This window comes from Alosa pseudoharengus, unplaced genomic scaffold (assembly GCF_046254945.1).
Source record: "Alosa pseudoharengus isolate Yale_2024_CS ecotype anadromous, Long Island Sound unplaced genomic scaffold, YU_APseudo_1.1 YU_APseudo_1.1_scf_4, whole genome shotgun sequence".
NCBI lineage: Eukaryota > Metazoa > Chordata > Actinopteri > Clupeiformes > Clupeidae > Alosa > Alosa pseudoharengus.
In genome coordinates this window covers 17,879,336-17,951,424 of record NW_027468774.1, presented here as the reverse complement: position 1 = coordinate 17,951,424, position 72,089 = coordinate 17,879,336, and the positions used below count along the sequence as shown (strand labels likewise).

Sequence of the window (72,089 nt, the reverse complement as noted above, 5' to 3'; positions counted from 1 at the left end):
TGTCTGTGTGTGTGTCTGTGTGTGTGCATGTATGTGTGTGCAACAGCCGGAGGCAGAATGTCATACAGAAGCATGCAGCGTCATTGTTATCACACACAATACTCCCTTCATTAAGTGCCAAATGACATTTGCAGAGGGCTTTCTTGCCTGCCTGTGTGTGTTCTTGTTAGTGTTCATCATCGGGGCAGCAGCTCTCTCTCCATATTCCAGCTCCAACCCACTTCATCTCCCTTGTCTGCCCGCGAGGATTCCCACTCAGTGACCTACGGGGACCCACTAGTGTGTGCTAAGTGACAGTGTAACATACAGCATCACTTGTCACTCTGACATTGGCAGCGACAGTGTTGAGCGGCAGAGAGGGAGACAGCCAGGGGATTGGGGACGATGGCTAATTCTGTCCACGAGAACCATAAATCCTAGAGAGTGATTCAGAGAACTGGAATGGGTGCTCACTGGGAGTAGAGACAGTCTTATACTTATACTCTTAGTCTTATACTTATATATCTTAGTCTTATACTTCCTTGCTGTGGTAGCGGCTAGCTGTGTGTGTGTGTGTGTGTGTGTGTGTGTGTGTGTGTGTGCAGAATCACCAAGATCAGCAGACTGTGCGAATGATTCATACCCAGAGCCCGTGCTGGAAGCCAGGGGAGTAGAGGACAGTGCTGGCGCAACCGCTAGCCATTAATCTCACACTCATGCATGCATAGATACTCGCAATTACAAATGCGCGCGCACACACACACACACACACACACACACACACACACACACACACACACACACACACACACACATAAACTCACATTCTAACTTCCAGACATAGACTCAGGTGCACACAGTCATAGATACACACACACACACACACACACACACACTATGCTATCAAAATGTATGGCACATCAGTCGGCAGCGTACTCATGCAAATGGGAGATTGCGACTGTATGCATCTCACTGACACACACATACATCAATCTGCTGCATGAATATTAATCATTCCCGCATTCATCAGTCCAGTTTGTTTTTGTGTCTGTGACATTTCATTCAGGCAGCAAAGAAAGGACTAATGATTAGAGGCTCGCGACCACCCTTTGTAGGAGGCTGGGGAGGAAAAAGAAGAAAGGAAAACAATCATTTTCAGAGGAATAAAAAAGGAAATAGACTTGGGTGGGCAAGAAAAGAGCAATCGCGGGTTGAGTGAACCAATCCAGCCACTAATCCCTCAGATGAATTAACCTTGCGGTCGAGATGAAGGGAGAGGTGGAGGGAAGGCAGAGATTAACAGCGATCAGCCGCTGCTCTCTGAACTTCTGCTCATTCACTCTTTCATTCCCACTCTCTCCCCCCACCTCTCACTCGCTCTCTCAGCCCCATATTCCTTCTCCTTCTCTCTGCCTTGCCCCCTCTTCACCACCCCTGCACCTCTCTCACCCCGTTGCTAGACAACTGCACCTAGAATTGGGGCTTCTCTCTCTCTCTCTCTCAGCTTGTGCACTCATGCCCTGCTAGGATTTATTTTCTCCTCCCAATCTCTTCACACACCGCAGACCAGTCCTGTGTTTCCCGCACACACTCTTTGTACAGCAGCACACACACTCTTCACGCACACACACACACACACACACACATACACACACACACACACACACACTCACACTCACACAGACATACACAAAGCATCTTCTTTCCAGGCTGAGAGCCAGAGTGGAGTGGAGGACTCTGATTGCATGTCACTGGGAGGCTGGCTGTCGCAGGGCATCTTCTGGGTATCTTTAAATTGGCATGGAGCAGGTACAGCATTCAGACCAGCAGGCCTTCCTTGTGTGTGAGTGGAGTTCAAATGAAGAGCCAAATAGAGGAAATATCACCCAGAGTTCTTTCCTAACACACACTGGTGGTCTGGCTGTTATTAGGCATTGTTATGGGTGTGGTGGGTATCTTTTTTGTTATTTAGAGGCTTCCTTTCCTTCACCTCTGGTGTAGCTCACCTGCCACTAAGACTCCACTGAGAGGCACGCAATTTCCACTCCACTGGCTCTCCACGGCACCTCTGTCTCACTTCCTCTCACTTCCTGATTTCTAGGCAAATGATGTCAACAGTGAAAGCACATTGTCCTTTTAGACACTGCAGCTGTGTTAATGCTGATAAGACCATCACGACAGGTTAGACGTGGGCACCCGGGAGATGATAGTAGCCCACAGCTGTAATTAATGTCCATCGCTTGAACATTAATTGCCACTAGCTAAATAGCACAATTGCTGCTTTGGAGGCCGATGCTTGATTGTTTCAAGCAGACTGGTGTTTACTCATCATCATTTGTATGTGTTTAGATAATATGTATGCACTCTTTATAATTGTTTGATTGCTCTCTCAGCTAAATGATTGACTCTGATGGACTCCGCTACTCTTGTCTCCTCTCACCTCCTCTGTAGCTCTTTGCCCTGTTTCGCTCTCTCATCCCCAGGAATGTGTGTGTATGTGTGTGTGTGTGGGGGGGGGGTCTCTAATGCTTCAAGGGACGTCCTGTATCTGCACTCTAAATCAGCAATCCATCAGGGCCATAGGGCACTGGGCCTGTACATGTGGCTGAATTGTTCATAAAAGTCGTGATTAAGGTGAAAATCCTCAAGAAATGAAGGGGAAAGAAAAAGCACATTCTACCCTTTTCCTGTCTGTTTCTGGTACTTTCCATTGTGGGTGCAGTGCAGTGGATTTACTGTAAAGTGGCAATCAAGGGTGGTGCCACCAGTTGCGTCCTACACCCTTGAAAGTACCTAGCATTTTACCCCTACGTACACTCACATGTTAGTGGTATGCAGCCTGGTCATAATCATCATGACTGTCTACCAAAGTCCCCTGCCCTGTGATAGCAGACTGCTTTGAGAGAGCCCGTGGGGAGTTGGGCTTGCCACTCTCACTGTTGAGCAACATGTCCTCTGGGGATGGGCAACTGTGTTAAGTCAAGTCCCTGACAGATACCAGTGTAGAGTTGCTGATTGGATGCCGGATACTCCCAGAGTGTCCTACGGCGCCGCCTCTCCCCCTGTCTGTCATCCTCAACTTGTTCAGCCTCTTCATGAGTGTAACGTCCTGGCTCGAGGACGAGACAAAAACAAGGGCACACGCCACACCGCAGAGAAGGTTTAACAATAATTTATTGAGAGCGTTTAAAGGACAATTCCGGCGCAAAATGAACCTAGGGGTTAATAACACATTTGTACGAGTTCGACCGTTCGCTGGAATTTATTTTCATGCTAGTCGAATGTGACCAGTTTTATTGCAAACCGCTAATTAGTGTTTAACGCTAGCCTTCGGGGCACACGTACAGTAGAAAGAAATCGCTATTTCTATACCACTAACAAGGCTCAAAATAGCACCACACTTACACAGTAGCATAATGAGGGTCTCTACATGTAAACCGAAGCATTGAGAACTTTGTAAGTGTACAGGCAGTTTATTAAAAAGAAACACATTACCGTTCACGTCTGGTTCACATACAGGCAGGCGCCTTGGGAAAACGAAACTCTGGAATGTGAAGTGAATCTCATGTGAAACGTTGTTGCTGAAAGAAAGGACTGTGCAAAAGAGAAGCACTGAACGCAACAGGAGACATAAGAGATGGCAGGCTATTTGAACGAATTTGAAGACATCGAGGATGAACCCTTATTGGACGTCGGAATATAGCCTACCAACGAAGAGCTGCGGAGCTCCGTGAAAGGGCTATGAGAGAGAGAGCTACCTGTAGTCAATGCTGCACACAGCCTCGCACTTCTAGAAACTGTAGGCTACCTGCGGACATTGTGAAGCTATAGCCACCGAAGAGGAGTGCCTGTGTTGCATGGAGTGGGACCTGTTGCGTCGTGACCCCCAAGAGACGCAGTGTTTTGTAGAGTCTGAAGATTCCCCCTCATTGATAAACAGGGCTGTAGTTGAAACTTTTTTCCATGTCCCGAAAAGAAATTGGAGGCGGCGATCGATACCAGAGAGACCAGATGGACATCCACTAAGTAAGTACACTATACAAGTTATGTTACATCGGAGCTTATTTCTGATAGGCCTATATTGAGCAAATTACATGATTTTAGTTCACATCGCCTGCCTGTATATGTGAACAACCAGACGTGAACGGTAATGTGTTTCTTTTTAATAAACTGCCTGTACACTTACAAAGTTCTCAATGCTTCGGTTTACATGTAGAGACCCTCATTATGCTACTGTTTAAGTGTGGTGCTATTTTGAGCCTTGTTAGTGGTATAGAAATAGCGATTTCTTTCTACTGTACGTGTGCCCCGAAGGCTAGCGTTAAACACTAATTAGCGGTTTGCAATAAAACTGGTCACATTCGACTAGCATGAAAATAAATCCCAGCGAACGGTCGAACTCGTACAAATGTGTTATTAACCCCCAGGTTCATTTTGCGCCGGAATTGTCCTTTAACATGACCAACCCAAAAATAATTAGAAACCCTGAATATGTCAGTAGAGTCAGTGGTGTAGGCCAGCGGTTCCCAAACTTTTTTCCCCGCGGACCACCTTCTACATCCTGACTCGGCTCGCGTACCCCCACCATCATGGGCGTAGATTTAGGGTGGGACGCTAAGGACTAGTCCTAATCAAAATTTTAAGATGACAAAATTGTCCCCACCCATATTTTAGCGAACTTATTTGTGCTGCTGATCATTCCGACAGCCAGCACGACAGTACAAGAAACGTCATTTGATTGGCTGAAAAACCGAGGGGGAGGGGGAAGGGTTATCTGACACGCACGCTACACGCATGGAGAGTGTCAATGCACAGGCTACTTTGCACTGGCAGTCAAGCGAGCAGGTGTCAACGACAACGGTAAGCTACCAGGGCTGTCTGCCAATACATACCCCATAAAAGGCCAAAGTAAAACATTTTGATATTCCCTTTGCCCTTCAGCATGTACATGTTTGCCCCTTTTTGTGGTTTGTAGATCAGCTATGCCACACAAGAAGAAGAAAGGGGACATACAAAGCTTTTTCATTATGCAGAGTCTAAGTAGGCAAACTAGCCATAATAACTGGCAAAATTCGGTTTTTACTGTGTAAAATAACATTAGCTGTTAGGATTACCCAGGATATTGTCACAGCTAAACCTAGCTTCTGTAATCTTTCCACCAAAGTTAGGAGTCATGTTGAATATGGGTGTGCCGCACGGACAGTCGCATAGGCTAAAGCACAGAATAGAAGTCACTGGGCTGCCAATCTTGCAGTGTATTTGTGAATGTAGTCTGCACAATGCAAAGAAATAAAAGATAAACTAGGTGCATTTCCATAGAAATGAACATTGCGAGACACCAGATATTTCTACCATGATCTCATCCCAGAAAGCTTTTCTTTGACTTGTTAGTTTTTTGAACATTTATTTTATCTAATGACATAGCAAACATGATGAATTGAATCCACATATCCTTGCACTTGCGAAAACTATTTTTCACTAGCCTAAAACAATGAGGTCGCAAAAACAATTACTTCAGTCTTGACTTGCGACTCCACTCAAAAGACTGACTTGACTCGGACTCGAGCTTCGAGACTCCTGAACAAGCTGTATTTCATGCAATTATTGCTTTTTTAATCTAAATGTATTTATGTATTTCTATTTTATTTTATTGCAGTATACTTTGGAAAACGTTTAACGAGCGGCATGGCCCCTTTGCCATAATGTGAACTCACAGATATAAAAAAATGCATTGACCATGGCGACAAGAAGTCCTCCCGGAGTTGTGCCTTTTATCATTACTTTCGGTTACAATAACTTCGTGCACAGAGGAAATAAGCGAACAGCTACATGCAAGGTGTGTGGCACCAGGATAAATTATGCATATTCAACAACGTCTGATTTCATCAGGCATCTCCAAACGCACCCAGATAGGTCAGTCACTTAGGCCTAGCATATATCGTCACAGGTGACAAGCTAACCATCGCAAAGTGTTGTGTGCTAATGCTGGGAACAGGCAGGGATGGACAAAAATACATCAGAATGTATTTCAAAATAAAATACCTAATAGGCCTACCCTCATTTTTAATGTATCAAAATAAAATACTGTATTTTTGTATTTAGAAAATACTCAAAATACTTTTTTAAGGAAGTATGGAAGCATTGCAAAAAAAGCCTTTTTTTATCCCAAACATTTAGCCTATTAAAACTATATAGTAAAAACCAATACAATTTGGCCCCTGTCATACCAAATAGTATACCGTATGCAAGTTCATGTAGTGTGATTAGAATTAAGAATTTACATTTAGTCATCTAGCTGATGCTTATCCAAAACGACTGACAGAGCTTTCAATTGGGCAGCCGTGTCCTACTGGTTAGCACTTCAGACTTGTAACCGGAGGGTTGCCGGTTCAAACCCCGACCAGTAGGCACGGCTAAAGTGCCCTTGAGCAAGGCACCTAACCCCTCACTGCTCCCCGAGCGCCGCTGTTGTTACAGGCAGCTCACTGCGCCGGGATTAGTGTGTGCTTCACTTCACTGTGTGCTGAGTGTGTTTCACTAATTCACGGATTGGGATAAATGCAGAGATCAAATTTCCCTCACAGGACAAAAGAGTATACTTATACTTACTTATACTTCAGACCAGAGCTGATGCTTCAGCAATAACCGTCACTGAAAAGCTGTGAGTGTTGTGGAACTATAGCCTGGCGGGCCATCCTATATCATTGAAATGTATAGTCTGGAATCGAATCATTCACCTGCTTAATCCAAGGGGCGGGCAGAGAATTGTCTTTCAAACTGCCTAGGCATGCAATAGGCCAGCGCTATACCATATCCGTATCCGGTCGGCAAAACGGCAAATACATCCTTCTTCGAAAGGAATGACTTAAGTGCATTGTGTTGCTCTACTTTCAAAGAAAAGCACAAGTCCAACTCCTCCAAAGTTGACGCCAACGCCGATTCAAACAACCGCTCTTCGTTCGCCATAGCCACCTTCCTTGTTGTTCACCGTCGCAGGATGTCGTTATCCTGTTAAGCCCGCCTTAAGACTCTCTAACGAAATAGAGCGCTGTGATTGGAGAACATCCACGGTGTTAAGCCAATAGAAATTCCTATGGTTTGATACTAGACGTACAGGCTGAGCAAATTAATTTGCCGCCGCTAGGGTGCGTCTAGATTTCTAGGCTAGTGGAACACAGCTGTTCTCACATTAGCTGATTGCGATAAACATAAACCATTGTTGCCTAATTACCAATTATTCATTACACCTGTGTGTAGTATCTACTTTTTTTTGTGTTTTTCACATATTGTATTTTGCTGTATTTTTAAAATACAAAAATACACACCAACAAAGTATTTTGATACAAAATACAGAGCCATTTCCTTCAACCCAATAAAATACAAACGACAAAATACTATTTTGTATTTGAAATACATATTACATGTTTCAGAAATACTACCCATCCCTGGGAACAGGCAGATTACATCTTTATAGTTGGCCATATGATGACATACTTAGGTTAATACTGTATTTCACCAGTTAGGGCACCAAAATGGCCATGTCAAATTGACATGGCCAAATTGACATGTCTTTAAGTTTTGGGTTACAATATACAGGTAGTGGGCTCTCTGTTGATTTTAATGAGTAGGCCTAAGCCTAAAGTTACAGCATTTCTATCACAATTGACCAGACTTCGACCTTTGGTCTGCTTTTAACAAAATTCTGGCTATGATTGTTCCTTGTATTGCATCATGAGCCATCACTGCGCCTATTGCATTCTACTGTTGTTAGCCTTAAGCCTAGCTCAGTCATTATGTTATACCACATTGCCCTCCATTAGAAGTGCAATAAGCTGCATTGAGCATAACAAACTGCATTTAGAATTCCAAATCCATATTTCTAGATATTTTGTTAAAAATAACTTAAAAGTAATACAATAGTAGTGTAATGCCTTACAATTCAAATACAGTAATATTATAATGTAACAAATTACTTTGAAATGACAGTAATGAGTAATACATAATACATTACGATTTTGAAGTAACTTGCCCAACACTGATGACAACCATCACTTTCTATGTGTGTGTGTGTGTGTGTGTGTGTGTGTGGAGGGTCAATCAAATTTTATGATTGCCACTGATGTGAATGATCTCACAAATCACACAAAACAAATAAAATTTTAAAAAATCGCAAAAGTATCGAAATCGAGATTCTTCACTTAGTATTGGTATTGAAACAATAATGTTGGTATTGTGACAACAGGAGTTGGGGATGTGTCCCCACCAAAGCTGAGACCAAACCTACGCCCTTGTCCACCATAAAAAAGTAACACATTCTATTGACGCATTCCAGGCATCGTGTTTAATTAGCCGCCCTACATAATAACAAAATCAAAATGTGCAACTGGTCTATGAGCTCTCACGCTAAAATGAAAAACCACACTAGAATGGTTAGATAGCATCTCACTGCAGACCAGGCACTGTGGCTTTGGGAAGTCTCCCAATCCACGTGAAGCCTAGGGCTATATGCCTCATCATACTTTTGTTTTCTTCACGCAGTCTTTTCTGTCTCGTTCTCTTTTATCCTCCTGCGCTTCACCTCCACCTTCATTAGTCTGCTCCCCATCCCATCGTTACCTGTGTCCTGCTCTGTTTCTCTCGCTTCTTCTCTTCGATCGCTTTATTTAGGCCTTTTGGACAGTGTCCCTGTTTTTAGCCAGTTTTAGCTACCTAGCCTATACTTCAACAAAACTAACGCGCCAGATATTCTGGCTGCCCGCAGGAAATCACGTGTATTGTGTGTAGCTTATATTTTAATGAATACATAGCCTATTATAGAGTTTACAAATGATTTCCTTTAATTTCACATTTCCATATTATTATAACCCGATTCATAAGTATGTATTATTTATGAATTAATTAGATTATTAATTCATTAATCATTTTTAACTCCTTTCCACCATTGCCCTTTTCATCTCGCGTACCCCGTAGTGGCAGCTCGCGTACCACAGTTTGGGAATCCCTGGTCTAGGCAATGTATGGATGCACTGAGTAAATGTAGTGGTGCTAAATAAATGAAAGAAAAGAAATACCAAAACCTAACAAAACCCAGACTCAGGTCTGCTGCTGCCACCAACAACCCTATGCCCGCTCTCTAACCCACAATGCATCAGGGTGCCTTTAAAGACACCCTGGACACCAGGTGTTCTAACAATTAATCAATTAAAGGTGCAGATGAGCAGGCCAAGCTGATGAGGACGCCATGTACTCGTCACAATGAGATAGTAAAATATGGTTGAAAACAGCTATTGAATGTCCTTTGTCTCTGAGGTATAGTCATAATGAATTCATTTTAGCCACTGTGATGGTATTTTAGTCAATATTTCTTGGCCTGGATTGCCTTTCCTGGGGCGCTTACTTGGCACAGGGAGGCTAGTCTGGGGGTATGAAAGTATGGCTTCCCCCACTGGTTGTTGGCACAGGACATACCAAGGCTGGTTGGCCCTGGTGCCAAGTCTCAGCACTGGGCATGGTTGTCTGTCGTTGTTCTCCACTGATAACTGGCTCTGTTAACTCAGCCTAATTGCTGTGTAGGAGCAGTCTTGGGGATTGTGGCTGTCTTGGATGGGTTGTCTGCCTGCCATTCTCCAGGTTAGGTTATCATAAATTCTTCAGAAGTGTGCCTCTCCATTGTTTGACTGTGTGTGCGTGTGAGTATGTGTGTCTGTGCATGTGAGTGTGTGTGCGTGCGAGTGTTTGTGTGTGTGTGTGTGCACGCGTGCGCGCCTGTGTGTGTGTCTATGTAAGTGTATGTGTAAATGTAAGTGTGTGAGACTTGTTTGTAATGTGTAGGAGTATACGCGATGAGATGTGTTGTGCATTGGTGCTCTTAACCCTATCAAAAGAACAGCTATGCCATCCTTCACCACAGATGCCACTCCTTCCTTTCCTGTCTTCCCTGATTTACAATGCATACAAACAGAAACCCAGGCTGCAGCATCTAGGATGGACCATGACAGTGGAAAGAGTGGTAAGGTCATGTTTTATCGGTCACAGTAGCACAGAGTTGGTGGTGCAAAAACGACAGACACCAATTTTAATGTAGATATTCATCATCACAAAATAAAAGTTTGGGTTACATTCATGTCATTCTTTAACTCTTATTTTTCCCCCCACACTTTTCTACTTCAAAATCTCTGTTGTATTATATTCCCTGCTCTCCAATATGTCATACTGTCTTTTCCCTCTCTTTCTTGCTTTCTCTCTCTCTCTCTTTCCTTCTCTCTCGCTCACTCTCTCTCTCCCTCCCTTTGTCACTGGCGATTGTCTCGTGGGAGAGTGCCTGGGGGATTATGGAGCTACATGAATGATTCATGGCTCTGTGGCAGAGTGTGGGCTGCACTGCAGAGCTCAGAGGAGCGGAGAGCAGTGGCAGCAAGGCTGACGGGCAGGGGAGGAGGCTGGAGCAGACGCAGGCGGCCGCCGCGTACACCTAAGTGGGCGAGAGCTCCACTGCAAATGACCTGCTGCTTGCCGGGAGACTTGGCTCGGCTCAGGATTGAGAGTGCAACTCCAGTGTCTCTGCTGTCGGCTCAGAGGAACTCTAGGCTCCTCTTCTGCTCGTCTCTGTCTCTGTCAGCTCTCTCTGTCCGACTTGTCTGTTGGACACAGACAAGCATACACACAAACACACGCACACACACACAAACACAGGTGCGCGCACACACAAACACACAAACACGCACAAACAAATACATTTGCCTTTCCATCTCCCCATTGGTCATACTCTATTATACCTGTACAGGTGCTTTTACACAATGTCACCTTTCACACCAACACACTATCCGCCCTTCCCCCACCCCATCTCCCCTCACCAGTCACCTGCTCACCCACTGATGGGACGTTGTCTATGTCGCGCTGGCTACAGGAGGAACCAGCACCAGCCTCCTGGCCATGCAGGCTTCACACTGCGCCAGTGGCACAGCACATTACTTATCTAACCCTAATATGACACACAAAGGCCCTGTGAAAGGTAATTAATACTCACTGAATAATTAAGCCATCTGTAATATTAGCATATGAATTATAAATGCGTTTGTGTTCTCATATAATCAGTGCAGCTCACCCATAAGAATGTGCCCTGCAGGTTCATTCTCCTTGGTGGTTAATGATGTTATGGCTTTATATCTGATGGCGTTTTTCTACTGTAACAGACCTTTGAAAAAATAATAAAAACAGACCATCATTGTTTGATGCTAGCTTAATCACTTCAGTTGTGATGCCTAAATAGAAAAAGGGCCGTTCACATCAGGAATGACAATTATAACAATAACTATAACCATAACGATAAAAGCGTCCAAACTGACCAATGATAAAGGGCTGTTCACACCAAGAACGATAACTATAACGATAACTATAACCATAACGATTAAAGCGGCCACACATGACCAACGATAAGCAAAGTCTCTCCTTGTGTTAATGAATGTGATGGGTTCTGATTGGCTGTTAGCTTTTTATCATTCTCAAAATCGCTCGGAAAGTGATCCTCAACAATATCATTCTTCATGTCGTTATCGTTATAGTTTATGTGGGAATTTAGTCATTCATTAGCTTGGCTAACGCCAAACCTCCTCTCATTGAGATGGGGTCTGGGAACTACACATTCATTTTCTCGAATTTGAAACGTGATTTACGAATGCCCAGAGCCATTTATTGGGCGCTACTAATGTCTATCATATGCGTCTGTATGTAGCTCATAACCGCTTTGGTGTGTCGTCATCGTCTTGCTGTCCCCCCTCCGTTCTGTGATTGGTTCCTTTGTTGAGGTGAAAACCAAAGATTCTAGAGTGTAGCGCTCTAGAATCTTTGGTGAAAAAGAAGTCCATGGAATCCGGGCTGCCTAGCAGCGTGAATAAAATTGCGCGTGTAAAGGCCCATTCACACCAAGAACGATATCGTTGGGGATCACTTTCAGAGCGATTTTCAGAACGATAAAAAGCTAATAGCCAATCAGAACCCATCGGATTTTAACTGTGACATTCATTAACACAAGGACAGACTTTGTTAATCGTTGTTCAGTGTGAACGTTTTTATCGTTATGGTTATAGTTATCATTATTGTTCTTGGTGTGAATAGGCCTTAAGGCAGCATGGGAAAACCCAGGCTAGTCATTCATATTAACGAGAACGATATTTTTTAATAGTTATCGTTATAGTTATTGTTCTTGGTGTGAATGGACGGACCTTAAGGAATGTCTCTCCTTGTGTTAATGAATGTGATGGCTAAAATGTGATTGGTTCTGATTGTCTGTTCTCAAAATCGCTCTAAAAATGAATTATATCGTTCTTCATGTCATGTTATCATTATAGTTACCATTCTTGGTGTGAACGACCGAAGAGGGTTCTCTATTGGCACGTCTTTTTGAAAAAGGAAAGAGACCAGAGGTTCTCCTCAGCCTCCTTTTGTTAAGAGTGTGACATCCAGAATCATCTGGATTCAGAATCATGGCAGGAGGCATGTTGGCTTGTGTTCCACTCCTTGGATGCCTCTCTCTCTTTGGGGGCAGCCGTGGCCCACTGGTTAGCACTCTGGACTTGTAACCGGAGGGTTGCAGGTTCGAGCCCGACCAGTGGGCCGCGGCTGAAGTGAAGGCACCTAACCCCTCACTGCTCCCCGAGTGCCGCCGTTGTAGCAGGCAGCTCACTGCGCTGGGATTAGTGTGTGCTTCACCTCACTGTGTGTTCACTGTGTGCTGTTTGCGTTTCACTAATTCACCGATTGGGTTAAATGCAGAGACCAAATTTCCCTCACGGGATCAAAAAAGTATATATACTTATACTCTCTGTCTCTGTGTGTGTGTCTGTCTGTCTGTGTCTGTCCGTCTATCTTTCTCTCACTGCAAAACCAGTCATGCTGCTGTGCCTGCTATGTCAGGTCATTAATACTCGTTCTCTGCCAGTCGTCTGCTCCCTGTCTTCCCCTTCCCTCCCTCTATCCCCTCTCTCTCCCTCCCTCCCACTCTTCTATAAGCCAAGGTCGGCTGACTTTAGCTTTGGTTTCTGAAATGTGAAAACGGATTCATATCACCATCCCAGGCTATCTCTCCATCACACACACACCTCCACCCCCACCCTCACTCACTCCACCCAGCCACTGGCGAGAGCTTGTTTGTCTATCTCTCCTCCACCCTCCACCCCCACTGCCTCCCCCTCTCTCCACCCTCTATGCCCAGTGGAGAAGTTTAATAAATGTGGTGTCAGTCGGCAGGGTGGCACGCCGCCGAGGAAAGGAGAGAAGAGAGAGAGGAGAGGAGGGGGGTATGTGGACGTGATGCAGGGCAGGCGTCTGTCATGAACACAAGCACTGCCTGAGACAAATGAGCCTGCCGAGCAGACGATCCGTGGGTGAGACATTAGAAACCACACAGAGGTGCGCCGTATGTTGAGCTGCGGAAAGAGTGCTGATGTGTCTTGGAACATTTTGTAAAGGCACCGTAGGTTTGACTCATGCGAGATGGAATGAACGCAGAGATTGAATGAGCATAGTGACAGTTGGGTATGGTGGTGAAGATATTTAACTGATGTTATTAGTGCCCTTGGACCTACAGGGAAATCAGTCAGGAGAGTTGGTGATTTGTATTCAAATGTGGCTTGCTCTGCCAATCCCGTGCTGACGTGAGCAAAAAAAAGGTTCCTGCCTCAAGGCGTAGATATTTGAGACTCTGGTGCCATGGTCAAAGCCCTTTCTATACAAAGACAGTATGAGATGATTAATATGAAAAACACTATTTAAGATTAGAAAATGATAGCTAATCATTGCTGACATCCACTGTGTTTGTTTGCTATTAATTTGTGAATTCACAATGGCATACTAGGGTTTATGCAAAGGTATTTTGATATATTTAAGTATACATGACTGAACATGCAGAAGTATACACCATGGAAATGTGTTGGTGAATGTGTGCAGTGTTGCAGTGAGCATGTGCTGCACTCGCTGTGTGTGAGGGTGGTGGTGCGTGACATTCTTCCTAGCATTCTGCATTTGTGCTTTCACTCATTTTCTGTTCTCTCTCTCTCTCACCTTCCTAGCATCTAGCTGAGAGCACATCACATCTGATCCTGTTTGATTACATTTCAGATTACTTGCCAAGCCAAATGCCTGCTTCAGGGAGTGAATTATGTGGCTTTCACCTACCCCTGTTCAGGAGGTGGAAGAGAGAGAGAGAGAGAGAGAGAGAGAGAGAGAGAAAAGAGGCAGCAGCAGCTTCACCCCTCCACCTCCCCTCTCCCTCCGACCCTCCTCCTCTCCCCCTTGGTGCTGCGACCTTGGGGGTCACAGAGAGGGAGGAGAGGAGGCATTCATTACCGTGATGTGCAGGAAGGATGAGCGTATGGAGGAGTGCGCTGGCAGCACACTCGACACACTCCTCTTTCAGCCCGACTCACTCCCTCTCTTTCTCTTTACATCTACTCCAGTTTCTGTTCTGTTTTCCCGTTGGTGTGTCTAATCGGTCGCAGTCCCCAGGCACATGCAGACGAATACTGTAGGTGTGTGCATCAAAGAGCATTTGAAGTCCCTTGAAAATATCTTTGCATACGGCTCTTTGGGAGAACTTATGTTGTCAGAACTTATCTGAGTCAGAACTTATCCGAGTCATCCTATGTTTTCTTTTTTAGTGCGTTTTCGACACTTAACAATTTCCATCCAAGGTTATATTAATAGTACCATTGATGATATCCATTTGCAGATATTTGTTTTGTGATGATTGAGTCCAACTCTCACCTCAGGGAGAATCTGTGCAGTCCATTCGTGTCTGATTAATCTAATTTCAACCCTCCTCTTGGCCAGCCTCTTAATCACATCGTATCAATATCCTCTAATGAACAAGGGAATTCTAGGGAGACCGTGTCTGAGAAGGAACCTTACCCCACAGACGAGACTATTGATCAGGGAGCGTCAAGGTCGTAATCCCCCTGTCTGGTCGGCTTAAGAGCTATAAAGGGAATTTCCAAGCCTTAATTTGTTTTTCAGAAGTAGGTCACTGTGCCTGTTGACTTCAAACACTCAAATGTTTCTGATTATGTTTCCTTGAGTCAGACTTAAATGGTGTTGTTAAAAAATTGAGCTAACTGTGACCTTGCTGAAGGTGCAGTACATTGCTTTTAAAATTTTATTCCTAAAGCCATTTGATGTTGTGCACACACACACACACACACACACACACACAGTCACACAAACAAACACACACACATTGGTGTGCACATACAAACCATCTGGACAGATACAGATTTGAAAAATGAAAACCAGTCATAAATTTAATAGGCCTAGGCCTACAGTACATGGTGTACTAAATCTAAACATCCACAGACACTCGCGCAGTAAAACGAAGAAGGGTTTCAGCATTCATTTTTACAGTTTTTTCTGAATGCTTAAACACAACCGTGATTCTTATAGCACAATTTCTAAAACTATTAATACTTATAGCAAAACCACTCACTGAGTTCGCAAAACTAAAAGCACAAACACTGCTTTGCACTCAGTTTGCAATTTTGTAACACACACTTTGCACAACTCTAGGCACAATTCACTGCACAGCACTCTTTTTGCGGAACTGTAAACACAACTCATGCTTTACACTCAATTTCCAAATGATCAACAGTCAATAGCAAATCTATATGGCTATTATTTACACTATTTTGCTCTCTCTGGCACACTTACTCATGTGAAAACTGAAAACAGATAATTAGTTCACTTTGCAATCAGCCTACATGTAAGCACTATAAATAAGCCACAGGTAATGTACAATGGGTACAATGGAGGGAGAAGGAAGAGTGAGAAGAGTAAGAATTAGAGGAGGCCGAAGGATGTGGAGGTGAAGAAGTAGGAGGAAGAGGAGGAGGAAGAGGATGCGGAGGTGAAGAAGTAGGAGGAAGAGGAGGAGGAAGAGGATGCGGAGGTGAAGAAGTGAGTGGGAGAGGATGACAAGGACAAGGAGGAGAAGTTAGAGGAAGAGGACAAGGAGGAGCAAGAGGAGGGGGAAGAGGAAGGGTAAGAAAAGTAAGAAATAGCCCTTTTACAGGCAAAAAATCAGTCTGTGGGGATATTGTCACGTCAGGCCTGGATACGGCATTCCAGAATATATTTTCCCTGGTGCCTTGGACTAGGACATCGCATGTGATGTAGACGGAATTTTGAGAGAGACAACCCGATGTAGACTGATTTGTTTTGTCTCAGTGAAATTGCTATTTTGTGTTTGTTTTGATGTGTGTAAATAAACACCAATACTGATAGTTTGGATCATTGTATGTATTTTTACAGAACTATGACAAAAGTATGACCTCAAACTGACATAGTCTACCTCGTGCACAAAGAAAGCAAAAGCCAGATGTGTTTTTTTTATTCATACCATCAGTGTGTAGTTGGCACATTGTGTGCTTACTATTGTGATGGCTTGTGTTTTGATACGAAAACACCATTTTTACAAAGGTGTGAAGAGTTAAGCAAGGTGTGTTAGCTTTTGCAAGAGAACTACAATGTTGTGCTGATTGGGTGAAAGGTTTTCCTATTTGTGTGTAGTTTTGCAAAAAAAGCCATAGTTACAAAAAATGTGCTTAAGCAATCAGAAAAAACTGTAAAACAGAGACAAATCTGCCAGTGGAGACAGAGTTAACTTCAGTGAACAAGGGCAAAGTCCATCAATCCCAACTGTAGGTATGCTTTACCGATGGACAGCTCAACTCTTCAGTGAGATCAGATTAGATTTTGTCAGTAAACTTTGGAGAGTCGATGCTTTGCTCCGTCATCTCATATGTGCTGCTTTTGAAATGGGCCATTAATTGGTTGCCTTAGATCCATAAAAATGTTTGAGTTCTGATCTGATCTGATTAACAAAAATATTCCTGGTTGGTTCCTGATTTGAAAATTCAAACATGGACATAGCCAATAACTCCAAGATATTTTGCTGTCCATTGATTTATATTAATCTTTCATATTGTCCTTTCTTTTTTAGCCTTGGTAAAGACATACACACCATGGCAACCAGCTTGTGTCTTTCCGAGATACGGAGGTGTGACAGAGACAGACAGACCTCAAGTGTTGTTTGCCCAGTGCGGTGCTGTTGTTTGTTATAGCCTATGCTTCCCACTCCCCCCACCCCAGGGAAATTAAAGCAGCCCAGAGATGCCGCTCTGTCAACCCCCCCTCCACACACACACACACACACACACACACACACACACACACACACACACCCTTCTGTTATTCAGGGGTAGGATCATCACCCTCCCCATCAACCCGTCACTGTCCTCAATGTTCTATCGCTACCAGAAACTCTCTCTCTTTCTATCTCACACTATCACTCCTTCCTTCTATCTCCTTTTTTCTCCCTTCACTCTCTCTCACACCACACACACAAAAACAAGCTGCCTTGTCTTTAGGCTATATTGTGTGTGCTTGCGTGAGAGAGAGCATGACAAAAATGTTTGTATGTGTATGTCTATGTGTGTGTGTAGTACATATATGTGTGTGTGTTTGTCTGTGTACAACCACGCTGTGTTTGAACGCCCATACCGCTCAGTCCTTCACCGGCCGGACTTGAACCTGCAACTTGCAGCGCCTCAGATTGGGAGGTTAGTGTATAAGCAAGGGAGAAAAAAACTCATTGGTGCTAACATCTCTTATAGCCCATCTCTTATGGCGTCCTGAGGGAGGTTTGCTTAACGTACATACTGCACAGCTATCATACCAACTGGCTACCGTTACCGTGTATGTGTGTGTTTGTGTACTCCTACTTTATTTCCTCCCTGGTATACCTTAATGTGAATCCATGCAGTGGGCTCCAGTTGATATGCCTTGACGTTAACAACAAACAGTGACACACTAATTCACTCTCCGCATCACCAGACTGACCCCTGACCCCTGTGTGTTTGGGGACAGATGTCACACTGGCCCTGACCAGACTTCACTTGTATCTCTCTGAGCCAGTGTGGTGGTGTTGCATATAGACTCCCATTGACCTTGATCAATGTTGACATCCTCGCATGAAATCGCTCAGGGGCGGGTCACAACCCCTGTCTGCCACACAGTCTGCTCTCGATGACATTTAACCCGTCTGCATCGTGCATGTCCCTCAGTGCCTGCAAAGGAGCAAAATGGCAAATGAATAATGCTGGTCCATTCACTGCTAGATAAATTACAACTGGTCAAGATTACTGGTCTTCTATCAACCTGTTCCATTTGCCCCTAAATGCGCTCCATCATTGTGTGTGCTGAAGAATTGCATTTTGACTCAACCATATCCTTTCCGCATATCTCTAACCCAATCGTACGCGGATGACTTCGGTGTAGATCATTCTCTAATTTGTCCTCTTTTGAAGGACTGTCCCCAGGCCTAATCTCTGAGGCAGCACTTTTTAAATGTCTCCTTAAATAGGGCCGCCATCTATTCATCTCACCCACCAAATCAGGCTGAGTGTCACTCGCGGCATGGTTCTAATGAAAGAGAGAGAGAGAGAGAGAGAGAGACGTCTTTAGTAGGATCAAGATTGGGCTCATTGGGTTGAGAAATATTTGGCTGCTGCTCTGATCATGTTTGCTTTAGTCTTTTAAAGAGGAGATAAACACATAAGCTTTGGATGCGGAGAAACGGATTTATCTTCCTTGATGTTCGCTAAAATATTGACTGGCAGAAATGGTTGTGTGATTGTGTGTCTCTCAGACATAGAATGGAGGGGAATTTTTCTTAAACTGATCTGTTGTTCAAGAGCTTTATGTTTTATGTCATAGCCATAGGCTATCTTTTATCATTTTTCACATACCCTTATGGTAACATACATTCTCTCTCTCTCTCTCTGTCTATGTGTGTGTGTGTGTGTGTGTGTGTATTTGCGTGCAAGCAAGCAGTATGTGCTGAGCAAGCTTTCAATTAAGTTAATTCTTTTGGCTTTAAACCTCATAAAGCTATGACAGATGGTGACTAATAAAATCAGAATCAGAATCAGATTTATTTGGCCAAGTGAGTTAAACACAGTAGCTTTATCGTTGATGTAAAGACAATATACAGTACAACATATAGAGTATAGACAATATAATATAATAAATGGTATATAATATATGTTAAATATATGGTATACAATATACAGCACACAGACAATAATCGATAGGCCTACATTAGGCCAGTATATAAGCAATATACAATATGCTGTAAATAAGACAAGTTGCTTTGGATGAAAGCTTCACCTGAATGAATTTGTAAAGTCTTTTGTAACATGTGAGAGACAAAAGAAAATTAGCTGTTCCTCTGTCTGGTGGTTTTGGTATTTAAGACCCTGTAGTGCCTAATATTATTATGCAGTTTCTTTACAGTTTATCCTTCACTTTCAAAAACATTATGACTGACTGACTACACAGAACCTCTTAACCATAGAGGCATCATGTATATGCGTAGGTCTACATGAAAGTGTCATTGTTGAAATTGTGCCACCTATTGGTGATAGGGTACAATTGTTTTTCCCTCATTAACGGTAGGCTAAACATTAGCACCTCATTACGTTTTAAAAAACAGGCTATTTTGCCCTTTTCTTTTATTTGGAATGCTATTTGTATTAGGCTAACTGCGTTTTGTCCTTTTGTTCTCAGCGTAGGACCGCAATGGGTGCTCAGGAAGAGCTGATTTTCATTAGGATGTATGTGTGTGTGTGTACGTGTGGGTGCACGCGCGCGCGCGCGATGGGGGCGGGGGTGGCTGTTGTTATGGAAACGAAAAGGCGGAGCAGCGAGTCTTTTTTTAGAGGGGCAGTTTGTTTGTAAGTGGAGGCCATGTGACGTTAGGGAATGGGGTACTTCCTGTTTTACTTCAGTCAGACGTGCACTGCACTGCTTGTTGTCAGTTTCAACAAAATGGCTGCTGGAGCACTGCGTAAGAGAATCCGCTAAATGCTTCATGACAACAATTCAGTGAACAACATTTTTCATGGATATCTGGGAATTTCCTTAATCTTCATGCATTGGACATTGCAAGTATTTGCTTTACTGGATGCATTTACAAAGTGATCTGTTCGCGTACTGATTTAAAAATCATTTTGCACTTTAAAACTGTGCATCGACTTTCTCGATGTGAATACGTCAAAAAAAGCTCAAACTGCCTGTTACTGTGCACCAAATTGGATAGCTGCAGACGCGATGCCGAAATGCTTTAGCTGGATAAGTTAATATAAGTGGCTTGCTGAAATTAACAGCATTTAGTCGATCGTCGAAGCATTCACACTGTTTGCACTGGTGTTTTGTTGTTTTTTATGTCCTGAGCAAGGGACAAAAATAAACCTACATATTTGGAAGAGGATTCCTTCACTGGAGAGCAAAGCAACAGTCAACATTATCTTTTCAAAGCGATGCGAATCTTGCAGTGAGTTTGAGCAATTCATTGCATTACATTCAAGCGACCGAATTTATCTGTCATTACGGGTATCAAGAGCAGAGCTCCGTTTTTTTCCAGTGCGATTAATGCACCACATTGAACCTTTAGCTGCCAAAGCTCAGCGCTCGATATAAGGTAAGAAATATGGCTATAATCGCTTTGGGAAAATATTTTTAGGGGCGGGGTTTGTTAAGTGTTGCTAATTCGTCATATATGCCTTTTCCTGTGGCAGGTAGCCTAGTAGTTTGAAGTGATTTTATGCCGTGTTTACTTTGAAATGGACGGGCCACCTAAAGCACCCGCGCGACTTTGTTATTAGTATTTTTTGATAATATAGCCTAGTGGCTCGCCACGGTATGCCAAAATGCCGTTGCTTTCACATACTAATGTTTCGGAAATAAGTTATGAAAAAATGTATTTTTAAAACAAAGTTATGGAAAAATTATGGCTATTTTGTACCGCCAGTAGATTTGCAAGATCGCGGGTACGCTAGTGCTGACATCCTGTTCGGTTAACTTAATTTTCGAATGAATGGGGCTTGTTTTAGATAAACACATATTGAAAGAAAGTAAGTAGGCTAACAATGCGAACATGTAGCCACCCACATGATTTTGAATGGTTGCAAAGGCGTGCAGTAGTCTACATTTGAATAACGTAGACTACATCATTCAATCCATCCAGACATCACTGCTCGCTCGACCTCGGGCGACATTTGAGAATCAGAATCTGTATTTTTGGAGGCGTCTAGGTAGGAGTGGTATTCCAATTGCAGTGCATATGTTGTACACTTGGAACACTCAGACCATCTGTAAGCAACTCTTTTGGTTGACTGCCCTTAGTCATCCAACTGAAAGCGATAAATAAATGAACAATATGGGTTGTCAGGAGACGTGAGCAACCGGTCCCTAGTTTACTTACAGAAACATTAATCGGTGGGCGATTTGATGTTCAAATGGAAGTTTCAATGATGTAGTTGCATAAACGCCCTGCTTGAGTGAGGACTAAAGTTCATCAGTTCGGGGCAATTTTGAAGAGCGATTTAATTGTAGCCTACCAATCTGGGCTGGGGCTTCCACTGCCCCACACACTGCTGATAGAAGTCCATATTTCCCTAGCTGCTCTCCCCTACATTGCAAGTGACATCCCTTGTCCTCATCACCCATCCCTCTCTTCCTGTCTCCTTTGCGCTCCACTGGTTTGTGTGTGCCTCTGTATCATTATCGTCATCGGCAGACAGCCAAGGGGCAGTGAAAGACATGGGGAGGATGGGCTGGTGAAGGCTTGCGTGCTGCTTACTCAGGGAGGGTCATATTAACATCAGCCCTATGGTTGGCTAATGTGCCATGGTTGCAAATTCAGCCAGGGAAAAGAGCTCTCTCTCTCTCTCTCTCTCTCTCTCTCTGTGTCTCACCCACATAAGGGTCAAGAGACCTCCTGTCATCACTCTTGCTTGTTAAAGAGGCCGCGCTTTCTGTGCTTGTGAAAGATTGAAGGGGGTGTGGAGGGCAGGCGAGAAGAGTGACCGCTTAATGCTCTGATTACCATACAGCTCAGGTAATAATGGGTTCCTCCATTCTGTTCACGACTACCCTGCGCACCACAGTGCAGGCTCCCTGGAAACTTACCCTTTTCTTAGCAGCTGACCACTAAAGTCACAAGCTCTCCAAAGTATTTAAAGCTTTTGCCTGTCACTCAGTCTCACATCCCCTGTGCTTATTGGCATCCAGTGAGAGATACATGCACTCAGAATGTTTTTGTTTTTTTAATCCTCCCCCAAGCTTTTTCCGTGGTCGTTTCTTCTGCGCATTCCCCAGCAGCAAGGCATCAGGCATCTGTCACAAGCATGTCTGAAGAGCTTTGTTCTTGCTCTTAAAAGCGAATCACGATCTGATATCATGCCTGCTTCAGTCTCATCCAGCAGGCTGTGAAAGAATTGACAGCCATCACAGCATGTGGCTCAGGCTTTCCGCTGCCTCTGATTGGTTGGTTGATGTGATGGAAGTATCAGCAGCAGGTTAATGAGATCCTCTTTGAGGGACTGTTCTCTGGCAGATTCGGCGAAGGCAGGTATAAGGAACTGGTGCTCCATTAGCACTAGTTCTGATGAAGAAGAAGGTGTTTTGCTCAATCTTTTAAGTCACTGTGATCATTTAAGTCACTATCAAGCACCCATGCTGTGCCTCTAATTTGTGTTGGCTGTGTTATTTTTCAGTTTAGGAAACATAGTAGCAAGAACACGTTATGTTCTTCACTGTATCTAAAATGTGAGATACCTAAATCTGATGTTTATGTACACATAAAGGCAAGGGCCCATTCTCAGTTTAGTAGAGTGATTTTGGGGGATATCCACAGTGCCAGGATGCTGTGTGCAGTTGTAGTTAGTACTGGGAAAACTAACTAGAGTCTTGCATCATGTTTGACGTTAATCAGCTTGCCTGTCTGATGAGATCAGTGGGTTGTGCGGTCTTACAGCCATGCTCAATGCCCTCTCATGGCCCATCCACTGTTTATAACTGTTTGGGGACATTTATCAAAACATGAAGCCTTTAGCAGGACTCCTGGATTTGTCTCCGTTCAGCAGCGCACAGTGTTTCCCTTCTGTTCCCATGCATGTGATGTGCACCAAAGGGAAGGGGGAAGGGCACGACCTGGAACCTCTACAGCTGGCATGTGCCATTCCAATGCCAGGCTCTCGCTTTCAGCTTGGTGCCCTTGGATGAGCTCTGCAAGGCAAAGCCAATCTAAGCTGTATGAAAGAGAAACACTATCTATCACTCCTGTCTTTCCCTCTCAGCAGTCGCGGTCCCTGGTGAACTCTCGGAAAATAATGCTTGTTCAGTTCTTGTCAAGGATTTTAAGCAAAGTGGATGTACTTGGAGAAAAAAAAATTAAAATAATGGTATTTTGAATGTGAAAAGCTTTTTAGTGACATATTGAAGGATTTTGCATTTACCATTAATTCAATATTTTGTGATAAAAACACACTGACCGTGGCCTCATAAAGCCTCTTCTTCATCTGCTCAATAGGTTCAATTTGACTTTTTTTAAATAAAGGTATTTCCTTGAAGGCAAGGCATTGAGATTGCTTTAACACCTGCCCTCAATCCATCAGCGCTAATCCCTGCACTCCGCCTAATTTAGTCCGTCTGTGACATGAGTCTCTTCTTAAGTTAAACCCATTACTCTGCTGAATCGTTTCATGTTTTGCATTTCATTGAGACGAATGCACTGATGGTGAAAGGCCTATATGGGAGCGCAGTGACTGAGAGCTTTTGTGGGGGGACTTTTGTGTGATCTATTAGAGCAATAAATTGTCGGCTAAGCTTATGAAAGTGCTGTCATTAGTGACTTTGCAAGGCGATGAAAGTCACAGTGGCTGAATTGGCCATGAGTCAATTCATAGGATAGACGTTATTTTTAGACAAATCTTTTGTATGACCGAAGCTAAAGGGTAACATGGGGGGCTTCTTTTCATGTATAGTATGTCTTTTTGGAAAACTCATCAATGAAACAGCCTTTTTCTCTTGTAGTTTAAGATTATTAATTAATGTGCTTTTCAGTTTGCTACTTTGCCTCTTATGGTTGTCTAGACTTGTATAATAGAGAATTGCATGATGCTGTAATTGTCTAAACGTCGTATTATGATAATGGGCATTTATTTTATACAGTATATAATAGATATGCTTCACTATGGCTTGCGCCTAATGATGCCAACAAAATTACTTTTTGTCAGACACAGAGCAGCCATATTGTGGTTTTGAGTAGCAAAGGAGATTGTTGATCTAGAACACTCTGTTGGTTTGATCATCGCATCTGATGTTGCCGTCCAAGTGCAAAGCAGGGGATTTGTTAAGAGTGATGCCATTAGTGATGAGCGCTACATGTCTTGCCTGCGTAAGTGTTAGTCTTACAGCGCTGGCCCTGTGCCAAGAGAGAGTGTCTAGACCCCAACCACTCCTTCCCCTGCTCTCTTCCTCCTTCATCCCTCTGTCTACTCTGAAGGAATGGGTTGATGAATCTGAATCCTTCTCGTCTCATCTAATTTACCTGTTTATGACAGGATAGCGTCCCTCCTTTTTTTGTTTTCTTTCCCTTTTTTCTTTTGATTGTCTATTCTTTTGATTCCTCTCATCTTTCTTGCAAGTCCTATTTATGTTGTTTCAAAGACAGTTGACATATTTTGCATTTTTTTTATCTCTTACAAACCAATAATATTTCAGTTTATTACAGAATTACTGGTATTACATGAGTGCATGCATAGCCGTGTACAAGTACAATGTATACAACAGCTGAGTGCTCGGCTCTAATACTGTAACGTTACTGTACTGTGGTTTGGATGCAGGACATTTCCTGTCATTATTTCTTGCTGAATTTTGTGATCTGAAGTGTTAGAGTTGAGGCTTTCTCTAATGCAGGGTAATGACTCTGTGATTAAAAGGATATAATTAACAAATCTTAAAAGCCTCGAGTGCCTCACTTTTCTCACTTTTCTCTGAGATTATGGTTCTGTTATTACAGCCAGTCAGGTTGAATGGAGCCTCTGATCTGTTTATCTCCAATGAGATTAGCTAGGTGGTCACCTGTGGTTTTCCTTTGAGTGTCTTCCTGCGTCCCTGGTGCTGTCTCCCTCCCTTAGCCACCTCTTCCTGTCTCTCTTACCCCTCTGTCTTACCTCAGTTTATCTTATCTTTAGTCCGCTCCCTCTCTCTCTCTCTGGTTGGTATGAATGGTCTTTTGTTGACATTACAAATGTACGGCCAGCTGCTAAATAATTTGTGGTAGGATGATGAACAACTGTGTAGCTTGTAGGTGAAAGTTTACTTTTGCGTTTGCTTTTGGACCTTTGTTAAGCTTAGGTGGCTTTAAATGCTCTCTGGCAGAACAAACAAGAGCTAGAGCACTTTGAAACAATGTAGCCTACATGAGTGAATCCCTTTTTTCTTTTCAGTAATATTTTCGCAAAAAGTCTTAAAAGTAGCTAAGCTGATAATGTGCCTGCCTGCTTAAGTGCCAGTGCAGTTCTCAGTTTAGCTGTAAGCAGTGTTGTCTTCATTTAAAGCTACTTTCTGAGCAGATCATTAACCCCAGGGACCCACTAAGGCTGCAAGATTTGAGAACTTTATCCGCTTATTTATAAAAGCACTCATTTCCCATACTTTTTCTCCAGAATTAATTAATTTATGTGAAGAGTTCGGGGTGGGAATGTGAAAACTAGTAGCCCAGCTAAAGTGGTAGAAAGTTAACTTCAGACATCTTTGCCATTTGCATGTCTTCAAAGTTAGAAGAGGAAGTTATACTGGGCTTCAAACTTGACCTAAAGTGGTGTTTTATGAAGTTTTGCATTTTTGAATTGAATTGAAACAAAGAATTGAATTTATATATACCCTTCAGGTGTCTAATAATAGATGACTATGCTGCTAGATAATAATATAATAGCCTAGTAATAGGACAGTAGATGCATGAACATTTCATAAAGGTGGGTAACATTTTGCTAAGAGCAGACTAGGCTTCCTTAGATCCTTGGTCATTCGCAGTATGTGAAAGATCTGGCTGAGTCTTTCAATACAAACATGCCTTACGTTTAGCCAGATCTGCGCAGCGCTGTTCCAATTGAACGCGTCCGCTGATTTGACGATACCGGACCAGGAAGCCATGGAATTTTCTTCCTACAGATACAGGTCTTGTTATAACCTCTCTGTACACTTTCAAAGTTTACAATACTTCCGTTTGTCTGTAGAAATCCTTACCACAGTAACACAGAAGTGTAATTATATTTTGAGTGTTGTTAGTGGTATAAAATAGTGACCTTGTAGTGGCACCTTGCCCTGTTAGCATCACTGTCAGCCTGATACTGATAATGCAAATAAACGCTCAAAACGCCACCAAATAACATAATTTTGCTCTCAATGAAAAGTTTGAAGTTGTTAACTACCGCAGATAGACCCTAGGTTATTTTTACTCCGGAGTTACACTTTAATATGTGTAATTTAACAAAATGTCACACTCCAGTTTAGCTCTAAATATAGCCAAACCCCTACTATGACTGTTCTTTATGTAAGTCAGGAACAGCAAGTTGTCAGGAAGCCCGTTAACTGTTTTAGCACATCTTTGGATGTGTGTGTGTGTGTGTGTGTGTGTGTGTGTGTGTGTGTGTGTGTGTGTGTGTGTGTAAAGAGCTGAGGTCTGTGCCCACTGGCACTGTCCAGAGGCCACCTGAGGTGATACCGAGACTTTATGTCACCTGGTGAATGCCCAAGCATCCCAGTGTTCTGGCTGTCGGAGGTTAGGCCTCATTGGTAGACCTGAAAAAAAGCAACAATGCTAAACAGTCTAACACAGAGTGTTAACTGTTGCACGTCTATGGACGCAAACCGTTGAACTTTTATTCTTTCATTTGCTGTAATGTGTACATGACTATAAGAGCTGGGGAAGACAGTCAGTCTCCACTGGTGCTGCTGGTCTCCATGTGGTGCACATGATGGATGTAGCCTGAAACAGACTGGGTCACCCATCTGTGGCTGAGGATCCTTCCCAGCCAGCAGCCCCAGGTTGGGGTGGGGGTGGGGTGGGGGTGGGGGGGTGACTACAGCAGGTGCAGCCGCTCGCCCAATGAGCCCTCTTGCTGAGGACTCTTCATAAACTCAACTGAGCAGAGCCATTTTTCATCCCGGCCGCTCTGATCGATGTCCAAACCTCTCCCCACTTCCACACCTGACGGCCTCAAAGAAAGACGAGGAAGACCAGTCTCACTCCCGCAGCACTTTGGGTCGGCTTTCATCCGCCGGAGTGTGTTTGAGTGCGATAATGACTGCTGCTGTCGCTGTCACTGGGTAATGATGGCGTGATGGCAGTGCCTAGAGATCTGTGTCTGTGTCTCTCCTGTGAAACGCTGTGCTGTTTGGCTCAATAGCTCTGGGAAGTAGCCGCTACTGCCATTCCCCTCTGTCTTCGAACGGCATTAATTGGGTGGAAAGCCACAGTTGGAGTATCACCCAACGAGTTGCTTTTTTATTTTTTTAATCAAGCAGACCTTGAACTAACTGTCTGTCTCTCTCTCTCTCTCTCTCTTTCTCTCTCTCTCTCTCTCTCTCTCCCCCCCCTATCTATGCTTTCCACAGCCAAGAGCAGAAGCAGGGAACACAAATAGAGAACCATTTGATGGAAGAAAAGAAAAAGAAAAAGCAAGAAGAAAAGAAAAAGAAGGACGCTGCTCAGAAAAAGGTGAGGCCTGCCAGGGCTTCCCCACTCATCCACTGTCTATGCACACCTCTGTAAACTGCAGTAGTAATGCACTATATTAATGTCAAAGCAGATTCCCATCCATTATACTTGGTTCAAACCCACACTCTTGCTGGAATAGCACACATGCCCTCAGCTTGCCAGGCTTGTGCACAATTCAGAATTTAATTGAGGATGACTCCTAAATTCCAATTCAATTCTTGAATTTGAATTGAATTTGAATTAAGGTCAAAAACAGGATGTAGAATTCAAATTCGAATTTGAATTAAAGGAAGTAGAATTGAAATTCAATGAAATACGAAGAAATTCATATACATAATTTAAGGGTAGTGTTTAACAATGAAGTCTCACAGTATATGTCAGATAAGACAGCATTAAACACACAACTTGTAACTTAAAACAGCAATTCCCATTCCAGATTTGTCTGTAATGTCAAGTTGTGCAAACAAAAATGCTCACTTAGTATTGTGCACTTTCAGTACAGTACACTGAAATGCTATTTCAACTAACTTGGTCATTACAATTACAAGTAAAGTATACTGTATGTTTATTAAACACAAAAGGTGTATTGAAGTTGTGCTAACTAATGTCACAGTTCAGCTAACTGATATGACAAAAATGCAGAATACCACAGACCCGGCCTACATATTGTTAAAGGCATCACATATTAATCTTTCCTGTAATTCAATCTTAAGTTACAATAACAAAGTGACAGTGACACTAAAGGCTATATATAGTGTTGTTGTGTAATTGATATGTGATTTATATTGATACATCACCCCATCAATGACTATCCAAAACAGACCAAACCTGTGAGTAGAACTAGTGCTGACAGTTATAGACAGACACAGATCTGTAGCTGGAAACCATACATACAGGTACCCTGTCTCTGCTAAGTTACTGAGGCTAAATGTGAGCTTGATTAGGATTTTTATGGGTGCTCTCCTTGCAAACTTATGTTGTATTAGACATGGTGGTGTTAGTGGCTGTCCATTAAATGGCACTCTCCTCTCTGGTCAGGATATTAATATCAACCCCAATGCCTTCACAACATCATGGATACACTGAAATGCCAAAATCAGGCCTTTGAATGCAGTGGTAAAACAAAGTCCTGACTCACTGTGGACATTGAAGATTAGGGGGTTCCCTGAACCGCTGGACAAACCCAGGTGTGTGCCACATATTGGTGGTACATAGTGAGGTCTCCCCTTCACTGTGCAGTACTTTCAGAGTGTAGTAAAACAAAATACCAATGTAACATGTTGCTGAAGTTCTACCTACAGCATTAGAGTGTTTTGGATAGTCATCCACATAAATTACACACCAACAGTATATAACCGTTAGTGTCACTGTCACTTTATTGTAATTTAAGATTGAATTTCAGTAAGGATTAATATGTGATATCTTTACAAATATGTGGACCAGGGCAGTGGCTTTCTGGAAGTGCATTGCGGGAAATGTAACATCAGTTAGCACACCTTGTGTTTAATACACATTATACTTTACTTATAATGACCAAGTTAGGTTAAATAGGAATTATCCTTAGTGCAAGTGTACTACACAAAGTAAGTTTGCACAACTTGGAATTCCTATCCCAGATTTGTCTGCAATTTCAAGGCAATCAGTTTGCATGTTTTTTTTAAAACTACAATTAACTAACAGGTTAAGTAAGGTTAACTAACTAACTAACTTCACAGTGTAGCAAAACATAAGCAATTCAAGTATAGTTTACTTGATTTAAATGATCATGTTCACTTAAATTACTCCTTTTAGCCAAGTTATCTCAAAAAGCAAAATCAACATAATCAACAAAAGAAAAAAAACTGAGTTATACTAACTAAACATTTTAAGTAAGAATAGCTATTACATTTTACAGTGCAAAGTAACCTTCCCAAAACTGAATGCATGTGAGATTCAACACATTCTTACTGTTGTGTGACTGTGGAATTGCTTTGAATTGCCATGAATTTAATTCCACTTCCTGTCATTCCAATTCTAATTCTAATTCAAATTCAACTTCCTGTGGGGCGGAGCCAATTCAATTCAAATTCCAATTTGTGAATTGAATGGGGATCCATTCTAAAATTCGGAATTTTGCACAAGCCTGTTGCGAACATCACCTCCAAAAACAGCCTAGAGATTCAGTGACTTTGAGTTGAGCTACAGGAATGTTACCGCTCCTTCTCCGAGTGCTTCATTGGTCTGCGGTCCTCTTGTATCACTGCCAGAGATGTTCATTCCTTCGGGCAGATTTGAAAATTAGGCTATTCCAGTTGTGTAACCGACACTGTCAACTTGAATTCTTCTGTGGCGTGCGTTTCTTGTGGCATATGTTTTTCTCGCTGACCTGCTCTGTTGTCAGTGCTATTGACAAACAGCTCTTCTGACCTCTTTTCCTCTCTCTTCTTTTTCAGGCTGCTGAACAGAAAACCAAAGGTGAGTTTTGAACCCCTTGTCTCCCTGCCCCATACCCCTCTCCATACACCCCTGTTGTAATAAGCATTTAAAACATGGCGCCACACATTTCCCCTTGGGCTCCACCGCTTGATGCGGCATCCAATTTATTTTCAGTTCGTTTCAGTGGGCTCGTTTGCCTGCAGAGACAGAGAGAGGGAGAGAGAGAGGCCTCGCTCATCTCAGCCAGAGCTAACCAAGCGTGAGGGCGCAGTGACGGCGTGCAATGAAGTCCATTAGGAGAGATGCTGATGGTGGAGGTTTCTAAAATGCAGAGTAGGTGTTGCATATGAACGCTTCCTCCTGCTGGATTTTCGAAGTCTGTCTTTTGTATTGTCGTGCCATGTCAAAGATTGTGGAGGCGGGAAGACAGTTTGGCTAGAGTGGGAGACATAAAAGCTTTGGCCTGCTGACCATAAAATGATCCAGACATAACCACTTCATCCCCTCACAAAACGCTAGCAGCACACAGAAGCAAAAGGAAGGAAAAGAAATGAAAGCAGAGAGTGAAAGTGAGAGTATAGTATATATATACTTTTTTTTTTTGATCCCATGAGGGAAATTTGGTCTCTGCATTTAACCCAATCGGTGAATTAGTGAACCACAAACAGCACACAGTGAACACACAGTGAGGTGAAGCACACACTAATCCCGGCGCAGTGAGCTGCCTGCTACAACGGCGGCGCTCGGGGAGCAGTGAGGGGTTAGGTGCCTTGCTCAAGGGCACTTCAGCCGCGGCCCACTGGTCGGGGCTCGAACCGGCAACCCTCCGGTTACAAGTCCAGAGTGCTAACCAGTGGGCCACGGCTGCCCCGAGTGAAGAGTCTGAGCCCCAACATTTGCCTTTAACTTGGCAGGCCTTGAACTCCTCACCCTCCTCATCTGTATAATCCTGTTGAGCACCCCCAGGGGCCGCAGCAGAGAGCCCCTTCCACAGGGGACCATTAGAGACACTGAACTGCGCTGTCCCCTGAACAGACAGGACAGGAGTTCCAGGGACTTGGTGTTTGGCAGCCGTGATGCTCGTTAGCGCATGTGTTGATTGAGCTCCAGTGCTAGCTGGAGGTAGCCTGGGTGTTCCCATGCTGCCTTGCGCGCGATTTGATTCACGCTGCTAAGGCAGCCTGGAGACCATGGAGCAAATTTTCGCCTGAGATAGGGGACCAATCACAGAACAAGGGGGAAAGCAAGACGATGATGAGCTATGCACAGACGCATTTGATAGACATCCGTGGCACCCAATAAACGGATCTGGGCATTTTTTTCAAATACGAGAAAATTAACGTTTGGTTCCCAGACCACGTCTCATTGAGAAGTGGTGGCGCTAGCCAGGCTAAGCTGGAGGAGCTCCTGAAAGCCAGGAAGGCTGTTGGCCAAACCAAAACTCCGGTGCAAAGATGAGCAATAGGTCGTGTCGGGAGAGGGATCTGAACATGACAGATACAGTACGCAGATGATGCAGTCAGTCACACAAACAATCTTATTTGTTCATTGCTTGAATTGCGCCAATGAATGAATGAATCAATCAATCACGCAAAGAAGAATAAACATTGACTATGTGTTTCGAACATCATCTGGGAGTCATATGTCTTGATCTGCGTGGATTTTGAGCCCTTCCAGATAATTTCCAGTAAGTTTTGCGAGGCTGCATTCGCGGAATGGCCAGTTGGCCTCTGTCCAGTAAGGTCTCTTAATCTGCTCATGCGTTTGTTTGGTCGTCCTTATCTCTGCCGAAGGTCTGCCACGTCTCCGAGGCTGACCAGCTGACTCGTGAGCACGCTCTTGCATTGCATTGTTCTCACTGTTCTCAACCGTATTACATTCCCACGTACTCACCTAGAACATGCATTTATCAGCGATACGTAGCACTGTGCAGATGTAGATGTATGTGTGTTCACTAATTCACGGATGGGATAAATGCAGAGACCAAATTCCTTATAGGCAAGTATACTTGGCCTGTAAACCTGGGGCCGTATTACAGAAACTTCCTATCTTAAGTCCTAAGTAGGGGGGGGGGGGGTTGTAGCCACGTGTAAGACTACACTGTCCTTGTACAGCAGTGTGCAGCCAGGAGGCCCCTGTCAGGGAGGAAAGGGGAAACGAAAAGAAGAGAGAGAGAGAGAGAGGCAAAACATGCTGGATGTCACATTAGGGATAGGAGATTTCATGGCCGATGTTTGTGCTGAGCCAGAAGCAGAAATTCTAAAGGCATTACAGATGGGGTGGGATGGGGGTGTGTGTTTACTTGAAACAGGCTGTACAGGAGCGCATCACATGAAGGGCTGACTGGGCTAGCTGCTGCTATGAGTGAGTGAGAGAAAGGAGAAACAGAACGAGAGGAAAGACAAACATCAAAATCGAGAGAAGCGAAGCAGAGGGAGAAAGTGAGCGGCAGAATCGTGAAGGAGAGAGTGAGAACACACTCGGGTTTCCTGTGGGTTCAGTCTGGGGGGGTTTGGCAGCAGGGCGACCCAGGGGGCCTCAGAAGGTTTTTTTTCCCCTCTCTCTCGCTTTCCACCGACTGAAAAAACATGGTCCCTCTGCATACACACACACACCACTGCCACCCCCACTGCTCCAGCATGTGGGAACACACACACTACACACACACACACACACACACAAACAGCGGGGTCTATTACAGGAAAGCACTTCATCCCTCAGTAATGCAAAAGCAGGCTGTGCGACCCCCTTCTTTTCCTTTTGATGTTAGTAAACGCGTCCGTGGACTGGCCTAGATTCACTCGTCTGCTTGTGTGCGTGGGGGGCTGGGATGGGGAGCAGAGTGGAGGTCTCAAAAGATTCATTATACGCACTTATCCTTGTTTTTCCATCGTGTGTGTGTGTGTGTGTGTGTGTGTGTGTGTGTGTGTGTGTGTGTGTGTGTGTGTGTGTGTGTGTGTGTGTGTGTGTGTGTGTGTGTGTGTGTGTGTGTGTGTGTGTGTGTGTGTGTGTGTGTGTGTGTGTGTGTGTGTGTGTGTGTGTGTGTGTGTGTGTGTGTGTGTGTGTGTGTGTGTGTGTGTGTGTCTCTGACAGAGACACACTGCTGTCATACCCAGCTCCCTGAGCTGCAGCCTCTCTGTCATGAGGACTACAGGTTGTCATGACACACATGACACACACACACTCACCAAAAACACATTTCTCTTTCCTACTCAAACACACAGGCCCACAATCACTCACACAGCCACACACAGCCGCTTTCCACCCACAGCTGTCCACTGTGTATGTATGTTATGGGATGAAGGCGACGGGAGATGGAGAGGGGAGAGAGAAGCATGCTATCAGCTGGTGCGAGGTGTCGCCTCAATCTCCCAGGACCCTCTCAGGACAAGGGGTCTCCATCTACACAGGTGCTTTGGAACAGGGCGCGCCCGCTTGAACCAGTTATTAAGCCCCTTTGCCATTTGCGCCTCAGCCACAGAGACGTTTTTCTTTTCCCTCTGCGTGAAGTGCACCTGTTTGTGTCTCGTGCTGACAGGGCTCCGGGCTGTCGGGCTGCTGAGTACTTGTGATTTTGGCATTGCTGTTTTTCTGTATACTATTTATTTCAGTCACAATCCATCTGAGTAATCTGGCAGTTATTTCATTACAGCTGTAGTCAATATCTCCCCATCCCTCCAAGTGCACTTTTGATGTTGAAATCTTCTTTCCCTTTGCTGGCCTGTCAGATCCAGGCCTTGTATGATATCCTCCATTGATTTCTTTCTCTGGTTTTCATTCTGTCTCACTCCTAAGCTGAGTTTAGGGACCAGACATCATAGACATTTGTGTTTATGTCTGACCTTTTTGTCAAGCTCTTTCAATCTTATTCAGCCATCAGTTTGTTCTTATTCCATCAGGAGTGAGGGTGGGGTTATAGACTGATATGGAGGGGGGTGTTCGTTTTGCTGGAGAGAGTATTCTTGTGTGTCACTCTGGAATGGGAGCGATAGAAAGTGCTGTGTCGGGGGAGGGGGGGGGGGGTTGGTAGTGACAGATGACAGCAGGCCTGATGTGGGGACAGACAGCCTCCAACTGGGGCCATATTTATAGCCCTCCCCCAGACTGCTGCCTCTTGCTCTCTCTCCTTTTCCCTCCCCCCCTCTTTCTGTTCCTCCCTCTCTCTCTCCCTTCCTCTCTTTCTGTCTCTCCATCTCTCTCTCTCTCTCTCTCTCTTAGTGGGGGTAAGTTCTTCAGTTGGCAAGGGCATCAGGAAAGGCAAGAAGAGAGAGAGGGAGAGTGAGTTGATCAGGTTGGCCATATTTGAGCTGGCTTGCTATTGTAGCTCATTCCCACAGCCCCTACTATATATCTCTTCCTCCTCTGCCTCTGCGTTCTCTTCCTGGCATTTCCGTATTTTAAAAACACCCAGCTACGTGTGGACATAGTCTGAAGCCAAGGAGCGCTGCTGGTCTACGGAGCGGCTGGCCAGGAGTGGTGCGGTTAGAGGGGGACCCACGTAGACACTGGTGCGGTCTCCCTCCATGGCCCCTGTCCTCCAGGGTTCAAATGCACACTGCCCAGAGCACTTCCCTGCTGTCAAAGACGAGGGAATGGAAATGAATCCCTTCCATTTACTCCAGTAGTGTGACTTTTAGAACCCCAGAACTAAAGAGGACATCCTGGGCAATCAGTGCAAAACAGCAAAACAGGCGGTATTCCCCACTGGAATACAGTTCCGTGCCCACACTGATATTGGCCCAATGTGTTTAGTGTGGCTGCATGTCTTATTTTTTATTGTAGCACATTATTACCAGTAGAGTATAATGTATCATATAGTCTATGTGTTTATTAAATTGTAACAGGCCACAATGTATTGAGTCAAATAAGATTCACCAGTAAAGAATGGCGCCAGTCTGTTTTGTATTCTGTTACTGACTACATGATTGTCTGTCTTAGTGATGGGAGTATGGGCTGCGCTTTGAGCATCAGGAGGGGACTGATAGGGGAAGGTTGTGGATGTCTCCATAGCAACAGCCCCTTCTCTCTATCTTTCTCTCTCATTCTCTCTCCCTCTCTCTTTCCCTCTCTGAATTTCAGCTCACATCTCCTGTCTCTTTTCAAAAACAAACCCAGCCCATAACACACACTAACAAACACACTGACCCAAACCACTCAAACCATCCAATTGCATTTCTCTTAAACCTCAAGGTGAGAATGTCAGTTAAGTTCACTAGTAAGCCCTAACACTAATCATATTTTTGACAAAACAACATGACTGAATGCTAGGAAAAGTCACTAGGAATATTACAAGGTACAGTTGTGTAGCACCTTATGCTGATCAAGCGTGAGTCAATGTGTAACAGCATTCCACATTCATTAGCATTAGTATTCATTATTCAACTAATCTGACCGATGAAAGGCCCAGTGGCAGGTCACACAGTCAGTCTGAATCGACTGAAGCCCATAATGTTGCTTAACACAGCCGCCACAGTTGCCGTCGGTGTGGCCTTGAGTGAGGCGCTTCGGCCGTCTCCACAGATGAGGAAAACACGTTAATTGCACGCCGCTGGGAGGAGGCGGCGCGCCCACAGGAATGTCCAGTCAGCACATTCCGCATGAGGAGCCCAAGGTGCTCGCTGTCTCCAAACATCAGCAGTCAGAGACCCTCGCAAATGACCCGCGCCTCCCAGACCTCCATCAGTGTTCCAAATCAAATCTGCACATTTGCCAGAAAGATTAAAAATGTTGTGTTATTTTGTTTTTGTTTCTGTTTTTTTTTTTTGTCAGTGGCACCCTATGTATTTGCTAAGAAGACGTGTGTGTGTGTGTGTGTGTGTGTGTGTATACTGGTACAAACGATGTGGCAAGGAAGAAGCCTGCAATAGTTTTACGATGTGAAGCTTTGGTAACCCACAGGACTCTCATTGTGGTCTGAGAACACGCAATCCATTCTAGATGAGCCTGGTGACAGATATGACAAAACACATGAAGATGTAAGATAAACCAGGAGTATGAGGTCACCTAATTTTACATTCTTTCATTCACACGATAATTCATTCATGTAGAAGTTGTGTTTAGCTCTGTGCTATTTAAACTCTCGGTCTCTGTGTTTGTGTGTGTGTGTGTGTGTTTTTCTTTATTGTTTGGTCTTTTGTGTTTTAAGCATGCAGAGTGTTTTGGCTCTGCAGCGACTGCAGCGCCTGAGGCTTTCGTTTGTTTGTGTTTGTTTGTTTACTCGTTTGATGTTGTCGTGTTAGGAGAGGAGGGAGGGGGTTGCTCAGTCTCCCATTCCAGACCCAAATTACAGCTTGCCTCTCTCTTAAGCCAGCATGTTGAAATGTCCTTTTATTGATATAGGTTAACACACAACATAAATACAGTAGTCTTTATTTAATTGCCAGTGAAGAGACCAATTTTGAAAAAAGAATTGGTGTATGTGTGTATGCATGCGCATATCCAGGGACTGTGCCGCACAAACAAGGATTTAACACCCCTCGTCCACCCCCAAGCCTGTCTTAATCGCCAGACCTCTTCTTCCTGATACTGCACTGCTATTGGTGGAGAACAGGCCGTTTCATTTCTCCCCCCGAATCTGCCCCTCACAGCTTTCTGTGCTGCTTATTTTGGCGACCGAAACGAGCCCAGGCTCAACTCTCGACTCTTATCTGTGTGATTTAACCCGTCTGCAGCAGGACCCGGTGTGTGTGTGTGTGTGTGTGTGTGTGTGTGCGCCTCCCCCCCCCTCAGGACACATTTGCATCCACTGACAAATAGTGGGTCAGAAAGGGGTGATTGACAGCTGGAAGGGGAGGGAGAAGAGGAGACCAGGGGGGATACAGAGCGAAAAAAGAGAAGTGTGAAGCGAGGTGGGAGGATGAGGAGGGAGATGCCTGGAGATATACAGTACAGAGAGAGAAGAGAAGCACAAGGAGGGAGGAAGAGAGAAAGACCGCACGGGTACGATACAGAGAAAGGAGAGAGAGAGAGAGAGAGAGAGAGAGAGCTCCTCCCCTCATTGGCCAGCCGAGCTCGTGGCTGGCAGGCAGGCAGAGCTGGAATTAATCAGGGGATTTGGCGTCACTGAGTGCAGCGTTCAGTGAGGCTGCGCGGCAGGACTCCCCTCCTGATTGGGAGAAAGGAAGAGAGGGAGGGAGGGAGAGAGGGAGGGAGGGAAAGAAGACGAGACAGAGAGTCAAAGAGAAGTGGCAAGAGAGAGATGGAGTTGGCGAGGGAAATAAAAAAGAGGTGGAGGCAAAGTGTTGAGGGATTTGTGTGCGCGTGCGTGCGTGCGTGCGTGTGCGTGCGTGCGCGCGTGCGCGCCTGTACAAAAATGTGTATTTATATGTGTACCCATCAGGTTCTGTGCTTTCTCAAGAGGGCCTCACTCTTACGTAAGCTTGCGCGCTCACTGTGGCCCGTCACCTCTCGTGTCGAGCTCGAGTCTCACATGGGTCAGAAGAGTAGGAGGAGGAGACCAGGAGGCCTCTGAGCGGCTTACTGCACACAACGCAAGTAGCCCAGTAGCTGCTGCCCATGACTCCACTCAGTATTTGTCTCTGTGTGATCATCTTTGTAAAGACAGAAGGGAGGTTGGTGGAGTGCTTCTTCTCTCTTTAGTCCTCATAAAAATGGCGAAACACTTCAGGACATGCGTCTGCACAGACTTTTCCAAGATGTGTAGGTCATTACACACACTGTATGTAAAGTAAAGGTGTGCGCTGTGTGTGACACTGGTGGTATTTCACATCTCCGCAGGCAAAGACTACTACCTACATGATACTCGTGCACGTGCATAGTTGGAAAGAGAACACACACACACACACACACACACACACACACAGTTATCAAATGTAAAAGTATGTTTCTCAGTTTTCATGTGCGGTCATAACAGAACAAATGAATGCAAACCTCTAGCCTACAGGCACCACTGCTGTCACATTCCATGCGTCACGACATTCGGCTGCAAGTGGCGTCACTCGATGCAGTGATGATGACCGTATCAGTTTGAGCACCGTGCTGCAAACAGGAAGTGTGACATCTGCGCTCGGCAGGTGTGACAGGAGCTGTTATGTTAAGCATGGCAGTAGCGGCGGAGGCGGCGGCGTACCTCGGGTGTCGTCTTCCTGGCTTGGTGACTGTTTACGTCTCTCATCTGTGTGGAACGCCGCCTTCGCTTCCTCACCACCACCTACACACCAACACACACACCCAGAGCTCCTACTGGCTGCCCTGCCACCTGTGGAGTTTAGGTGTGTGTGTGTGTGTGTGTGAGAGAAGGGCGTTGTGTAATCCATAGGTGTGTGCCTGGGGAGCTGGGTTACTCCACTGGAGTGTGAAAGTGCGAGCTTCTCTGATGGTGGATGGGAAGAGTGTTTGGGAAAAGCAGGCGTTTCACATGTTTCCTCCTAATGCAGTCAAGCATGTCTTCATAGAAGCCTTTTCGCTGTAGGGACATTACAGGGCAATAGAAGGCCGTTGTCTTTTGTGATTTAAAGTCTGTTGTTTTTAAAGGCTTTTAAAAACAACAGTGTTCTCCCACTGTACTTCTGAGAGCTCTTGGTGGTTGCGATCATTATAGGATGATATCAGCGCTGACTACAGTAAGGACTGAAATGGTCATTCATAGACAGAACTGCCCTGGCACCCCCTCTGGTTCCTGGTGCTTTGTTTTCATGGTGTTCCCCGTCGGATCTCCAGCCTAATAACCAAGTAGCTTCCTGGGTTGTAGCATGTAGGCTAACCCTTGTGTGTGTGTGTGTGTGTGTGTGTGTGTGTGCGTGCCTGCCTGCCTGCCTCTTGTGTCTCCCCAGTGCCAGAGTCTGCCAAGCCCGGCCCTGCCCCTCTCCCCCCCACCAGCCCTCCCGGGCCCCCCAGCAGCGGCAGCAGTGGCAATGGCAAGCGCGCTCCTTCCTCATCCTCCTCTTCCTCCTCCTCCTCCTCCTCCTGCACCTCTAGCGCTCCCCAGCAGCAGCAGCAGACGGCCGGTCCGCGTTACCCGCCCCGAGAGGTGCCCCCTCGTTTCCGCCAGCACGAACACAAGCAGCTTCTGAAGCGGGGCCAGCCTCTCCCGCCCGGGACCCTGACCCTGACCTCTGCACCGGCGCCTCTGACCCCGGCCCAGCAGTCCTCTTCGGCCTCTGGCCCAACGTGCGCTGGCACTTCGCAGACACCAGCAGCCTCCAGTAAAGCTCCGGCATCAGGTTAGCATCATCGCCGCTCCGCCAACACGCTCCCTGTCCACACCTCACACACACACACACACACCCTCACCATCACCCTCCTGCGTCTCCTGCCTAGTGCCTTGACCTTTGACCCTTTCAGTCCAACTCCTCAGCTCTTCCTCTTATTTCTCATTGCCCTGCTGGAAGAAATTACCTCCCTGTGGAATCAGGTGTTGCATGGCCAGAGCTGGTCTCTTGGGCCCATTTGGCTGGTCTGAGCACAGTGGGATTCTTTTCCCCCTCTCCCCACACCTGCCCCTGGTTGGTCTCATTTCATGATTTGTTTGTGGACCATGGCCTAATATGTCATCAACATGCAACATGCAGCTATATTTTACTAGCTTATCTCGCTAGGCAGCAATGCAAAGTAACAGAGTAAAAAAAATAGAAGTTGTAAGAAGGTTAGACGCATACCTTCAAGCATGCACTGCCACATAGCTCATTATTTGGACACTTTGAGATAGATAGAGAGAGAGAATTTTGGTCAAGTGGAGGAGATATGGGAGGAGGGGGCAGTAAAACATGAAGTTTGTGGTCTCTAGGGATCAGATAGATCCGCGTGGGAGGTAGATAGCAAACATGTAAACACAGCTGTCTTCTCTACTGGATGTCTCTACCCCCACCCCCTTACGCTCCGGCTCTTCTATATCTTTCCTCGTCTTTTTTTAAGAGCTGCGGCTTATTGTTGTTTTGTTCAGCTGTGGGGAGAGTGAATTAAGTGAAAGGGAGAATGGGGAGTCTGTTGCCTGCAGACTTGCAGACTGTTGCTTGTGAATCCAGTTTTTGTAGAGTAGGAATACGTTTCCTATACTGAAAGGTCATTTCTTAGTCTCTTTCTTTGTGCATTTATGTACTGTATGTCTGTCTGTCTGTCTGAGTTAGAACGATAGGAGGAGAGAAGTAGTTATAAAGAAAGTGTGTATAAATATATATATAAAGTGATTGCCAATCTCAGCCCACTGGCGAGTGATGGGTGGATCTGTTTGGCGAGTGAGGAGGTGCAACCTTGGGGAGCAAGAGGACTAAGATGGCGCAGGCCCAGAAGTGGAGTGACTCACCGTTGCCGGTAACACCAGCCTGATCTCCCCCAGCTGCAGCCCCTCACTAACACACCCTGTGTGTGTGTGTGTGTGTGTGTGTGTGTGTGTGTGTGTGTGTGTGTGTGTGTGTGTGTGTGTGTGCGCTATGTCATACTGTGTGTGTGTGTGTCTACTGTATGTCATACGGTATCTGTGTGTGTGGGTGGCTGTCTGACAATGAGGCTCTGTGTGTTGCTCCAGAACTCCAGTGGCTGGCCTTGTTTCACACTCAGAGTGTGGACTCCTGCAGTAAGCAGGGCAAAGTTGTGAACACTGCACAGAGGACAACACACTCATGTTCTACCTTTTTTCATTTCCTCTCACTTATTTCACTGAGATCTCTTTTTTTACCCCCCCCCCCCCTCTGCTGGCGACGTGGTTTGTGCCCGTGCAGCGCTGGTTGTTTTGGACGTTAGAGGCTGCCACGTGTTCAGAGCGATGGCTACGCAGGATGTTACTTAACGCAGGTCGAGGAGCGAGAGCGCGTAACATGAGCTCTCCTCCTCTGCGTGCCTCTCCTGTGGGTTTTTCTCTACCTCCCTCCCTCCCTTTCTCTCCTTCTTTTCTCTTTCCCCTCTCTTTTCAGCGAGACGCTGCTGGACAGCGTCCCACTCGGATGGCGGCCATGATGCTCTGGCTCTGTTTTACGGCCCTTTTGCTTCACAACGGCCACATTCATTCCCTCCTTCGAACTTCTCATTCTTCCCTTTTCCCTCTCCTCCTCTTCTCTTTCAGTAGTTACATATCCTTCTCTCCTCTTTTCTTTTTTTTCCCCCTCTCACTACTTTCCTTGCCTTCTGTCTGTGTGCACTTTAAACCTTCCAGTCTTTACTGTTTGTTCCCTCTTCCATTCCTCATGTCTTCTCCTCTCTACATCTTGTCGTTTCTCTTCCCCTATCCCGGGTTATTCACTCCTCCTCTCATTCCCTCTGTTCCTGCCCTCTGTCTTGCCTTTTCAAGTTTTCACAGAACTTTTTCGGCCCCGGTCAAGATGGCTGGCCCAGCCCCCAGGCAGTCAGCACCTTCTAGTGTCTTGGGCACTTGGGCAGCGGCTCAGTTTCACATTGAGAATGTCTTTCCAGCACTCCAAACAGCACCCCTCCCTCCCAACCCCAGAGGGATCCCTTCTAATCGGACTCCTAATCTCCTGTTTCCCCTCCCCTGGTTCCCTCTGTTGTCAGATTGTCCCCCCTTTCTTTTCTTTCTTTCCTCGGGCTTTATGCAGATCAGCTGATTGGAGTGCGGTGGCAAAGCTCGGTCAGTCGTCACCCCCGCCATAATGGGCCTGGCATCCTCGGGATCGGGCGTTCATGACCGTGGGCGTCTGGGCAGCGCCGAGCTTGAGCCCCCTTGTGTGCTATTTTAGGAGACCCTGGGGGGACCCGCCGGGTCCTCTCGAAATGGGGGAAGCCGTCTGTTCGTGGGAGGCTGTGTGTGTGTGTAGCAAATGGGATATGGGGAAATGAGTGGGATACAGTTTCAAACCATTTGCGTTAGACACATTCCATATTTACTGAGCTCTTGGCAGCTGGAGTTGAGAGAGTTTTGAGGGGGTGGTGGGGTGGGTGTGATCTGAGTGCCAGACCAGGGCATGTGGGAGGGTCAAGATGGAGCTCCAAGACCCCGAGGCGGTGAGAGAGAGAGAGAGAGAGAGAGAGAGAGAGAGAGAGAGAGAGAGAGAGACAGAGAGAGAGACACAGACAGAGAGAGACACACAGACACAGACAGAGAGAGAAAGCTTGCTTGAGTGTTTATGTCTGAAGGAATGTTGGGTTTGAAAGGGAGTACAGTGGTATTTGTGAGTTTTATTATGCATGTGTTTTGGTGTAGATGATTACTCTGTGAGGTAAGTGTGTGTGTGCACAAGAACGACAGAAATAGAGCAAGAAAAAAGAGAAATACAGAAAAAATGTGAATGGGATTGCATTATGCTTGTTGCAGTGTGATTTTATCGTAGGTGTGTGTGTGTGTGTGTGTGTGTGTGTGTGTGTGTGTGTGTGTGTGTGTGTGTGTGTGTGTGTGTAAACCATCCTGAATGTGAGCACAGCGGTGTCGGTCCTGTGCTCAGTCTCTGGCTGCTTGCTGCTACCTCGCCTGATTATGTCGGGCTGCATTTGCGTCATGACCTCACGTCCTCTGCCGGGCATGCTGGGAAGTGGGCCGTGTGCAGAAGGCAGTCTGACGAGGGTTGCGTAAGACTCATCCACCCCCACAACACCCCCCCCCCCCCCAACATCCCTCCCCTCCTCCGCTTCTTCAACCCACTTGTGTACAGGCAGAGTGGTGATGTCAGCAGCAAAGCCCCAAAGCTAGTCCACGCACCTCTTTCTCTCCCTCCCTCCTCTCTCTCTCTCTCTCTCTCTCTCTCTCTCTTTCTCTGACACACATGCACGGACACACATACATGCACACATAAATGTAAGGTTGTTACTATATCTTAGGACTACCCTGTGACATGGTTTAAGGGGGGACTTAACAGTGCATGTGGAAAAGTGATTGTGCAAAGCCAACCCCAGCCCCTTGTTATTCCCCTAGTTACCATGCCAGACAGTTTTGCTTGGCCTGCTCCCACTGGCTGTTCACAGAAGTTCATGGACTCTGCTCTAGCTTGAGCTGGCTTCCACAAAGTAGTTGATCCTGTCTTTGCAATTCTGATTTCATCTTGTAAGTCTACCCCCCTGTGTGTGTGTCTGTCATGGAAAAGTCATGGAATTCTAAAATCCCATTTTCCAGGCCTGGAGAAATGATGGATTTCAGTCAATTCATTGAAAGTTTTGAAAAAGTCATGAAATTTAATTTAGTCATACCAGGGACGTAGGGAGGAGGATGCCTGCAATGGAATTCAGTTACTTTCTTCATAGAAATGTAATCGATACTATTGTGATACACTCAGGCTTGGAATTTCACCAATTTAGGGGCAAGGCCACTTGGCATTCAGTTGGCCATATTTGGTGGGGGGGCACAAAGACCACATGTCGGGGCACCAAGGCCAAAGTTAAAGGAACCGTATGTAAACAAATGTATTTCAATTAATCATAAAATGGCCCTGATAGGTAGGCTTGGGTATCGAATATCGAGTATTGGTTGGAACCGGGACTATCTTTGCGATTTTCCCGGAATCGTTCAAAAGTTTAAATTTCGATTCCTACTTTCGATTCCCAGTCTGCCGACAGGAAGAAGAAACGTCTGAACACCAACGAAGAAGCGCATAGTTAATAGAATTAAAATTCATGGAGAAGGTCAGACTATTTCATTCAGAAAGCAGGGTTCCCGAGGATCGATCCTTAAAAAGTCTTAAATAGGCTACAACTGAATTTTCGAAAGAGAGGTATTAAATGTGCGTATGGGACCGCCAGCGAGTGCAAGAGAGCGAGTGATGTCTCCATCCAGTTTCGTGTATTTAAAACGCAATTGTATACGTGATAGGCTATTAGGCTACGGGAGGAAGTGTAGTGGTTGCAGAGTGAAGATGTTTTTCACGGGTTTGGTTAAAGGTGTGAAAACGGTAATAATACAGTAGGCCTATGTACAAAATAATATGCCTGGCGTTTTCGTGGTGTAGCTGAGGCCTGAGAGATAGACAGGGTAGCCTACGTGGAATGAGGGAGCCTACGGTAGAATGAGCGGGAGAAAGAGTTGGTAAGCCAGTTAGCGATAGGTTGGCCATATGTTCGAATTTAGGCCGGACATATGGATTTTAAAAGCCGGACGTTTATTTGTTCTCCTTTTTGGAGTTGCGCTTGGCATCTAAAGTCTTTGCTCGGACGCAGCATCGTTTCACAAACTATGGACGCGAAGACTGCTGGTGAAATTATGTGCAGTGCTTCGCAATCAGGAGGAAATACTGTATACCGGTATGTTAAGTTGATCTGTTTGCATCTTTCCAGCGTGTGTTGCTGGCCTAGCCTAGGGAAGAAAATGTCTGTCTTAAGTTATAATAGCCTACCTGTAATATCTGCCAGCAGCTTGCTTGCCAGCGTTTCCCAGTAGGCTAGGCCTACTTAGCAAAAGTTGTGAAATATAACCGCATATGCTTTGAATGTCGGCGACTGCTACATAAAAATACGTGCGTTCATAACGTGCGTGCTTGAGATGAAACCAGCAGTTTTCAGCAGGATCATGCGAAGAGGACCTGTCTCTTAATTAATTTAAAACAAGTCAATGGTTTTACAATGTTTCAGTCAAGCTTTGGTTGGTTTAGATACAACTGGTATGCAAAATGTAAAGTAGTGGATTAACTTTAATTTGCTGTGCTGCATATGGACAATAGATGCACATAGTAAATTATATAAAGTAGGCTTATTAAAATATGTAAATAGCTTAGTTAACTTTGAAAAAAATATTTAAGGGAATCCAGTCCAGTGCACATGTCTTTGGCAAGTAGCCCTAGGCTACTACAGACACAGGTGAAGAACAGCCTCAGCAGTAAGCAAAACCAAATATGTACAGTACAGCCAGCTTCAAAAGCAAGCAGTCCAGACCCTAAAATTGGGCATTTATAGCTGTGAAGGTAATTCACACACAATTATTTTCTTTCGCCAAAATATTTTTGGTAACTTCTGTAGACATCCAAAATGGGGTGGGGGTTAAAATTAGTAGGAAAAAAAAACTATTGCATTAAACAGTCTTATATATCTTTTTGCCGTGGTATAGTCTTAATTTTCATTTAGATGTCTTGAAAAGGTCTTTAAAAGTCTTTAAATTTGCACTTGGAAAATGTGCAGATACCCTGAGAAAGACCGTTGGTTAGCTAGCTCATTTAAAATATCCTAAACTTTTTTTGACCCTGCCTTTAAAAAAAATCGGAATCGAGAATCGTTAGGAACCGGAATCGAAATAAGAAATCGGAATTGGAATCGGAATCGTTCAAATTGAAACGATACCCAACCCTACTGATAGGTCACTAAACATTAAGAAGTCATGTTCATTTCAAATACTTATATCACTGACAACAGTCTGTGAAGGTTAGATCTTCAGACCCGAGACTGATTGATAAACACCGGAAGAAGCAGAGCAGGTGGTGGAGCCCGGCACCGCCACTTCTACAAAGGGCTTATTTAGGAACAAAGTAGTAATTAAAGTGGCTTTGATTGCATCATTGCATGTTTGGCTGGAGAAAGGCGGCCATTGAATTGAGAAAATAATAAGTTGCTGTTCTGCTCAGGCTTTGACGCATTGTGCATCGGGGGAAGCGTCGGGGATCATTTGTAAACAATGCCACTCTTCACGAGGGGAGCATGGTGCTCTGGTGCCACTTTCTCTGGCAGCATCACTTTCACACAGAGCATCTCACTTTCCAGCATCTCCCCCTCTCTTTCTCTCTCTCTCTCTCTCAATCTCTCTCAATCTCTCTCAGTGTCTTTGTGTCTTTTTTAGCTGTCTGTAGTATGTCTATGTCTCTCTGGCCTTCATTTAGTGCCTTTTTGCTGTTATATTCCATCTCTCTCTCTCTCTCTCTCTCTCTCTCTCTCTCTCTCTCTATCTAACCATCCCTGTCGCTTTCTCTCTCTCCATCTGTCTTCAGTAGTTCTCCTCCCCCATTCCTCTCTGCTCTCTCATTATGGAGTACAGACACACTCTTAAGACTTTTAATGTTTGGCAGGGTGCCCAGTCATTCACGCCATTTCCCAAGATTTCCAGACATCCAAACCCAAAATACAGAAAAATGTCAACATTGGGCTTTCTGTTGCTATCTCTCTGCTAACAGCAAGAATTCACAGATGACAACACTGCTGCGCTAACTGATCAAGGTGTGAAGCTAGGTTTAACCTGACTGTGCTTACCGATTGGCATCGGCATGTTCTCATAACAACCACTCAGTTATCCTAAATAATATCACATGCACTTTGAAGCAAGCAAAATGATGCTTTTCTGCTTTGACAACATCTGTTTCACTGGAAGGGGCAAGGGGGTAACAACAGGACAGTACTACCGAGACTGACAGGTCTGGTGGTAGGGCTAATATTACGAGAGTATTAAAATACAGGATATTTACAGGAAAATCTAAAAACGGGAAGACAGGAAAAAAATACCTGAGAAACCCTGAGAACCCGGGAAGATTGACAGGTAGGGTGTGTGTGTGTGTGTGTGTGTGTGTGTGTTTCTCTTGTTCTGCCACTGGAGTGCTGAGTAGAGCAGAGCAATAACAGCTCTGGTATGTCAAGTGTTCAGCAGCAGACTGAGAAGAGGCATGTCTGTAATCAGCAACAGAGACTGTGGACTGTGTGTGTGTGTGTCTTTGTGCTGTGTATGTATTTGTGGATGTGTGTATGTTGTGTGTGTATGTATGGTGTGTGTGTATGTATGGTGTGTGTGTATGTATGGTGTGTGTGTGTGTGTGTATGGTGTGTATGTGTGTGTTTGGCAGATATGCACAGGAGCAGAAAGAGAGAGTGAGGTCTTGTTCCCGAGTGTCCGGAAGCCCAGGACAGACCGCGGTCTTTGTCTCTGGGTGCTCGGCGCAGCCGTTCTCAGGCAGCGCCATTGTGAGCCGCGCTGCTAATTGCTGCGGCAGTGTCGACTCCGACAAATATTTAGTGACAGATTTGGAAGGCATGAAAGTGGAGGAGAGAGAAAGGAATCCCCTCTTGCCCTGTTTCCTTTTTTCCTGCTGCTTTGTCCCCCAACCCCCTCCTGCCCCCCTCTGCCAACCCAGCCCCCTCGTGATCGCACAACACTCTCTGCACTAACCCTCTCTGCCAGCACCCCCTCCCCCTTGTATGAGAGAGCGAGGGAGAGAGGGGAAGAAAGAGAGGAGAGACTGTTTCAGGAACAGAGGGAGGGAGTTCTAAATAAAAACAGAGCTGAGAGGCAGCAGTGTGGAGGTCTGATCTGGCTCTATGCGCGCTGATGAGCACCGATAGCTACGCTGAATTGTTGACATGTTAAGCTAACGTTAGCTTAGCCTAGCCGAGCGCAGCCTTTTTTCACCCTGAGCCTGCATAGCTCGCCCAAACTGACGTGCCACAGTGTAGCTGTGATGACCACCTCGACGTGACACAACACCTGCACTCCTTCCCTCAGGTATTTGCAGCCTCCCAACCCCCCCCCCCTTACTTTACTCTTCTCTAACACCAGGATAGCCACGCCACGTCCCTTGTTCTCCTTTCTTTAAAAAAAAGACATAAAATGTCCTCGAGGAGTGTGTTTGTGTCATTGACAGACTTTGGGCTCTGGCTGGAGGCTGCTGTAGGAGAGGGTGCACTGGGGGGTGGGGGTGGGGAGGGTAGAAACCAGAGAGATTTTGACAGCTGCTGTGTGCAGTTTTGGCTCCAGTTCAAGTTTGATAAAATGGCGTCCTATGCAGCATAGCCTAGCCATACACACTCACAGCAAGGACAACGCAGCTCAGAGAACATACAGGGATCTCTCTCTCTTTCTCTCTCTCTCCCTCTATCTATTGGACGCTGTCTTCTCTCTCTTTCCTCCTCTCTGTCTTTCTCTCCCTCGTAGTTTCCATTCGTCTTGTTCACAATCTCCTCCCCCTCTTGTTTCCTGTTCAATGTCTTTGCAGTGGAGCAAAGCGAGGGGGCAGCTCAAGGGCTTGTATTCTGCAGCTTTTAAAATTACAGTCCAAGACACACATACATACACACACACACACATACACAAGCATGTACATTTGGCACAGGCGCACTTCAGACAACGACAAACAGAACGGAACTTGTGCCAGGCTAGCAGGAGGGCGCCTGCCAAGCCATTAATCCAGCACTTTCCTGCTTAAGTCTCCATATGTGGCAAACTTTGTGGTCTCTTCCAACATTCTTTCTTTCTTTCTCCCATTCTTTTTTTGGCATCCCCATGTAGTAGGCTGATGTTGTTGTGCTGCGTGTTTGTTTTGAAGTCTGACGGGTAGGTTCGAGGAAAATTGTGGTTCGAGATTGCAGTCTTGTTTGACAGCAACACTGAATTATGAGATACTGCTTTTGTGAAGCGTCATCTTTGGGGTTTGAAGTGAGAGGCCGACTGAACAGCTTTGATGCCCAAGTCCCAGTGTGCTCGTCACTAAACCTGAGGCAGGGAATGCCCTTGCCAAGACGGGGAAAGTGAATGAAAAGTATTAGACAAGTTACACCTCTTATGTTTCTTTTGGAGGATTTGGAGGATACTTTTTTGCCATTCCATCATTACCTTGAACTTGTGGGTGAATGTTTACAAATCTGAACAATGACAGATTCACCTTCCTCTTGGGAGGGTATTCGTGATCACAATGTTTTATTGTTTATACACATCCCAAAAGCTGAAGATGAACAAGGAAATTTGAATTGAAACTACATGCCATTCATAATAAAACATGTGGACCTGAGATCCGCAGGTCTTACCAAACCTGTTGTGCACTGACCATATGTGCATCATTTGCTCTGACACATACTGCTCTTGCATTTGTAGTGAGAATGTGCAACATGTGCACACTTTCCTATGACCGCTCTAAACTCAATCTTTGTTCTGTTTTCTCCTCTTCAGATCTCCCTCCGCAGACTGCTCAGGGAGCCCAGTATGAAAATCCCCATTGGGGACACCTACACACCAATCGCAGTGCCACTACGACCAACACCAATACCCTCAATCCCAACAGCAGTGGTGGAGGAGGAGGAGGAGGAAGCAACTGGGATCAACTGATCATCGACGAGAGCGACACCGAGGGGTGGCCCTCCATATCCCGCCGTGAGAGCCACACCCCTGCAGGATGCCCCGCCACTTCTGACTGCATCTCTGAGAGCAGCGGCGGCGGCATCAGCAGCGGCAGCACAAGCATGGCCTCCGGGCCCAGCCACACGGGCCACTTCTCAGCCAATCACCCCAACGGCAAAGCCGGCGCTGGCCACTCCGGCGGAGCTCAGCTCCCTGGCCAGGGTGGTGGTGCCAATAGGGGCTGGGGCTCCAACCCCACCCAGGGCCCCTTCCCCGACGGGAAGGGCGACGGTGCCGGCGGCTTGCCGATAGGAGGAAGGTCCCAGCCCTGCTGGGGCTCCTCTAGCTTTAACTTGAACCTGAACCCCAGTGCCAACCCCTCGGCCTGGCCCGTCTTGGGCCACGAGGGGCCTGGTCCCGGGGGCGGCAGCTCTGGAGGAGGAGGAGGGGGAGGGACTAACCAGTCTCCCGGCGGCAATAACCTCTGCAGTCCCTCTGCATGCGTGACCCCCAATCAGGGTGCCAACGGGAACCCTGCCTCCGGATCAGGCAGCGCCTGGGGCGGCATGATGCCCGCCGAGGCCCAGGAGTCACACCGCCACCACTCCCCGTCCACGAATGTGTCTTTCAGCTCCTCAGAACCTCAGAACCTTAACACTGACGGACCAAATCACACTAGGCAGCAGCAGCAGGAGACGCCCAACCCCGTCCAAGGCCTGCCGGCGTGGGGTACCGCTGGCGGCCAAGCCATGTCTGGTGGAGCCTCCCAGGTGAATGGAGAGGACGTCTCTGCTTGGAACAATGGCGACTCCAAGTCCGCCCCCTCCAAGGACTCTGGGTGGGAGTCAGCGACTGGCTGGGGTCATGGCGGAAGTTCGGCGGCCAGTGGTGGTGGTGGCACCGGCGGCTGGGGGCAGTCCTCCGGCGGAGACTGGGGAAAGCCCTCTGGCGGCGACGTCAAAGGCTGGGACGCGGTCAGTTCTCCCTCGCAGGAGCAGCTTGCTGGTTGGGGCCAAGGGGGGACTACACCGGCCAGTGAGGGCAGTGTTGACAGCCAGGACACGCAGCAGTCTAACAGGGATGGTTCATCTAGGAAAGAGCCTGTCCCAGTGGTGCCTGCGCAAGACCTGGACCCAAGGGTGCTCTGCAACACAGGCTGGGGTCAGACCCCGGTCCGGCAGCACACAGCCTGGGAGATTGAAGAGGCAGCTCGTGCCGGGAACAAGAATGACTCTGGCACCGAAGTCTGGGGCTCATCCTCATCCAGCATTCCTTCTACTGGTCCTCAACCAAACACCAATCCTGGACCTCAGTCAATACCGGAACCAGCTGGAAAGAGCCATGACTCCTGCTCCAGCATTGCAGCTAACTCTGGCTGGGGAACTGTGATGCCAACCCCCAACCAGTCTGGGGGTTCTGGATGGGGAGAGCCTCCCAGCAACAAGAAACCCACCAATGGGCCGAATGGAGGCTGGAGCAACCCACCTCCACAAGCAGGGGGCCCTGGGTCCGGCATGTCCAAGAATGGGCAGTCCTGGGGTTCGGATGACAAGTCTCCCAACTGGGACAATCCCAACAACAACAAAGCCAAACCCCAGGGTTGGGGCGATGGGCCCAAAGTGTCCCACAGCTGGGGTAAAGGAGGGGATGGAGGATCTGCCGGAGATTGGGGAGATCCAGGGGATGGCAAGAAGAGAAGCCCAACCAGCTCGACCTGGGAGGGGGATGGAGGAGGCTGGAAGGATAGTGGCCACAACTGGGGAAAGCCTGCCCCAGCTGCAGGTGGAGGACCAGGCATGATTGGAGGAGGAGGAGGTGGAGGAGGAGGAGGTGGAGGAGGAGGAGGTGGAGGAGGATGGGGTGAACCACAGAGACCTAGCGGCCCTTCCCAAGGCTGGGGCAGTAAGCCTCAGGAAGGCAGCAATGGCAACACCAGCGGAGGAGGAGGAGGAGGACGCATGGGCTCATGGAGTGGCCCCAACTCTGTGAAGCAGCCTAGCTCTGGTTGGGGTGGAGGAGGTGGAGGAGGAGGAAGTGGAGGAAGTGGTGGAGGAGGAGGAGGTGGTGGAGGAGGTGGTGGAGGAAGTGGCGGTGGTGGTGGCGGCAGCAGTGGCGGCAGCAGTAGCGGGGGAAGCCTGAAGCAGGGACGCCCTGGGGAGCCCACAGGCTGGGAGGAACCCTCCCCACCCTCCATCCGCCGCAAGATGGAGATCGACGACGGTACTTCGGCTTGGGGAGACCCAACCTCCTACAACAAGACGGTCAACCTCTGGGACAAGAACAACCCCGGGGGGAAGGGCAAGAGCGGGCCCACAGGGGGCCACAGTGGCGGCAGCAACAACAACAACCCACCCTCTGGCAACAACCCACCCTCCCACCACCTGCACCACCCCCACCACGGTCCACCTCCCATGCCCAGCCTGAGCCATAACCATAATCACAGCCATGGCCCTGGCAACAACAACAATGGCAGCTCACCTGATGGTGGTGGTGGCCCTCATCAACCTGGACCGCCACATACCAGAGCACCTCTCATGAATCCAGGTAAAAGAGCCCTACTAACTCACTATGGTTTATTTAAACAGTTTTTCTTAACTGGAATTTTTTTTCATAGCGTTCTCAGGTCATAGTCTCACTGTGTCACATGATTTTGTAAGGTATAGTGGCACAACCACATAATATGAATATTTAGTGAAATATTGACAGTCACAATTATATTTTAGGATTTTTGCTGTGTGTCTGTGCCTAAATTACTGCAATCAGACAGGTCAAGACAGGTGGGCATCCAGCATGGCTGTTGCCTTCATTAAGTCAAGTTTTATTTAAATCTTTATTCCAATGCTTGAGGGGCTCTTTTAACTGTTGGCCTTATCATAGATGGAGGCTTAATGTATGTCTGGTGTAACCATTAGTATTTATCCTTTGTTGTTGGTCTGTTCAATGTGTGATCAGATTTTATTTTCCTTCCGGTACTAGTTGGTTTGCATGATAACTTCAGTGGATAGCTGGACAACATGAAGCATAAGCATTTTTGAGCATAAGCATCAGAACGGCTGTTTCCTCACATTCTGTTATTATTTTTAGGTCAGTTTTGAATGTTTTAAGCTAAAAAGAAATGCCACATATAGCACCTTTTAAGTAGCCTACACATAGACCACATTGTAACATACAGACATTGTAACAACATTAGAGAACTGTTTCACTGAGTGCTAAGGAAATATTGGTGAATTTGAAGCCTCTGAGCATCAGTCGTAAGTGTTTGGTTGGTGGTTGTGTGGCATGGAGGGGGGTTGAGGTGGGAGGTGTGTAATTAGGAGGCACTCAGCCATCTGTGCACAGCTCCAGACTGGGATGCAGCGGGAGCCTCAGATGCCCTCTGCCCCGTCTTCACCTCCCTCCGCCTCGACTCACCTCGACCCTGGCCACGGCCCACCCTCGTCACCCCTCTTACACCAGCAAGCCAGCTGGCCGGGCATGCAAAATCAGCCATGACTTAAACAGGCACACTCAGTCTTCCTCAGCTATGATGAGATAGAACAGAGGAGTGGTTGGAAAATGACTAAGTGAATTTTTGAATTATGAACTGAACGACGAGGTTGTGGTGTGAGGTCTGTAAGAAGCAAGCATCCTGTCTATAACATATAGACAGAAACACTCATTGCCAATCTAAAGAGGCAAGTGTACTTCATTGCTTGTGTATTTGTGTCATTCAGTAATCAGCTGCTGATGTGGACGCTGTCTCTAACTACAGGTTGGGGGGAAATGTCCAACGTCCACTCGAAGCCAGAGCCTTCCTGGGGGGAGCCAGCGCCCCCTGCAGTCTCTGTGGACAATGGCACCGCAGCCTGGGGCAAGCCCACTGGGAGCTGTGGAGGCTGGGGGGACGGTGGCCCCGATGTCTACAGCCGGGGCAACCCACCCCCTGGACAAGCACCCTGCAAACCAGGTAAGAGCCATGCTTCATACAAGGATGAAGAATTAGCTGGAAGGAAAGGGGCCATTTGATTCCTTGTATAACACAGATCAGATGTAACACAGCATAGATGGATGATGTTGCTGACATAATACAATACGTCTTAATACATCTGTTCTGTATGGCCGCTACATGATTGCTCCAATTCTACTGGACCTGTTTTCTACCTGTATTTTTTTTTAGCTAAAAAGCTTCTTTTGTCTTAACTAAGTGCTTACCTGTGTTTAAACATGTTTTGATCACTCCATGTGTTCTGTGACCTTGATGTCCCAATGCAATGCAATTTTAAAAACTGTGTCAAAACAATAAATAATGTGGCACTAGACTGCCATCTGGTGTTGGGAATGCCCACATTACACATTACTGTGCCAGTGACATGACACTGGCTTTCCATCTCTAATGTCTCTCTGTCATGTCTCCCGTCTTGCCCCACTTCAGCCCCCAAATCTATGCAAGATGGCTGGGGAGGTGGAGGGGAGGAGATGGGCATGTCTGGGAGCCAGTGGGAGTCTGAGGACGGGGACATGTGGAACAGCACCACCCCCCAGGAGAGCGGCAACTCCTGCAACTCCTGGGGTAATCCAGCCAAGAAGGGACCACCGAAGGTGAGTGGAGATCAGGGCGTGAGAAGACCGTTTGAATAATTTAGAGGTCGATCAGAGAACTAATGACCTGAACTCAGCTGAATACAGTGTGGATTCTGTGGTGGTAGTTATTTCAATGGTTGTATAATCTATGGAGGTATTATGTAGACCTAGAGACAGTAAGGAAGTTGCGTCCACATTCTTTTCAATGGCCGATGCTAGGCTAGCTACTTAAACCAAAGATATATTTGATTGCTGCCACTATTTTTAAAAAATTAGGCCCAACATGTGCTCACTTTCGACCACATTTTCACAAACAGAAAAAAAGAAGTTGCCACATTATAGATGGCCACAAATTACTTTGTCCATGTTAATTGGCTGATCGTCCCAGCTTGGAAACTGCCAACCCACATAATATGCTTGTGTTCACCACTATGTGACCTCATTGGTATTTTTGTGAAAAAGTGGCTGAAAGCATATGTTGGACAAAAGTTTTAAAAATGGTGGCGGCCAACGTAGATGATCACTGTCTGAAGCTAATCTTCCACATCTTGACTCGCTGGTATAGATTAAAAAAGGAATGAGGGATTCAGTTTGCTCTGCATAGCGCTCCCTACTGTGCAGTCATTATATTGTTTTATATTGCTCTCAAAGGGGAAGCTTCCCAGTAAGCCAGACGAGACCTGGATCATGAACCGCCTCATCAAACAGCTGACTGATATGGGCTTCCCGGTAAGTCCAGATTCAGCCAGACACCACCACAAAGAATTGGACATGACCTCACATGTTTTAAATTACTAATGTCATTCCTCACTGACTGGTTTGTTGTTCCTTCTTTCTGTGTGTGTGTGTGTGTGTGTGTGTGTGTGTGTGTGTGTGTGTGTGTGTGTGTGTGTGTGTGTGTGTGTGTGTGTGTGTGTGTGTGTGTGTGTGTGTGTGTGTGTGTGTGTCCATGGGCACACAGAGAGACCCTGCGGAGGAGGCTCTGAAAAGCAACAACATGAACCTGGATCAGGCCATGAGTGAGTATCCCCTTAAATCCGAACCACACTCCCAATCTCACTTGGAGTGATGAGATGAGAGTGTGTGTGGGTGTGAGAGAGAGATAGAACAGGACGAAGAAAGAATGTGAAGACGCTCAGACTGTGCGTGTGAGCTGCGAGGAGCCTGTGACTAATGTAGACGTGTTTTGGGTCACCCCCCTGCCCCTCCCACTCCCAGGCGCCCTGCTGGAGAAGAAGACTGAACTGGACAAGCGAGGCATGGGGATCTCCGACTACAACAACGGCTTGGTCACCAAGCAGATGGGCTGCAGGCCTCCGCTCATCTCCAAAGACTCCTCCTCAGACCGCAACCCCCTCTGTGACAAGGTAGCCCCGCTCACTCCTCACTACACGCCCATACATGGACATACTCATGAAAATGTTGTCCTTACTGCAAATATTACAGGTAGATAGTTGAATCTACACTTCAATGATTATTTGGAGATCCTAACTGAGTGTGTGTGTGTGTGTGTGTGTGTGTGTGTGTGTGTGTGTGTGTGTGTGTGTGTGTGTGGTCCGGCAGGATGGCGGCCTGGTGGAAGACAACCACACCTCACCGTTTCTGCCTTCTCCCGGCCTGAAGCTCCCGCTGGCCAGTCCCTCCATCCCCGGTCAGGGCCTGGGGGTCGCCATGCAAAACTTGAACAACAGACAGGTGAGCCGAGTGAGTCAGCAGCAGGCACTGTGCCAGTGGAGGAGACTACAACACAACTACTAATACTGTTTCAGTCCACAAAATATTCAACACATGGAATATATTACACGCTGCGGTGTGTGTGTGTGTGTGTGTGTGTGTGTGTGTGTGTATAGAAATAAACGTAAGCATTTCAGCAAGTTTTAGAAAGAGTGTCTTAACATTGCTTAAAACTGCACCTGTTTTCCTGGTCAGAAGTAGAATGTATTTAAAAACTGTGTCTGGACACATTTGTGTGCATGCATATTGAAGAACTACCGATTAAAGTGTGTGTGTGCGTGTGTGTGTGCGTGTGTGTGTGCGTGTGTGTGTGTGTGTCAGATGCAGAGTGGAATGTTTGTGAGTAGTGGAGCGGCTCAAGCAGCGCGGGCCCTGCAGCAGCAGCAGCCTCCTCCTCCTCAGCCGTCAGTGCCGCCTCTCAGTTCCTCCCAGCCTAGTCTACGCGCTCAAGTGCCTCAGTTTCTCTCCCCTCAGGTCAGTGCTACACACACACACACACACACACACACACACACACACCGGCACCTACATATGCATACATATGCAGTGCGACTGGTGTTGCCAGGTGTATCCTTGCATTGCTACATGTGCCCGCAAAGGCAGACTAATCAGCAGAGTCAAAAGTCACACAGCCCACCCATCCTCTCATAAACACAAACCCATTTCCTACATTACTGGACGTTCCCAGCAAATGGTTGTAGAGTAGTAAACCAAGTCCAGTATGATAATATGAAATCTATTAATTGGATTGTGTAATTGCCGTGTATCTTTTAAATGAGCACACAAGCTTGTAGAAACAGCCCTCATGTGAACAGCTCTCCTCTTCTGTTCTCTCCCAGGTTCAAGCACAGCTCTTACAGTTCGCAGCAAAAAACATTGGACTCAACCCTGCACTTTTAACGTCACCAATAAACCCTCAACATATGACCCTGTTGAACCAACTGTACCAGCTACAGCTGGTGAGTCCTCTGGCTGTTGCACAGTCACCTTACTGTGACATTAGAGAGTTGAGATTATGCCATCTGTGTGGGATTGTATTGGTGCTGTTTGAGTTGTATTGGGACTATAAGAACTTTAACCAGCATCATTAGTTGATTGGAATTTGTGTGTGAGGGTGTAATTATTTTGAAAAGCAACCATTACACTGTCCGTGTGTGTGTGTGTGTGTCCGTGTCCACAGGCATACCAACGTTTACAGATACAGCAGCAGATGTTGCAGGCACAGCGCAATGTTTCTGGCCCCATCAGACAGCAAGAGCAACAAGTGAGCTCTCTTTCCTCTCTCCGTGCTTTCACTCTCTTCTCTTCTTCTCTTGTGTTTTGATCTGTTGTTCTTCATGTTGCTACTCTCCTCCAGTTTCCATCTCATTTCCAAACCACATTGTTTCTGTTTCATTCAGTACCCACGCTGGTCTCCCACTGACAATATTTTTTTTTATTGTGTGTGTGTGTGTACGTGTGTGTGTGTGCGTGTGTGCTTGCGTTATGCTCTCTCTACAGGTTGCACGTACAATCAACAACATGCAGCAGCAGATTCAGCAGCACCAGAGGCAGCTGGCCCAGGCTCTGCTCATGAAGCAGCAGCAGCAGCAGCCTCCTCCGCCCCAGCCCCCCACACACCCTGGCCTGCACCCCAGCGCCGGCAAATCAGCCCTGGATAACTTCCCAGGCCAGCCCCAGGCTCCAGGCCTCTCCGACCTGCAGACCAAAGAGACCCAGTCTTCTGCCAACTCCTACAGCCCTTACACACTCCGTAAGGGCACTATTGTCAATCCTATCTAATATACTTGTGTACGTTAGTGATGCGCAGCACCATAGTCAATCCTATCTAATATACTTGTGTACGTTAGTGATGCGCAGCACCATAGTCAATCCTATCTGATATACTTATGTACGTTAGTGATGCGCAGCACCATAGTCAATCCTATCTGATATACTTGTGTACGTTAGTGATGTGCAGCACCATAGTCAATCCTATCTAATATACTTGTGTACGTTAGTGATGCGCAGCACCATAGTCAATCCTATCTAATATACTTGTGTACGTTAGTGATGCGCAGCACCATAGTCAATCCTATCTGATATACGTGTGTACGTTAGTGATGCGCAGCACCATAGTCAATCCTATCTGATATACTTGTGTACGTTAGTGATGCGCAGCACTATAGTCAATCCTATCTAATATAGTTGTGTACGTTAGTGATGCGCAGCACCATAGTCAATCCTATCTAATATACTTGTGTACGTTAGTGATGCGCAGCACCATAGTCAATCCTATCTAATATACTTGTGTACGTTAGTGATGCGCAGCATCATAGTCAATCCTATCTAATATACTTGTGTACGTTAGTGATGCGCAGCACCATAGTCAATCCTATCTAATATACTTGTGTACGTTAGTGATGCGCAGCACCATAGTCAATCCTATCTAATATACTTGTGTACGTTAGTGATGCGCAGCACCATTGTCAATCCTATCTAATATACTTGTGTACGTTAGTGATGCGCAGCACCATAGTCAATCCTATCTAATATACTTGTGTACGTTAGTGATGCGCAGCACCATAGTCAATCCTATCTAATATACTTGTGTACGTTAGTGATGCGCAGCACCATAGTCAATCCTATCTAATATACTTGTGTATGTTAGTGATGTCCAGCGTCCAGACTGTCAGATAGGCAGAATATCGGATTGGCAGATTGTCAGCTAATCCCTGCAGTCCTGTTTGATGGTTCTGTGTCGAGTGTGTGTGGTGTAAAGTAACGCTGGTGCTTTGGGCGTTCTCCAGCAGCTGGACTGAACCCCAACATGAATGTAGACTGCATGGACATGGGAGGGCTCTCCCTGAAGGAGCCGCCGCAGCCCCAGTCACGGCTGTCCCAGTGGACGCACCCCAACTCCATGGAGACCCTCTCTGGAGGCTCCTCGCCCACGGAGCCCAGCCTCAGCAAGCACGGTACGCACAGTCTCTCCCATCTGACCCCCTCTCCTCCACAGTCCCTCCCATCTGACCCCTCTACTCCACAGTCCCTCCCATCTGACCCCTCTCCTCCACATTCCCTCCCATCTGACCCCTCTACTCCACAGTCCCTCCCATCTGACCCCTCTACTCCACAGTCCCTCCCATCTGACCCCCTCTACTGCCACGGTACGCATAGTCCCTCCCAGCTGACCCCCTCTCCTACACAGTCCCTCCCATCTGACCCCCTCTACTGCCACGACCTCCAGTAAGGGCTCTTACAGACTACGTAGCCGTACTGTATACTTGTAAACCTTTATAAAATGATGAATACAGTGTACTTTTTAGAGGAGGTTGCAATTTAGGATGAGGGTTACGAATTAATTGGTACAATCTAATTCTGTATGCTTACACTGTATGCCTTAGAGCAGATGATTTCTCTTTCGGTGATGCTGCCTATGTAATCTATAATTACCTATTTCTTCAAATATTTGTTTAATTGGGGTGTCTCCTCCCATCTAGGTGCCATAACTGCTGCCCCCAGTCTGGGTCCTCCGGGGAAGCCTCCACTGGACGACTCGTACAGCCCCTATAATCTGATGTCCAGCACAGACTCGCCCACCAGCCCTCTGGTGCCACACGAGAGCTGGGCACCGGGCAAGAGTGCCAGCGACAAGATCTCCAACGGGACCAGTGTCAGCTGGCCTCCTGGTGAGACACACACACACACACACACACACACACAGGCACACACACACACACACACACACACACACACACACAGGCACACTGACATATAATGTTATGCATTCAGACATGAGTGTTTATGTACATATGTACAAAAAGGTTTAAATGCCTTTGTGTATCACATCCATGCAAACACTTTTCAGCTCTAGCAGTCACTTTCCAGCTTGATGGTAATTTTGATACCATAGAAGCTCTAGCATAATTCAGACACGCACTCACAGAAAAGAATGTACAGCAGCTGCATAAGTATACACACACACACACACACACACCATAATATCCTGTGTCACTGTGGAGATGATCATGTTTGCTGGTGTGGCCGGTAATCAGTTGACAGATGTTAAATAGCTTTAGCTTGGAGGCAACAGTGAATAACACACCACAGTACAATGGAGCCCATTAATTTAGTTATCCAGCAGATGTTTCCTGCCGTAAACCTCACATTCTACACTCTCTTAGAATTCTGCCCTGGAGTGCCATGGAAAGGACTACAAAACATTGACCCCGAGAATGACCCTAATATGACCCCAGGAAGTGTTCCCAGCGGACCAACCATCAACACCAACATCCAGGATGTCAACCGCTACCTGCTCCGAGACCGGAGTGGAGGTACGAGAAGAGTCCAAGAGAGTGAGTGGGCGAGTGAGTGGGGAGGCGAGAGAGCACCATGCTCATATGACAAAACACTGCTAGCACTGTCTTAACTTCCACAGCTTTGGGGATGAGTTCACACACACAGTGTTTCTGTTCAGGAAGGATGCATTGTATGCAGCATAGCAAGTCTTTTTTTTATTAGGCTGCATTTCCAAGTGGCGCTACTCTCCCCATATTTCATGCTCAGATAAACAGTCCCTCTTGATACTTTTTTCCTTTTCCTTTTGACGGCAGTGCCACTGACACACACCTACACACACACTTCCACACACTCAGCTGTTACTTGACTTCTTTCTCTGTTTTTTTTTTCCGTGACCTCTTTTCCTCACTGCCTCACGTCTGGGCCGACTGTAGGCTCCTCGCCTGTGTCCCCTGAGGCCGAGGCCTCGCTGGCTCCCTCGGGCGCCTGGCCCGTCAGTGCCTACGCTAGCCCCTTCCCTCTGTCCTCGCCCGAGCCAGACGACACAGGTACCACGTCCACCCAGCTCTACCCAGCAGTGCCACTGCCCCAGCTCCTGCCCTTGCTTCTGCCCCTGATCTTTTGCCTTCATCTCCCCTTGTGCCCTCCACCCCCCCAGAGGCAATGGATGCCCTCCTGCTCTCCATTTAAGCCCCCCCACCCCCAACCCACCCCAGAAAGGTTCCATTTAAGCCCCCCCCACCCCCAACCCACCCCAGAAAGGTTCCTAGTGACAGCAGGTCTCTTATCCTTCCCCAGGATAAACTCACCTGGGTTGTGTCCAAATGTGTTGTGCTCCAGCCTGAGTAGCCTGTTCTCCTTCAAGCCATGTAGTGATGTATCTGCCCTCCCCCTCTGGTGATTCCCCAAGGGCATGATGCCCTTCCTGTGCCATGAAGAGTGTGTGTGCGTGTGAGTGAGAGTGCGTATGTGTGTGAGGCTACTAGGCTGGTGTGTGGTGACAGTAGCTGAACTCTTGTTGGATTCTACTCTTGAGTGCCTGACCACTCCACTCTCCCTCCCTCCCTCACCTATTGTCCTGCAGGCAAGCTGTCGGACATGAAGTCCACCTGGTCGCCGGGGCCCATCTCGCACACGCAGCCCTCGCTGTCGCATGAGCTCTGGAAGGTTCCGCAGCAGGGTCCACGCAGCACCGGCATTTCCCTGACCCGGCCCCCGCCGGGCCTCACCAACCCCAGCAAGCCCACCCAGTCGTCCACCTGGGGTGCCAACTCCCTGGGCCTGGCCCCCGGCTGGAGCAGCTCGTACTCCTCAGGTACGCCACGAGGTACTGCTCCCCCTACTCTGCAAACAAATACACTCACAGGTGTGTTCCAGGTTAAAGTGGACACATCCAGTTCTTTGCTGTTAGTCCAACGTATATTAAGCGATATTGAGCAAATCGAATTATGTATATATCACCCACATAGACCAACATTGATGCCATGAATTTCAGTTGAATGTATGTGCATGTGAGATGGGATGAAGTATTTATTCAGTTCCTGGACACTATGCAACAAGAGTAAGCACACTGAAGTACTTTGTAAGCTGCTATATGGAGGGTTTTTTAGTGTAATAGAGTATAATAGTGTAACTATCCTGTGATCGAAACGACTGTTTTGTCAAAAGAACAACTAACCATAATGTCAAAAATGCCTATGGTCCGTGTTGTCCAGATATCCACTGAAGTTAGCATGCAAACCAGCTACTGCCAGGCTGACTATCTTGTAATTCCAAGTTGTACCACAAGTGGCCGCTATTGAACACAATGCAAGTCAGTGGAAGTGTCCTGTGTGGCTGTGTTCAAGGCATCTTTAAGCCTACAGAATTCCACATTGCTCATTCAAATTAAATTATGCATGCACAAATATGTTCATTTGAGAATATAATGTGTGTCTTGTTTGAATAAGAACTATACTCTTCAGTGCTGTTTTGACACTCAAACTCTAAAGTGAAATCATTGTATCATACTCCATGCCATTTTTTTTGTGACTAACTGATGTTTCTCTCCCTCCTCCTCCCTTGTCCTGTCCTTTCCTGTCTGTTCTTTCCTCTCCTCTCCTCTCCTCTCCTCTCCTCTCCTCTCCTTCCTCATTTCCTCTCCTCCCCGGCCCCTCCCAGGTACCACCTGGAGCACTGACAGCTCCAGCAGGACGAGCAGCTGGATGGTGCTGAGAAACCTCACACCTCAGGTAGCAGCACAAAGCCACAGGGCCGCCACATCATACGCAAACACAGCATTCACACCTGACCAGCTTTCGACTCATGCTTGCCTGACTCTGTGTGAAATTTTCTTCTGTGTGTGTGGTTGTGTTTGTGGTTTTTGTGTCTGGTGTGTGTGTGTGTGTGTGTGTGTGTGTGTGTGTGTGTGTGTGTTTGTGTGTCTGAAACAGATTGACGGCTCCACCCTGCGGACTTTGTGCATGCAGCACGGGCCCCTGATCACCTTCCACCTGAACCTGACGCAGGGCCATGCTGTGGTGCGCTACAGCTCCAAAGAGGAGGCCGCCAAAGCCCAGAAGTCCCTGCACATGTGCGTCCCCATCCCCCACACCCCAACACAACACATGCACAGATGACTCATAGCCATGTGTCTTTGAGTAGATGTTAATATAGACCCTTTCAAGAGAGTTCCATTATCAGCATCATAGTTGGCCCCACAAGACTTCCTTTTTAACATTCCATATGTTATCTTAATACATAGGAAGTAGATTGGGGCCCAAATAGAATGTTCAAGCATTGTTTTTGTTTACCTTGTTGAAAGGGTCCATAGGGATTCCCAAACTGGGAAGTGTTAAAAATGATTTTATTATTTTTTTAATCTTAAGCCTATGTTCTCTTTGTTCTTTGTGTTTTATAATGTTGTTCTCCACACTGTTTTTTTAGTGTGAGAGCTCATAGACCAGTAGCACATTTTGATTATGTTATTTGTTATAATGTAGGGTGGCTAATTAAACCTGATGCCTGGAATGCGTCAATAGAATGTGTTACGTTTTTATGTGTCGGATGGCGGGGGTATGCAAGTCAGGTTTGTAGGTGGTGGTACGCGGGTGGAAAAAAAGTTTGGGAACCGCTGTGTTAATGCATTATGTTTCTCCCTCCGACTCTCTGTGTGTCCGTCCCTGCAGGTGTGTGCTGGGGAACACCACTATCCTGGCGGAGTTTGCCAGCGAGGAGGAGGTGAACCGCTTCTTTGCACAGGGCCAGGCGCTCACGCCCACCACCAGCTGGCAGGCCAATCAGCCCTCGGCCAATCAGACGCGCATGGGCATGGCCGGCTCCTCCCACAACCCCATGGCCCACTGGACCAGCAGCGGCGGCTGCCTGGGAGCCAACATCGGAGGAGGTGGAGGTGGAGGGGCTCCTGGGAAGGCTGGGGGCGAATTGCTGTGGGGGGCCGTGCCACAGTACTCCAGCCTGTGGGGGCCCCCTGGAGGAGAGGATGGGAGGGTGGTGGGCAGCCCCACCCCAATCAACACGCTGCTTCCTGGAGACCTGCTGAGTGGAGAGTCCATGTAGAGGGAGGGGCAGATGGACAGACAGACGACTGGACAAGTCCCTAAGGCTGCCTGCCCCCCCCCCCCTACCCACAATCCTCCATCCTCCATCCTCCATCCCGCTCCACCCAGTCCTTCCATACCCTGCCCACACCACCCACCCCACTGCCCTCTGGGATTACCGGTCGTGGAGGAGTATTTTTAAAGTTGCAAACGAAAAAAAAAAGAATATGACCGACAAACAAACATAAAAATTCACTTACAGGAGCAAAAAACCAAGCAAATGTTGTGGTGATAATCAGCGTCAATGGAACTGTAAGATACGAGACGGGAGGCAGAGGCAATACATGTCGTAGAGGCTGCTGACGTTCATTCTACTTCTTTTGACTTCTGTCCATTCTTCAGTTCTTGTTTCGTCATTTCGGTGGATTCCTGTTTGGGACTTTTTTTTGTGACTTTTACTTTTGTATGTTTTTGGTCAGTGTTCTCTAAGACTTTGACTGAGAAGAGACACCGGTTACAGACACAACAGGAAAGGAGAACGTTTTTAACAGACTGAAACTCTTCTGAGTACTGGGATGTGGGTGTGTATGTGTTTGTGTGTGTGATTTCCATGTGTATTTTTGACTACAACTGATGAGACAAGCTGCCATTTTGATGAAAAAAAAAAATGAAACCAGAAGTCCCCCACCCCTCACTTCCTCAAGGCCCTATTTGAGTCACCCTCTCTGGCTCTGACCACCTCCGTAAGACATCATTCCAAGCCCATCCTAGCCGCAGAACCAGTTTCAGCACCTTCTCGGACCTGTCCTCACTGGTTCTGCCGGTTCTGTCGCACTCGCAGCACTTAAACTAGCCTTAACTGCTCCCTAGTGTCCACCCCAGACCCCCAGCCCTCCCGATCGACACCCCTCCTCAGTGGATGTTGCCGGTGAAGTATTGCACAGCCTTGTGTCTGAGCCAGAGCTGGGGTTGGGCGAGTGGGTGGGAGGGTGTCGGACGAGGGGAATGCGACGCTACCAGAGATGGGCCAGATCTCTTAACGGTCGGGTAAGGGGACACTCCCCCGTTCCCCTCCCCGTGTCCTGACCTCGGGCCTTGGATGGGACGCCCACACCCCCTCTGCCCTGACCCCTCGGGCCTCCTGCAGGTCACTCCTTATGACAGTAGTCTTGCAGTGGGTCTGAGCAGGTGTTCTGGGGCCAAGGGCATGTATTTTGTGTCTGTATGTGTGTGTGGGGGGTGTATGTGTGACAAATATCATGATCAACCACTGCTCTATGTTACTTTCAGGAACACTTTGATTTCTCTGATGCTGCACAGCTTTTTTTGTTATCTTTTGTTTGTTTGTTTTTGTGTTGTGTTATCGATGAAGTGGACTACTGCAAACAACTCTGGTTCAGTTGGTTCTATTCCTGCCAACCCGTCAACTTCAAAAGGGGCCAACCACAGCCTCCTCCGTCCATTCAGGCGCCAACCAAACACCGCTAATGTCAGTCCGTCTCTGAGCGAACCAGGACCAGCACGGCAACCATCAACCCAACCCAGCTCAACCCTACCTAAGCCTTGTCCTGCTAAACCCTGAAGGCCAACTCATCTGGTTCCTGATTCTGGTGGATGGAAATTAACTAAGCACTTCAACCACCCTGACGCCCTTAATCCCACTCAGCCCAAACCAGCCATCGTGACCCAGCATAAACTTCATAAAGGCCCTTGAAGGCTTCATACCAAATAAGACGGGAGACCCCCACCCATCCCACCCCCTTTTTTTTTTTGTCATTTTCATCAATATTCCAATCACGCTTATTTCTACTTTGTGTAGGCATACCAGGTACAAAAAACAAAATGTACGCTAATAAAAGAACGATGGAGGGGAAGGAGGTTGTACCTATAGCACTTAGTGTCGAGAGCCAAGCTCTACCGTCAATGCCAACAAAATCAGTGGAGTGGAGAGGCAAACACTGAGAAAAGCAATGGACACTGCTTCTCTACATCCTCTTTGAGGCTGTTCTATGACTTCTAAAAAGGGTTTGGAAAAAACTCCCTTTTTCTATTTTTGCTTTTTATCCCATCTTAGTCTCAGACCATGAGGGTTGTTTTTTTTTTTTTTTTAAGATAAAAAAAACTAGCAAAATGAAGGGAAGATAAAAAAAAAAAACAGAAAACAAAGACTGAAAAACAATATGATTGATGTTCAGACACGTGATTTACTTTGAGTCGTTTTGGTCATTCAAACTTATCAAAGTTGAAAAAAAAAATACAAATATCACTGTTGGAATGCTCTGAAAGCCTTTCCTATGGAGGACGTATTTCGGTGTACTGGTGCCAGCCGGGCGAAGTCCCAGCACCCATTGGGGCCCCCCTGACTGTGGGCTCTCAGCCAAGCCTGTATGACAAGAGTGGCCATCGAGTGCCTATCTGCTGTGGAGCCCGCGGCCCCTGCCACGCGGTGACTCTGCCACTCTGCTCTCTGCCAGCTCCTGCCCTCACCCACCTACCACACCCTCCGACCGTCATCCGGTCTGGACCTTTGCGACCCCCCCCCCCACCCTACCCAGTCCTCAAGCCTGGCAGAGAGCAGCTCTCTAAGAACTGGCCAATCAGGTACTACTGTGCCAGCACTCGACCTCAGCTCAAAGACTTGACTCGTACATTTACTCGTTCCTCTCATGCAAAGATCACTTTAGCTGGAGGTGGACAGATCTGGCGTGTTTTTTGTTTGTGTATTTGTTTGTTTTTTGTCTTCACTTGTCTGTCGTTTGGATAATCGCCAGTGGGTTTTTTTTTCATTGTTTTTTTTTTTCTGTGGGTCAAGGTTGCGGTTATTCTTGTGATGGAGTTTTGAAAAATCAGTCTCTCGGTATCTTTTGTGTGTTGGACAGATTGTGTATGCGTGCTTTGTCCATGCAGTGGTCTTCAAAGTAGCTGCTCACCAGCCTCTCTCCCTGGCTTCTCGCTGTGTCCACACACACACACATACACACACACACGCAAAAACACTTAGGCGAGAGGTGCAACCGCAGTACTGCGCAACCCGTGCTGGGTGTCCACTAAATCAATACTACATATTTGAACGTCGTCTCGATACATTTTCGTTTTTTCTCTTCACTGATGGACAGAGGTTCTAAGAACAAACCCTGGCAAAATGTCGAAGGTTTTTTGTTGTTGTTGACGACTATTTTTTTGTTTTGTTTGTTTTGTGTTTTTGAAAGGTGACATAGTAGTGGTTATGCTGGGTGGCCCTTGGCCTGTCACATCCTCTCCTCTCCTTCTGCGGTGCTCGTGTTTACCACACCCCCATACAGGTGCTTCTCTCGAAAAGGCAGGCACGGCTCATTGCTACCCGTCATCCACTCTCTACTCCAACCGCCACCAACCGCCAGTGCTTTTTCTCATATCACGAAAGTGAAGCGCGCCTCATTCGCACACCTGCAGCTCGTACTTCTATGCAAAGACCAAGAGGTGAATGTTCTATATTCAAGCCATCCTCATCTTATTCGAAGCGATCAGCTGAGAAGCCAAGCAAGTAGCTCTTTTCTTAATGCACAGATGTCTTCAGTCCGAGTCTCGCACCTGTAAAAAAACACCATGAGTCATTTGTGGTTAGCTCATGACATGAGCCGGTTAGATTCTATTGTCAAAACCCATCCCCCGCCAAACAGACTCGGTGGAGAAGAAGATTTACGTTTTAGGTGTAGCTTCCTGTGTATTTTACTGACGCAGTATGTTCTGAGGTTCATGAAAGCCACAACACAAACAGTTGACCCAGGAATGGAAACGGTTGTTAAGGGTTGTGGAAACTAGACGCCCAGCAGCGCAAGAACAAGGCAAGAAAGATTTCAGAACCTTTCGCCTTCTCGAGGTCTGTAGAGATCTCTGACAGAGCCAGAGAGAGTAGGGGCCCCTAAGGGAGAATGGAGGAGAGGCAGGGCGATGGGATGGCAGGCTATGGGCTACCCAGAGACAAGTAATGTTTGGTCCCAGTTATCAAGAACTTTGTCCCTGGGACCAACCCAACGAAACAGGGATTCCAGAATGCTGAGGTGCACTGTTGATGGTCACATCGGGTACATCTTTCTTTAAACCAAAAAAGGAGTTGTTTTTCTCTCTCTCTCCTTCTCTCTTTTTATGTTGGCACTTTTTATGTCTACTATTGTGTCTGTATATTGAGTCCTTGTGTATGTTGAGCATGTGTAAGTTTCAGCAGTAGCTGAAGTGGTTTTCTCCAAAGGGCCTTCATTATCCCCCCACAGATCAACTAGCACAGAAGGTTCGATGGTGGTCCAACGTGTTACACAAAGTTACATTTCCATGGATCAGGAGAGCGGGGACACATCTCAGTCGTTACCAAGTCTTAACGAGAAGGAAACAAATTGTTTCTTTTTTTCCCCCAATGATATTAATTCATGAGTGACATTAGCAACAATCACTATTGCCTGTTCTCTGAAACTGCCTTGATTCTAGACTGGACATGAGGCCGCAAGATGGTCCATGAGAAGTTTTTGTGGTGGTGAGGGAATGGGGTGGGATTGGGGCAATATTTCAGAGGCACCCAGGATTCCGAACTGCTGCACCAGCACTGAGAGGCAGCATCCTCTTTCTCTTCCTCTCTCTCTCTCTCTGCAGCTAGCCCACCACAAGTGACAAACCAGCTCCTATTGTGTGCATGGAATCATAGACTCCCTTTTGGGCCACCCCCTTCTTTTATTTTCAGTGGCACAGATTCCAGTAACGAGGAATGCCTGCTTCTCAATCATATGTGGGACTGGAGTGGAGGGAGGCCAGTCCCTTCTCATGGAGCGGGGGGTGTGAGCCTCTACCTCCGCAGGGGCTAAGGGACAATATGCACACACTGGCTTATATATACATAAATATCTTACATTTATGTGAGAATGGAAAACAAGGTTTGTCCTCTTACATGAATCTTCTTCCTTAGGCCCCTGTTTTAATCACCCATTTTCAAACTCATTTGTCCCACTCTCCATTTCCCAAAAAGAAGTCAAAAGACCTCAAACATATCAATATGATACAAGATATTGAAAATAAAACCAATACTTGAATGAAAAAGAAAGCGCCAATAATTAAATGTGAAATCTTTTTTGTAATGATTTTGTCTCATTCATACACTTCCAAGTTTTTTGATATTGGTTCAAAATAAGTAAAAAAAAAAAAAAGTTTTTTTTTTTATGGAAAAAAATGGCAAAATTACATCTGTTTAATGTGAGTGTTTGCACAAGGTTGTGTGTACTGTATGCTAGATGAACGTGATAGTATGCATACATATGCCAAGAGAGGGTTGGTTCAGACAAGAAAGCGTGCTTGCGATTTACAGCGGATTACCCGCTTCTTTTATTTTTTTATTCAGTGTCTCATAGTCTTTAGGTTTTTCTTCATTTTTTTTGCGCTCATGAAAAACAAAATCCTCTATATTCTGATGTATAATGTTGTTATTAGCTTCTAGCGTTGCACTGACTGTGTCGGCTGACCCTCGTTCAGCTAATTGTACACCACGAAATGACAAACAAACTGAGGGGAGGCGGTGACAATTCACGTGTAAATGTTTACTCGAGGTCTTCACAAGATACAAAAAAACAAGTGTGTTTTCTCTTTGTTATTATTAAATATGTACTATGTTATATCTACCTTTTAGTGGCTTTTATTGTGGAATAATGTAAGAAAACATTTTTAAGGTCAGCAGATAATGAGTATTGCACCAGTTTTTTTCCCCTCCCAATTATTAAAAGAAAAATATTGAAAACAAAAAAAAAAGATAAAATGATAAAAGCTGTTTAAAAAAGACTCTTGAACTGTGGCATAGATAAACATACAGAAGTAAAACGTGTCCTCTCTATGCCAGAGAAGTACAGGAGGTCAACTGGAGGTGATTGCAGGAGTCATTTCAGAGGTGCCTACCTTTTGTAGTGTGTTTTCTAGCTTTATTTTCTGATGGTTCTTTCCATTTTATCTCCTTTGTTGTCCACTCAAGTATTTGTTAAGCCCCACTCCCCCATTTTCTCTCTTTGTCAGGCCATCCACAATGCGTTTACAAGCATTTTGTTTCTTGCTGAAGTTAGATGAAAAGAATTTTACAAATGGAATTGTCAGGTTGAAAACAAACTTTCAATATGAAATGGATAAAATGAAAATATGAAACGTAATGATATGAAGATTATTTTGCTAATTTCCGAGCTCTGGGACTGATCAGTGTTGTGTCTGTATTTCATGTATAAAGTTTTATGTTGTCATTTTGTTCTGACTGACAGAGCCTGTTCATGTCTGTGTATGGACATTTTTGTTTTTGTTCCTTGTCAAACAAAGGCATTGTTGCTCACCATCTTGCACACTCAGAAGAAGAAAAAAAAGTGGACAACATCTCAGGATGGCTAGGGCTCTCGAGCACCACCTCCATGACATTTTAATGTTCCTTTTTTGAGAACAAACAAAAAGGACGACAAAAAATTGTAAGCACTGAGGGTTATGAATTTCAGAAGCAGCAGCAGATAAAGTTCATTGTCTCTGATAAATCCGTAGCAGATACAGTACATATTTACCAAATAATGAACTCTAAAAGAAAAAGATGAGTGCTTTATATATATCTAAGATATCTATTATATGGAAAAAAATGCTTTACATTTTAAACAAAAATGATCAAGGATTTTTGATAGTGAAATGGACGGCAAAATAGACACACAAGTTTGCTGGATGTTTGCAATCTCTTGTATTTTCATATGAGGTCCCTTCCTGTCAGAAATCAGGAGTTTTGTGCATTATAATGTTTGTCTCTTCTCCGATAATCTCCCTGTCATGGCGGGTATGAAATGACTAAGGAGAGGACTTTCACTGAAGGGTGTCTGCATCAACATGGACTATTGTTTGATAAGGAAGGACTAAGATGCTGGTTTTAAAGGATCATGATCTATGCACAAGTTGTTGGGGGCATGGGAGAGCACCTTGGGCTTTCCTTATTAGGGTGTTGCACTTCACCTCTGGATCCTCTCCCCAACCCAAAATAAGTCCTTCTTTCGAGTATATCCCCCTTTTCCCCACTTTTATCTTTCATTGCCATGCTATGTATTCCTAAACCAATGAACATTTCATTGGAGCAGAACACTGTGGGTTTTTAATGTAGCCCGTCTAAGAAAAAAAGATGAGTTGTAAGGGTGTACTTTTTCTCTGACAGGAATCATGGGTAGGGTTTTGGGTAAAATGGGGTGGCATTTTTGCCTTTTTTGTTTTACAATGTCAAGGAAAATGTCTGTACTGAGATTTTCAGAGGATGAGTCGGTGGCTTTGAATCGTTTGGATTTTCTTTTCCTTTCTCTCTGTCCTCCTAGAATGTGATTGTTGATGACATGCAGCAGAAAAAAATGTTTTCTTGAACTATCGAGCTTATTACAAACAGTTAATAAATTGCATTTTTTCTTGGCCAAAAGTTGTGTTCTTCAAGACTCATAAGTTACATAAACTATCAAATTATATGTGATGTATTGTAGAACAAGTATTGTATGTACATTGTCTTTACTTCACACCAGTCCTCTCCCCTATACATGCTATACTGTAGGTTAAATTGAAATGTTGATCAGCCCAAGCTTTGTTTAACTTCCACATAACCAGCAGCCCACCATAACATAAGCAGCAAATTAATTATTTACATAAGCACATAAGGCCAGATAACATTGTCTCCACAGTCATACAAAACATGGTATTCTAAAGATGATGTTCCACATTGTTTTAATGTAGGCTATAGAATCTCCCACCAGCAATAAAATTGGGAAGAGTTATGGGTCACCAATTCCCCTCGGCACCTTTCATCAGAAATGTAATGTATTGAGGGATACAGCAACATGCATTGCATCTTAACTTGCCCAAATAAACGATTACATTGCTTGATTAAACTGTCCTGATCAGTATTCATCAAGAACTCTTAGAATCTGTCCTCAAAGGACTCCTCAAATGATCTGAGAGCTGTCACAGAACAGACGTCTGAGTTTGAAGGCTGGGCCTTAAAGTCTGAGGATTTGCATACTGATTCTCCTGCATAGGTGTCAGGTTAGGTGTGGCATATATGTTCATGTCCTCCTGCTGGGTAGCCATCTGTTGGCCATTCTGGGTCACAAGGTTCCCATGCTGTCCTATGGACATCACCTCGTAAATGTCATTCATTGGTGGTGGAGGCTTTGAACTCGGCCTCTGTTTGCTCTACATCCAAAAGAAAATAAAGTGCATAATAAGTTTGGAAGTAATAGAGAAAAAAAACTATACATATTACAGTAGCCTATATGATACATTAATATTCATTTTAATTGTATATGTTAAAGTGATGTGTTAAAAATGACATCTGCTGAGTGTGCTCAGGGACAACACATTTTGTGTCAATTTCAACAGGCAATTGTAAGGCTGGCCAGGTGAAAAACAGATTTCAGCTATCTCTTTGTTTGTTCGATTGTATTTTGTTTTGTTTTTTTTGCTAGCTGAAATCTGTCTTTCACCTTTCACCCACCTTTCAGTATGCCAACAACTTTATCTAGGCTATGTTTCTGCAAGTGGGCTGTAATTTCAGATCAGAGACCTTTTCTCCTAAGTTGACATGAGAGTGTTATTTATGTCCACTTTGCATTATTTATGGGCACACACTATTCACTTTGCACGACAAAGCTTTCGAGGGGAACTGAATCCAGCCAATCCAACCCAATAATTCTATTTAGTTTTGGATTTGGTGTGGGACTGCTGATTGATTAATGACTGATTAATGAGTAGGTGAGGAGGCCAGAGCGTACTTACATGTTGCATCAGGCAGAAGCCAGTGAGCAGGAGAGAGAGCAGGGCTACTGCTGCAGAGATAGCATACAGCAGAGATGTGTAGCGACTGCACTGGCAAGGCCCATCTTCGTCTGAAAAACAGTGTTCACTTTATAAACCGCACTTTTACCTCCAGCTCAGTGTGTTGAATGCTCTATGGATCAAATATCTTCCAATCAAAATGTTAAGAAATCAAAGAAAAGTTTACAGTGTTTTCAGTAGAAGCAGAGCACATTTAGGATCAAATGTTGTAACATTC

At 46.0% G+C, this 72,089-nt stretch overlaps 1 protein-coding gene across 1 annotated transcript; it reads left to right on the top strand.

The window, feature by feature from the left end:
- The first annotated feature begins 19,817 nt into the window (after positions 1-19,817).
- On the top strand, positions 19,818-65,295 carry tnrc6c1 (trinucleotide repeat containing adaptor 6C1). The gene is made up of 24 exons (XM_076266633.1): positions 19,818-20,359; positions 27,490-27,592; positions 30,025-30,046; positions 38,800-39,189; positions 48,753-50,953; positions 51,005-51,464; positions 52,672-52,866; positions 53,332-53,498; positions 54,132-54,209; positions 54,442-54,499; positions 54,699-54,847; positions 55,044-55,184; positions 55,536-55,688; positions 56,054-56,173; positions 56,395-56,478; positions 56,715-56,967; positions 58,007-58,171; positions 58,697-58,885; positions 59,381-59,530; positions 59,930-60,043; positions 60,580-60,810; positions 61,656-61,726; positions 61,928-62,067; positions 62,663-65,295. Exons 1-24 carry the CDS (start codon positions 20,346-20,348, stop codon positions 63,051-63,053), a joined length of 6,039 nt encoding a protein of 2,012 aa, XP_076122748.1. The 5' UTR covers positions 19,818-20,345; the 3' UTR covers positions 63,054-65,295.
- Positions 65,296-72,089: the final 6,794 nt, after the last annotated feature.

Coding starts and splice junctions, on each gene's coding strand:
- tnrc6c1 (XM_076266633.1), top strand. Junction 56,174..56,394: donor AACTGTACCAGCTACAGCTG/GTGAGTCCTCTG, acceptor CCGTGTCCACAG/GCATACCAACGTTTACAGAT. Junction 56,479..56,714: donor TCAGACAGCAAGAGCAACAA/GTGAGCTCTCTT, acceptor CTCTCTCTACAG/GTTGCACGTACAATCAACAA.